The sequence below is a fragment of the Cupressus sempervirens genome, chromosome 1 (assembly GCF_028749045.1).
Source record: "Cupressus sempervirens isolate cs-2001-9-10 chromosome 1, ASM2874904v1, whole genome shotgun sequence".
NCBI classification, from domain to species: Eukaryota; Viridiplantae; Streptophyta; class Pinopsida; order Cupressales; family Cupressaceae; genus Cupressus; species Cupressus sempervirens.
Genome location: NC_143118.1, coordinates 430,169,096 through 430,241,184, shown reverse-complemented (window position 1 = coordinate 430,241,184; position 72,089 = coordinate 430,169,096). Strand labels below are relative to the sequence as shown.

Below are 72,089 nucleotides of genomic sequence, written 5' to 3'. Positions count from 1 at the left end.
TTACATCATTACTGTCGTATATGGATCTGGCACCTATCAGCTTTCCACAACCGAAGGAGAAGTGCTTAAAGAGCCTATCAACACTCTCCACCTGAAGCAGTTTTACAGTTGATTTAATCTCAGCAAGCTCTCTATACATATCTATATGTCCTAAAAAAAATCTAAAAAATCATAAAAAGTCTTGAAAAAATTGTTACCCTGGTGAAAACCTAGCAAATAGGCACCTTTGTAACAAAAAAATAAAAATAAAAAAATTCAAAAAGAGCAAAATACAAAAAAAAGTGCCATTGGTGAAAACCTAGAAATAGGCATCATGGTAGCAAAAAAAGAGAATCTTGCCAAGAAGGTAAAAACTTGGTAAATAGGCGCCTCTTGTTCCCAATGCTCCATCTTGCAGCACATCTTTTGGCTACTCTGTACAGTCGCTTTCATGCTTTTGCTTTCTTGCTTTTCCTACTTTTTGCTCATGTATCCATGGATTGAGTCTTGTCATAGCTCGGGGGCATTCCCTATTTAGTGTCACTATTTTTGAGATTCTCCTCATAGAATCTCCTTTGTGACAATCACCAGTGGTTCTCACTGCGTCCACCTACTGTCGCTAATGTCACTATTTTTGAGATTCTCCTCATAGAATATCCTTCACGACAGTCACTAGTGGTTCTCACTGCGTCTGCCTACTGTCGCTAGTGTCACTATTTTTGAGATTCTCCTCAGAGAATCTCCTTCGTGACAGTCACCAGTGGTCCTCACTGTGTCTGCCTACTATCGCCAGTGACACTCTCTTCAAGATTCTCCTCATAGAATCTCTTCCACAACAGTCACCAGTTGTTTCAACTGTGTCTGCCTACTGTTGCTAAGTTCATGTCTCTAGATTCCTTTATGGAAGATCTCTTTTGCGTCATTCACCAGTTGTCCTGGCTGTGTCTATCTATTGTCGCTCAATCCTTCTTAGGTTCTTCATCGTGAAGATTCCTCTTTGACCTCAGTCACCAGTCGTTCTGGCTACGTCTGCCTACTGTCGTCACCCTATTGAAGAGATTTCTTTCAAACATGTTCTGGACACTAACACTTGACATCAATCCAAAAAATGAGCTCAAAAATGATATACTTGTTTGGATATGCTGAGCTTTTTCTTTGTTTGCTTTGTTTTTACTTTATCATATCTCCTCGGGCAACTCGATGATGTCATCTTCGACTAGAGAAGTAATGACTGGGGGCATGATCTTTTCTTGGCTTTCTATCTGTGGTTTAGTTCCAACAAGTTTATATGTTCTTATAAAAGGGGTGTCCACTATAAGAGCCTCTGTCTCATATTGGATGGTCGTGTGTAGCTCGACTCCTTTTATACAAATACATCAATGACATTGGTTCTTCTCCTTGTTTGTTGGAGTGAACTCTTCATGCTATATTACATATTGATACTTGTCCTATTAAGTGAATGTACGGGTCACTGCAAGTATATCTAGCACACTTCTGTCTCAGGTTACGAACACAAGGGTCATTGCAAACAGTATAAATACTGAGTACTTAGCATAAGATGGATCTCTCGTGTGTTTGGTGTGTCTATTATGCAAGCAACATTCAGGTCATCCTAGCATCTATGCTTTGATGCTTATGTTAACTTGCTACATTAAAAGGGACAAATCTTTTGGTCATTCTGGCTTCTTGTGCCTCGAATGCTTACATTTAATCTCGACAAACCAATAATTTATGTTATATTCATATTTCCATGATTGCAATGCTAGTGGGAATTGTATGACCTACGAGCTTTGTTCTATATCTAGTGATGATTAAATATCGAGGCTTGGTAACCAAACCTAGGGTTGCATTTAACATAGTCTTGCATTGCATACTTCACTTGCATAAGCATGCGAATCAATTGCAAATCTACTTTCACCTTCTCTGATGAGGGATTGTTGATCTCTTCAAAGTATCATGTTCTTTCACGAATTGCACAATGATTGATTAATCACCCTCTTGGCTACTTTGGTTGCTCTAAACTCATTTTTCGAGATCGAATTCGAAATCTGACACACTTAAGTGGCTCAAAATGCATTTTAAATTTTTTTGTGCAATCCAAATCTTTCTAATACTTTTCAATTCTTGGAATCTTTTCAACTCAAACTTGGTCTTTTGGATCTCAAAATCACTTCGGATCAACCTCCAAATTTCTTTTGATCATTTTGATCTCTTCATATTTCTTCAGATCGTTCTGATCTCTTTATATTTCTTCAGATCATTCTAATCTCTTTATTTTCTTCAAATCATTTTGATCTCTTCATATTTCTTTAGATAATTCTGATCTCTCCAAATTTCTTCAGATCATTATGATCTCTTCATATTTCTTCAAGATCGTTATGATCTCTTTATATTTCTTTTGATCATTCTAATCTCTTTATATTTCTTTTGATCATTCTAATCTCTTCTATATTCTACTAAACCTTGGATTTCTTCTGTATCTTTCATTACTCTCCTTACATCATACTTCTAGTGTGTCATCTTTTGATTTCACTCTCGAAGGGGCAGGATGATTACATCATTGAACTAAATTTCAACTCATTTTGAGTCTCATTGCTTGGGGCATCTGGTTCCCATTTTATGTCCTTCTCACTTGGGGCATCTCATTACTTGGGGCATCTTGTACCCTCTTTTTGGCATCCTTTTCATCTACTTCATCTTTTCATCTTTTGATCACATCTTATAACATTTCTTATCTGAGTCTGATGGACAGGTATCGGGATAGTCTAAACCCCGACTCCTTAGGATCAAGCCTCATTCTAGGGATGATTCTGTGACTCATAATTAGATCTTATCAACTTAGGTATCTAGGTTTTCTACCTGGATCCCTTAGGATTAAGCTTCATGCTGGAGATGATCCTTAAAAGCTTATATGTTTCAACTTAGGTATCTAGGTGTTCTACCTGGATTCCTTAGGATTAAGCTTCGTGCTAGAGATGATCCTTAAAAGCTTATCTGTTTCAATTTAGGTATCTAGGTATTCTGCTTGGATTCCTTGGGATTAAGCTCTGTTCTAGAGATAGTCCTTAAAAGCTCATCAATTGGTCTCCGTAGAATCAATTTTGGAACCAATCTCTTTTTTATTTTTGATCTGTGCATCATACTTTTTGATTTTCTTTGAATTGAATGTGTTGCTTGCACATTCATTCAAAGAGGGGCAAAATGTAATACCTCAAAATTGGCTCATTGCCATGATACCAATCCTGGTCTATTTTGATCATTGCTAAAGTCCTATTTCATTAGACACATTCTTGATCTAACTCGCTACTTGACTTAATTGTCAGATGCAGAAGACCCTAATCTGCATTCATCACATTTCTTATTTAATTCTTATAGTACGTACTCATATTAGTCACATTAAACCTACTTGATTTAATTATGATTTAATTTGAAATTATTTATACTTTATTAAATTAAATTATCTCCTAAGGCTAATGTACTATGGGATTAAATTTATTTAATTTAATAAATACGCCTATCTTGATTAATTAAATGTAATTATTTAATTAAATGGGAAAGGTATTTCCAAATAATTAAAGAAAATTATTTAATTAAATGGAAAGCTATTCTTTAATTAGTTAAATAAAGTTATTTAATTAAATAGGAGTAATTCCTAATGAATTAAATATAGTTATTTAATTAAATAAGAAAGTGTCTCTCATTAATTAAATGAAATTATTTGATTAAATAGGAAATATATTTATGAAAGCATATCTCATTTTATTAAATTAAATATCTCTCCAAAAATCCTTCTTCAGTTCAAAAAGGGAAATTCCCAGTTCACTGTTGATCAAAAAGGAATTAAATCAGTTAACTCCTTATTCTACTCAAATTAAATCAGTTAACTCCTTATTCTACTCAAATCAAATTAGTTAACTCCCTTTAATTTGGGAATCTTCCTTTATGACTGGACTTCAACCTTAAATCCTGACCATTGATTGAAATTGATCTCAACCATTGATGGATTCCAAGAAAGTCTATTTAAGAGACCCTCATCTCTTCATTTTGGGAGAGGATGAATTTGGAATTTGCATCAAATTGCTGCTAGAATTCATACTCACATTTGCTCACATTTGCTCATATTTTACATACATTTGCATCCTTAGCTTAATTTCATTTAGCATAATATGCATATGATTAATCTAGTTTCCTTTACTTGTTCTTAGATTAGAATGCATTTCTCATTCTAGATTAATCTGCATAATCATATAGATTAATTTCATTTCTTAAATCCTTCATTCTTAGAGGGTCTAGTTGTTTAACACCTCAAATCTAAGGATATCTAACAAGCAATTCCCTTTAGATAGAAGGCAAGAGGTCGCCTTGCCAGCTGATTTTTGGATGAACAATCCAATGTTCATTCCGGGATGAATTTGCAAATAAGGACCATGTTGAAGTGTGTGTGTTAGCATAGGCCACATATTCACACATACAAGTAGACACTAACTCAAAAATGATTTTTCTATGTTAACCAAGTGAATTCAGTGAACATTGCATATTCACAAAGTTCCTTTGGTAATTGAGTGAGCTCATTAACACTAGTTCCATCCAACATTTCCTTCATTAATCGAATGAGCTCATTTAACATCAACTTTCACAAACTTTCCTTTAACACCTGAGTGAACTCGATAGATATTGTCTTCTAAACTAAGCAAACTCTGGAATGCTTGGCAAACACAAAAAATTGTCTTCAATGCTTGAGTGCGCTTGACATACACAGATTGGCAATGATATGACATTTTGTGTAACATCAAATACAATACACAATTAATCAATTGTACTAAACAATCTCCCTCTTTGGCATTGATGAAAACACAACATGTCATAATGCAATGAAATTTTTAGAGTAAGAATGAAGTAAGCAATATATCCTTAGTTTCATTATGATTCTCATCCATGAGAACTCCCTCTATTAGTGTGAACTTTTTCTGCCTTCAGTTTCGCCCTCTGTTAGAAAACTTTTGTCTTCAACATCTTCTTCTGATAGTAAACTCTATTTTTTTATATCAGGTCAAGTTCATTATCCCTTATTGACGTTTCTTTCTCTATTTCTTTATAAAATTTCTATAAGATATGACATCAAACTTCTCCCTCTTTGGCATCTCATGCCAAAGACAATATTCAGTGAATATCAATGTACCTTATGTACTGATTCATTTGCAATATGCCCTTTGTCAATACTGCACCAATAGATTGATCTTCAACATGCTCTGGTTGATGCATCACTAAGCTTCATTTAGTGAGCTTCAAATAGGGAAATGACCCCTAGCTTACCTCTTAGATACAGAAATGCATCCTTAGGTAATGGCTTGGTGAATATGTCTGCAATTTATTTTTTAGTATTTAGATATTCCAATTTGACTTCTTTATCTTGTACCAATTCTCTCAAAAATGATATTTTATAGCAATGTGTTTTGTTTTGGTATGCATCATTGGATTATTTGATATATTAATTGCATTGGTGTTATCATAGTATATAACCACTAGATCCTTGATCTCTATCTTCATACTTGCCAACAGTTCTTTGAACCAAACAATATTAGAAAAATGAACTATTGTAGCCACATATTTTGCCTTTACTATGGATTGAGAAATATAATTTTATTTCTTGCTTGTCTAGGACACTAGTCTTTTATCAAGAAAGAATTCTCCACCACTGGTGCTCTTTCTGTCATCAATATTTCTTGCCCAATCAACATCTGTAAATAATTTTAAATCCAAATTAATTCTTATTCTGTACCATTAACCATACTCTTCATTACTTTTAAGATATCTCATGATTCTTTTGATTGCCATCATGTGATTTTATTTGGGATTTGCTAAGAATCTTGCTACCATACCGACTGCTAATGAAATATCAGGCCTTGTATGCACTACATACTGTAATTTTCCAATCATTGATCTATATGTTGTCTAATCTACCTCCTTTGAATCATCCTTTTTAGAAAGCTTATCTCTAGTAGGCATAGGGTTCTCAACTGGTCTTGAGTCTTCCATTCCAAATTTCTTTAGTATCTCCTTATATATTTAAATTGAGTAATGTAGATAGCATCTTTCTTCTACTGGATCTACAATCCAACAAAGAATTTTATCTCTCCAAACATAGATATCTCAAATTCTTTACTCATTTCTTCTGAAAATGCCCTGCATAAGTCATCATTTCCTATAAATATAGGATCATCAACGAATATTTATACCAACACAATCTTCTTGTTTGGTCCTTCTTTGATATACAAACTATTGTTATCATTTTTTTTTTAAAACCAATCTATACCAAGTAGTTATGAAGTCTTCCATATCAAGCTCTGGGAGCTTTCTTGAGACCATATAATGCTTTGTGTAATTTGCAAACCATATCTCTTTTGCTAGGATTTACAAAACCTTCAGGTTATTCTATGTAGACTTCCTCGTAAGGAATTTCATTCAAAAATGCAAATTTTACATCCATTTGATAAAATTTAAATCCTCTGTGTGCTCCATATGCTAGTAAAGTTCTAACACCTTCTAATCTTGCAATGAGAGCAAAAGTTTCACCTTAATCAATACCTTCTTCTTGAGAGTAACCTTTAGATACTAACCTTGCTTTGTTTCTAGAAACTTCTCCATCTTCATTTAGCTTATTTTTGAATACCCATTTTGTGCCAATTACATTTTTATCCTTGGGTCTAGGAACAAGAGTCCAAGTTTTGTTCTTCTCTATCTGTTCTATTTTTTCATTCATTTCTTTAATCCAACTTTTATTATCCAAATCATCTTTAATATTTGTAGGTTCAAATTCAACAAGTAAACATGTACCTTTCAATTTGTTTCTTTTCATTGTTCCATCTAATTTGTCTCCAATGATCTGGTCAGGCGCATGATGCCTTCTAACATATCTTGCTAGCATAGGTACTTTGGATTTGAAGTTTGTTTCACTGATTTCATCATGGACTTTAGTATTAAGCTTGGGTCCAACTATCTGTGACTTGGGTCCATCAGACTTAGTTTGCTCTAGTAGTAGCTCAGTATTCTAACTACGAATCAGGTCCTTTAGACTATTACTCAGGTTGCACTATCTATAACTTGGTAGTTGTTGGAGATTTTGGGGACTCGGAAGGTGAAGCCTCTTATCTTCTAGATAGATTAGGTAGGGTATCAGGTTCATAGTAGAAAAATCTTCTATAATCCTTAGGCTCGTTGTTGCTTTCTTCTTCACTCTTTTCTACAAACTCATCAATTCTCACATGTGCACTTTCTATGATTTTATGAGTAGACAAATTCAAACATTTGTATGCTTTACTTCTGCAGGAGTATCCTAGGAATATGCCTTCATCACCTTTGACATTAAATTTACCTTTCGTAGATTATTTCAAAATATAACATTTGTTGTCAAATACTTTCAAGTAACTTACATTAGGTTTCTAGCCATACCATAGTTCAAAGGAGTTTGATTTGAGTCTTTCTTCAACTATACTTGGTTCAAGGTATGCATTGCAGTATTGATTGCTTCCTTCCAATATTTGATTGCAACATTCTTTTCTATCATCAATGTTCTTGCACAATCCATGATGGATCTGTTCCTTCTCTTAGCTATACTATTATGTGGAGGAGTACCAGGGACTGATACTCATCTCTTAATTCCTTTTTCAAATCAAAATTAATCAAATTCATTGGAAATGAATTCACCACCTCTATCTAATCTCAAACATTTTAGCTTCTTTCTAGTTTCTTTTTCTACTCTTGCCAAATACCACTTGAATTTTTGAAAAGCTTCAGATTTTTCTTATAGATACATTATAATCATCGTTCTAAAATAGTCATCAACAAAAATAATGAAGAACTTATCTCCACTTCTTTTAGGTGTTGAGTTAGAGGCCAAGTGTTCCACTCCACTTGTTGATGCTACATTGTACAAACAGTTAGTTGGGAGTCTCATTTACTTGACACATACATGGCTTGGTATAGCTTTTGCAGTTGGCATGGTTTCTCGCTTCATGCAAGAGCCACATGAGAAGGCCGCCAAATGCATCTTGAACTATATACAGGGTACACATATACATGTGATACACTAGGCAATAGGTATTGGACTAAAGTTAGTTGGATACATAGACTCAGACTATGTAGGAGATCTTGATTCTTGCAAGTCTACTTTAGGTTACATCTTTCATCTTGTTTTCAACCCCATTTGTTGGCAGAGTAAGAAGCAAAATACCATTTCTCTTTCTTCGACTGAGGTTGAGTATCAAGGGATTGTTACTATAGCTATAGAGGCTATATGGCTATGACATATCCTGAAGGAGTTTGGGTTTGACTTTTCACAGTCTACAGTCATTCATTATGATAATCAAAGTGCTATTGAGATCTCAAAACATCTAGTTCAACATTAGTGGACTAAACATATTGAGGTTCATATGCACTACATCAGAGAACTGATACATGAGCAAGTCATTGTATTGCAATATTTTCCTACATTAGAGTAGGTTGCAGATATATTCACCAAACCCTTCACTGAGGTCAATTATATCCATTTACGAGATCTCTTGGGGGGTGCATAATATTTTAGAAAGAGGAGTCACTTGACTTCTCTCTTATATTTATGGGAGGGATCTTTTCCTTACATAATGTCTTCTTCTCTCTCATCTTCTTTATTGTACTTATCTCTCTTTTTGGGGGAGGGTTTTTCCCATGAGGTTTTCCCTCTTTCTCTATTTTCAGAGAGATTTCATTGCATTGCATCACATTATATGTAGAGCATTGCATTTGTACATGGATATCTAACATGGCCTAGGAGTTGAGACCCATCATGCATTTTCATCACAGCTTTTGTGAGCTTAAATGCATTCCCCCAAGTTGCACTTAAGGGGGGGTGTTAGTGTAAATAATTAATTATTATTACACTTTACTTAAGTTTACTTAGGTTAAATGCATTATCATATAGACACCTAGGAGTATGCGTAGTCATATGAGTTGTCTTGTTAACAACACAAGAGTTTGCATATTCATTTGAGTTGTCATGTAGACAACACAGTTGTTTGCACTCCAATTGAGCACATGGTGTCTACAACATCTCTTTATGAGATACACCTATGTAAGCTTATTCTCTCATCATTGCACAAACTCTTGTGCTCAATGGAGGATAATCCACTCTTGGTGGACATGTGCTTATTTGTAAGGCTTAGCACTTTGTTGACTCCTAGTCATTCTAGATGTCTTTATATACAGGCACTTCTAGTGTGTATTCATATGATATTCATTCTCATTATTGCTATTATGATCATCCAGTATTGGTCCATATTGTGCTAGTGCTTGAGCTTCTTGATCTTGGTGTCATTTTTCCCTAAGAAAAAATCTTACATGGTATCAGAGCGATAGGAGATCTGTTCACATAGCCATTGGAGACTATTTTTGCTTCACCTCTCAAAGGGCCATAATTTAGATTTGGAGTATCTGCAATTATTGGGAGCATCTAGAGCCAAAGCAGATCACACCATTGTGTTCAAAGCATCAATTTGGCAAATTTTGACTATAAATTGGCCTACCCAAGGCTATAGTCAAATCAGAGGCAAAATTTTTTTGCAAACCGGAACCAAGAGTCTCGATTTGCAAAATTAGTATGATCTCTTCAAATCTATGCATTTAATTTTTTAGATCTCTACATTTTCATTTATGTCTCCTTTTGGATCTACAATTTTTTAATAGAAAATTCATAAAAAAATTTGGCCATCTAGCTGATAGGAGAGCAATTTTATTGCAGGAAGGCCAGGCAATCAAATCCTAGCCACTTGCGCTTTGACACAGTTTACAACCACAGCCGACATATTCTATCACTGACATATTCCACCATGACTAGCTTCACAAGTGGATTGGGCACAAACCAATGAAACTACAACTGGCATTAAAACCATAGTAACCAACTTTTACATCCAAACTTGGTGGATCTCAACATACACCGATGGCTTCTAAGCCGCTTCACACTCTGCTAGCTCCAATCTTTAAACACTATTTTCCCCCACAACATGGTGCATGTGGAATTAATTTCCCACACCATTTCTCAAACATTCATCACTCCACCGCCGATGCTTCACTTCTCCACCATTGGCTCCCAACACCGGCGATCTCCTCCACGATGCTGCCCAAGTTTTTTGTTGCTAGTTAACCACCTCTATTTGCCATGTTAGTTGCCAATGCAACAATACAGTTAGCTGAAATGCCATTTATAGTTAGCTACCATGTCAATGACACATCAATTGTACATACTTCCATGTAAGCCAACTAGTTATTTTTTTGTTGATGTCATTCATACACTGGCCTAAATTTGATGGTTGTTTGACTATCACAAGCAGGGCAAATTGCACTGCTAAGATGATTGTTTGGATGTCAAATTTAACACAATATTTTCTTAATGTCACTAGGGAAAACCCCTCACCATATGCAATTTTGATTTGACAATCCAACTTTTGGAGGCCATATCTCAGTCATCCAAACTCCAAAGCAGGTGCAATTTTTTTTTAATTTGGGCTAAAATTTCCTAATTTTTCGTTGGTGCTATTATTTTGTAGTTTTAGTGCATGGATTTGTTAGAAATTTTTTTTTTTGGCAACTATGCCTATCCAATCCTTCATTTTGCCACTTCAAAACTCTGTACGGGTTCATCTGGACACATATTCAAGTTCAATTTTTTTTTTAAAGTGCATTTTTTTTGTCTACTTTCTAGATCTATATTAGATTATAGGCTTGTGTGGACAGAAATACCACTTTCACAAATAGGTCCTTTTTTACATTGTATTGCTTTGATTAAACTTCAAAATTGTTGTATATTTAAGCTACATTGCTAAGTGCCAGATTTGAACTCCAAGAGGAGGTTGTAAATAGCAACATCAGAAGCCCACTTAGGCCCTAAATTTGCAAGTGGCTATTGTAAACACACTACATATAAAGTGTCTAAAGCATTCAAAAGGAGGAGGGGTCTTTGATTGAGTGAAAAGGGGGTGTGTGTCTTGTGTTCTTTCATCTCCTTGATATTAAGCTCTTTCTTTTGCATTATGGGTTCTTTTTCTAAGTTAATGCCACACAATTATGCTACTTGGAAATAAAAGATAAAGGAACCATTAGTTGAAAACAATTTACTAGGTTATATAATTGGTGCAACAAATAAACCTGTTGATGATGCTAATGAGTCTAGTAAAGAAGATTGGGCATCAAAACAAGAAATGGCCTTAGGAACCTTGTTAAAGAATATCTCAGATCCTGTCAAATATCACATTAGGAACATTACCAATCCAATAGAAGTTCAAGATAAACTTGAAGCATTGTATGGGATAGTAGATGAAGATATGGCCTACACCATTGAGGACAATCTTCTCAAATTGGATCCTAGGAATTGCGACACCATCAAAGATTATCTTACCCAAATAGACATGTATAGGGCACAACTTAAGGATTGTGGTGAACCCATTAAGGATGGAAAGTTTATCAAACATGTGATGACTCATCTTCCTCCTGAATATGCCTCTCTTTTTTCAAGTTATAATACTCACAAGTTAACAATGGGAAGTGCCTTCAGTAAACCATCATTCGAGTCATATTCAGGAATGTTCGTCTTAGAACATGAAAAGTTAGTGAGTATGGGAATTCTCTAGTCTTCCAAGACCAAAGCCTTGATAGCTAATCAATGGAATCAAGGTGGTAAAAATTCCAACAAGAAGAAAAAACAGTGGAAGGCTAAGCCACAAGATGACACACAACAATCTGCCTCTACACATCAATCTTTCTCCACACAACAATCTTCCTCACAACAAGGCAAGTCTTTTTCCAAAAATAATAAGAAGGGAAACAACTTCAACAAAAAGGAGATTAAAACTTGTGCCTATTGTAAGAAGAATGATCATGATGAACATGAGTGTAAGGATAATCAAATTGATGAGTTACTAAACATAATGAGGAAACATAAAATTGATGTGCCAAATGCCTATAAGGATAAGGGATCTTCATCCACTTCAAAAGGTAAGGAACAAGCTTTGGTAGCAAGTACAAACAATTATGAGGAATGGGTTCTTGATTCAGGAGCTACACATCATACGAGTGCTTCAAGGGAGCATTTTTCCTCTTTGAAACCATCACATTTACCTTACATCTATGTGGGAAATGACATGTGGGAAATGACACACAAGTGGAAGTTGAAGGAAAAGGTAATGTTGAGTTGGACAATGGAGTTTTCAAGGATGTTCTTCATGTCCCCAACCTTAGCACCAACCTCCTTTCGATCTACCAAATAACTCACTATGGATTTGGCAACGAAGTGGAGTTCCTAATTTAGTTGTGGTGAAAATCTAAAGGATGATTCTATGGTGGCAATTGGAAAGGCTAATCATGATAAAAGACTTTATTCTTTTTCTACTTTTGTGCCTAAGTCCACTTCCCTTGCCTTGTTGACCCACTCATATTCACAAAGTAAACTATGGCGTGAGAGGTTTGGACATCTCAATTACCACTACCTTCAATAACTTAGCAACAAAGATATGGTCATAGGTCTACCTCAAGTCAAGTATTCAAAAGGTGTATGTATAGGCTGTGAAGCAGGCAAGCATCCCGAAGAGAAGTTTGACAAGGGGAAGTCTTGGAGAGCTACTGTCATTCTTGAATTGATTCATAGTGATGTAGTGGGCACATTTCTAGTGCCATCATTTGGCAAGGCTCGCTATGTTCTCACCTTCATTGATGACTTTTCATGCCACATTTGGGTCTTCTTTCTTGCTCGTAAGAGTGAAGTGTTTGATAAGTTTATCACCTTCAAAGCTCAAGTTGAGAAGCAATTAGGGAAAGCCATCAAGATTCTTCGAATAGATAATGGAAGGGAATATGTGAACTCAAGGCTTATAGACTTTTGTACTCATGAGGGTATTGATCTTCAACATTCAGTTGCATACACTCCACAACAAAATGGTATTGCTAAAAGGAAGAATAGAACATTTAAGGAGATGAACGCTTGTATGCTACAACATAAGTCTCTAGATCAAGTTTTTTGGGTAGAATCTATGTGTTGTGCCGATTACATCCAAAATAGAAGTCCCCATAAGGCATTAAATGGAATTACACCTTTTGAGGCTTGGTGTGGAAGAAAACCAAGTGTAAAACACTTTAAAGTTTTTGGTTGTCCAGCATGGACAAGGATACCTCCACAAGAACGAAAGGCATTGGAACTTCAAATTAAACCTTGTATATTTTTTGGATATCCTGACCACCTTAAGGCATACAAACTCATGGATCCAGAGACACATGAAATTTTCTTTGAGAGGAGTATTCACTTTGAAGAAACTTGTTCAAGTTTGGCTCCTACAACTCCTTCCTCCTTCATGGAAAGTGATGATAGTGACTTGGAAGATGATATTCCATCAACTTTGCCTCATAGGACACCATCTTCACAGGGTCCACAAACAATTGAGGATATTCCTTCTTCTTCTTCCACTAGACCCCGTTGGGCACAACAAACACTTGATTCAGTAGGTTCATTGGTGGGGAATCCTTCATATTCTAGAAGGACAAGGGCACAACACAAATCATTTCCATAGGCGTATATTGCCATTAGTTTTGATCCACAATCATTTAAGAAGCATTAGGGGTTCCTAAATGGGACAAGGCTATAGAGGAAGAATATAACTCTTTAATGAAAAACAACACTTGGGACTTAGTTCCTCTTCCTAAGCGGAGAAAGTTGGTTCGATGTAAGTGGATCTATCAGACCAAATTTGCAACAGATGAAAGTGTGGATAAGTATAAGGCTAGACTTGTTGCCAAAGGTTTCTCACAGGTTTCTAGTATTGACTATACTGAGACCTTTGCATCAATAGCTAAGATGAACTCCATTTGTTTGACACTAGCTATTGCTACAGCTTAGAGATGAGTTTTTCATTAGATGGATGTGAAGAGTGCATTCTTGAATGGTGATCTTCATGAGGGGATTTATATGGAGTAGCCATAGGGTTTCATTCAGTATTCTACTTTGGTTTGCAAGTTGAAAAAGTCTATCTATGGCCTTAAGCAGGCTCTTAGGGCTTGGTATGCCAAGAAGGATTCCTTCCTACTCTCAGCAAGATTTACTAGGTGTCATTCAAATTCAAATGTCTACATTCTTCAAAGGGATGACTCACACTTGATAGTCATGCTTTATGTAGATGACTTGATCATTATAGGAAGTACTTCATCCATCATTGCCAGTGTCAAGACATATTTGCTATGAGAGACTTGGGTTTACTTCATTATTTGCTTGGTATTGAGATCACACAGTCTTCAGCTGGGATCACACTTTCTCAACCCAAGTACACTCTTGACTTACTTTCTCACTTTCACATGAGTGATTGTAAGCCTGCACCTACTCCCTTTCTTTTAGGTGTTAAGTTAGAGGCCAAGTGTTCTACTCCACTTGTTGATGCTACATTGTACAGAAAATTAGTTGGGAGTCTCATTTCCTTGACACATACATGGATTGCCAAAGCTTTTTCAGTTGGCATGGTTTCTCACTTCATGCAAGAGCCACATGAGCTTCATTGGAAGGCCACAAAACACATCTTGCACTACATACAAGGTACACATACACATGGGATACACTATGCAATAGGTATCAAACTACAGTTAGTGGGATAGATAGACTCAAACTATGTAGGGGATCTTGATTCTCGTAAGTCTACTTTAGGTTACATGTTTCATCCTGGTTCTGACCCCATTCAGTGGTAGAGTAAGAAACAAAATACCATTGCTCTTTCTTTGACTGAGGTTGAGTATCGAGGGATTGTTATTGCAACTACAGAGGCTATATGGTTATGACATATCTTGAAGGAGTTTGGGTTCGACTTCCCATAGTCTACAGTCATTCATTGTGATAATTAGAGAGCTATTGAGATCTCAAAACATCTAGTTCAACATCAACAGACCAAACATATTGAGGTTCATATGCACTACATCAGAGAACTGATACATGAGTAGGTCATTGCATTGCAGTATTGTCCTACATTAGAGTAGGTTGCAGATATCTTCACCAAACCCTTCACTGAGGTCAAGTATATCCATTTGCAAGATCTCTTGGGGGTGCATGATATTTCAAAAAGAGGAGTTACTTGACTTCTCTCTTATTTTTATGGGAGGGATCTTTTCCTTACATAATGTCTTCTCTCTCATCTTCTTTATTGTACTTATCTCTCTTTTTGGGGGTAGGGTTTTTCCCATGAGGTTTTCCCTCTTTCTCTATTTTCAGAGAGATTGCATTGCATTGCATCACATTATATGTACAACATTGCATTTGTACATGGGTACCTAACATGGCCTAGTACTAGGACCCATCATGCATTTTCATCATAGCTTTTGTGAGCTTAAGTGCATTCCCCTAAGTTGCACTTAAGGGGGGGTGTTAGTGTAAATAATTAATTATTATTACACTTTACTTAAGTTTACTTAGGTTAAATGCATTATCATATAGACACATAGGAGTATGTGTAGTCATATGAGTTGTCTTGTTGACAACACAAGAATTTGCATATTCATCTGAGTTGTCATGTAGACAACACAATTGTTTGCACTCCAATTGAGTACATGACATCTACAAAATCTCTTTATGAGATACACCTATGTAAGCTTATCCTCTCATCATCACACAAACTCCTATGCTCAATGGAGGATAATCCACTCTTGGTGGACATGTGCTTAGTTGTGAGGCTTATTGTCATGTCCTCTTTTTAGTGACATGTTATTTTGCTTAAAATTTGCCTATCATGGACTCTTGTAGGAAGATGGTTTTGGTCAAAGAGTCATTCTGATGATTATTTGGGGATTGGATGGTCTATTTTTCTCTTGGAGAGATGGGGTTTATCATATTTTTTTTATTTTTATGTGTTATGCAGGGCCAAAATATTATAATTTTGAGTTGAGTTGCACTTTTATTTTATAAAGTTACTTTTTATATAAAAGTGCATTATAAAGGGATTTCATGAGAATATTTTATGGATACTTCTAGAATTTCTTAGAGGCTTCTTAGAAAAGTGAATAAATAGAGTGCTTGGCCTCTGATTTGGACATCCCATGACTTGAGTTCACACTACTTTTCTCTTTGAGCATTTGTGGCACCATCTTGGTCTATAGATTGTCATTTGATCATTAGGAATAGAGTCTCTTAAGGATTCACATAACTGAGGAGGTGAAATATCCTTTGAAGGGTTTCACTTTGGAAGTGGTATTTAGCAACTTCAAGTTGGGCTTATTTGGACATTTCCAGTAGGGTTCAATTTTCAGCTTGGACATACATTTTTGCTCATATCTCACTGTTGGTTGGGAGTTTATTTTTTTAATTTTCTGGGAGAATTTTCCTTGGAGCCTAGCAATTATTTCCATATCATTTCTAGCACCTTTTAGCCTAGCATTTATTTTTCCAGGTGCTCTACCATTTCGTACATGTATGGTTGTACCTAAAGGTTGTACAGTCAGCAAGTTTGAGGGCAGTTTGGAGTTGCATTTTCATCGTTTCTTCTTCAACATTTAGTCTCCAGCATCTGCTCAATCCAGGTTCTTTCATTTTAGTTTTTAGAGCAAGGATTTCTTATTTGCATTCAGCTAGTAAGGGTTTGTTTGTAATGTGCCATGTTGTAATGCTTTGAGTTGAAAATCACATACCATATGTAAAAGCATTTGTTTATCATTGAATGAATACATTGGTACTATTTTACATCAGTTGTTTGAGTAGATTTTTCGCACAATAATTTTCTTTATTCAACATTTTACTTTCAGTAGTATATTTAGTTTGCATGCCAAGTGTTTGACAAAATTACACAGTTCAATATTAGTGGTTATTAGTGGCCTACTGGCAAAGGGCCATTACACTTATCACATTGTTGACTCCTAGTAATTCTAGATGACTTTATATATAAGCACTTCTAGTGTGTATTCATATGATATTCATTCTCATTATTACTATTATGATCATCCATTTTTGGTCCATATTGTGCTAGTGCTTGAGCTTCTTGATCTTGGCATCATTTTTCCCTAAGGCAAATTATTACACTTTCTTTGATGCCTGAGTGAACTCGGTAGATACTATCTTTTGAACTAGGCAAACTCTGGAATGCTTGGCAGACACAGAAAACTATCTTCCATGCCCAAGTGAGCTCGACATACACTGATTGGCAATGATATGACATTTTGTGTAACATCAAAGACAATACACAATTAATCAATTGTATTCAATAGTATATGATTATCTTATCTATCCTCATTTTTTATATATATCATTTACCATCCTTGGATGTAGTATATGACCAACTTATCTCTCCTTATTTTTTATATCGACTGCCATCCTCAAACATTCATGATCAATAATACATTCAAGCAATTAAGAGTAACTGGATTAAAGATTTGAAGGCGAGCTATTAAGATCTAGTGCCTTTAATTCATTCAAGTTAGTCCAAAGGAAATATTCTCCACTGATGCAAGTTTATTTCCCATGATGCTCAAGTAGAGGAATTCTCAATAAAGAAATATCCTTCCTTCCATTCCACATTCATCTCTCCTTCTTTGCAAGTGATTATCAAGCATATCTAGATTTGAGATCTAGGAGTGATATTCAGAGATCCATGCAGTTATGAGAGAATACTTGTTTACTATTATATATTTCAAGGCCATCTCCTTGATTTTGAGTACACTCAAACATTTTCATGAGTATGAGAAATTACTACATCCACCTTACATAAACCCTCATGGATGTTTTTGGGAAGATCAAGAAGAATCAAAGCATCCGTACAATTTTTAGACAAAAAGCTAGGGTACAAAATGTTTCAAATGCCCTATACCTAGTTATAGAACATTTTATCATATATCTCCCATATCCAACTTATATTAGACCAAAAGATATGTTACAACTTCAAGATATCAAACCAGTGTTAGCCCTAATTGATAATGTTGTTATTGTATGTAAAAGAGTCATATCATTTGTTATGTTGTCATTAATGTCAAGCCTTGGTTGGTTAGACATTATGCTAATTCAGTAGAGTACCAGATAATTCGATGACAAAGAGGATTTGATTGATGAAGAGGGTTTGAAGAAAGTATGATGATGAAAGAGATGATAAGTATGTTATTCGATGGCTACTAGATAACTATGATTTAAGTTGGACTATGACAATGTAATGTTGGTTTGATTATTTTATAATCATGTAATAATGTGATTAAGATCTTGTATATGCAAGATAATTGGTCGTTGAAAGAAGAAACACAAAATTAACGGAGTTTCTGCAGTTGTCATCAAGTTCTTGGCAAAGAAGAGTTAAAGTTTAGTGTTAACTGAGTGATGTATTGCTCAAGTAAAGTTGTACTATTCACCAAGCCTAAACAAAAGGAACAAGTTAAGAAAGATTAATTTGAGGCTGACATTTCATGAAAATTGAGAATGTTTGAGAAGTTCAAAGGATAAAGTCAAAGTCAATTATGAGATCTACAACCGGAGAAACATAATGAAGATTTCATGAAGAAGATTTAACAAAATGGAGATAACCACAAAGTTTAGTGTGTAACTACTTTTTGAGTGACTAAATTCATTAAGGAATATGAGATCTATGATCATGATTAAGCTACAAAATTTGGAAGATTTTGGAATGGTGAAGTTACCTATTTAAGGAGATGAACAAGATTGTATTGGTTGCTAATTTCTTGCTGACTGTTCACAATTTATTATTGATTGAAGTGGAAGAAGAAGATGGAAGTTAAATTGAGCATAACAAAAGTGAAAAAATCAAGCAAGAGGAAGTGCTATGTAATAGTGTGAGATTGTGAATCACCAAATAAGAGATCATAAGGAAAAGACAAAGTGAAGCAGAGATATGAACAAGCAAGGTAGTGCTAAACCAAGTAGATCACTTGACTATTATTTTCTTTCCATTATAGAAAATAAAATCTCTTAACTGAGTGGACCTAACAAGTCTTTGAAATCTTATATGGTAGCATCTATGAGTGATGTTTGTAAGTCCTTTACAATATGCCACCCTTTAGAAATGTTGAGTGACAAGGTCTAGATGATCTTTGGTTAAAATCCTCTAACCAAGTCACACTAAAAATGTGCATGTAATCTTTAAGAATGTTGGCTCCTAAAAGAGCTCACTTTAGAAGAGTGAAATATTTGAGTTGTTGGTTCCAAGGTGCTTTTTCCATATATAGGGTTTCCACATTAAATATTAGTGTCAAATGTGTGGATGCTTATTTGTTGTAAAGTTTTTTTTTCATGTTATTTGTTTAATATTGCAACTCGATATAAGCTAAGTGATTACGCTAATACTTGGTATAAGTAAGAAAAATGAGATAATAGTTTAAAGTAAAGTTGTTATAAGTTGATTTAAGAAGTTCGATATGAAGGTTTATGATGTTTGAATTGGTATTAAAGTGTTTAAAAAGCCTATAGGATAACTGGATATAACTAATTCACCCCCCTCTTAGTTTCTAACAAAAAATAGTTATAGGTATTTTTGTGATTTCATCTTCCTGATATTTAAATATGAAGTAACATATTTCCTATTTTGATTCTAAAAGCATATTGATCTTTCCCAATATGCATTTCTTATCTCATTATCATTTCTCATTTTAATTTTGCATATTCAATAAATGATTATTGACCTTATTAGTGTTTATGTCATCACTTGATTCTATTAAGACATCTTCCTTTTGAATGTGCAACTTTGAAAGGGAGAAGTGATCAACCATTTTGCACTGCTTCCCTTTTCCTATTATAAAAAAACTAAAGAAATCATATGTTCTATGTTGCATAGTTTCCAAATGAGAAATGGGATACCAAAAACATATATAGAAATATATAAAACCCACATCCCAAGGAAATATCACCTCATTTATTTTCTCAACTAGTCCTTTGCTATGCTAAGAAACAATGCCTAACCAAAACCAACTCTTAGCAAGCAACTAACATACACAATAATAACTAGTTATCACAAAATGCCTCTCTAACATGCAAGACTACAAAAATGAAATTTAAAAAAGATAATAGTCAATAAGATGTTTGATAAAAATAAATAAAAAAGGTTTCCTCGTGACATTCCATATAATTGGCAGGTGTAAAGACAATACAATAAATTATGCTAACACTTTAACTATGTGCACAAATATAGGAGCTTGACAGTTATAAAATAAAACCTTGCAAAGTTCAATTTCAAAAAAAAAATAAAAATTGATCAGTAAACGACCGTAGCCTTGATTAATTATATTATATTGAAAATAGAAATACAAGTAATTCCCCCATTCTGACGGGCACTGGTAGGAAAGAACGAGGAAAGAAAACCTCTAGTCTAGCCCGAGACTATAGTCATATATTATACATAAGTAAAAGGGGCATACCCCAGCGAATACATCATTATTATGTTTAATACATTTAATTTTCCTTTTCGATGAAGCTCCAGATTGGAGAGGATATTATCAAAATCTATTTATAAGTCACCACATCCAACAAAACGTTAAGGGTTAAAGATAAACTGAAATCATCAATCCTCAATACACAATCAAGAGAAAACCATTTAAATCTGGAGTCATTTAAGGGAATCAATTAATAATTAATTAACAAATTTTCTTATGTTTATTTAAATGTTTGCAAATTTGCTTGATTTTATTTACTTATTGTATAATTAATGATTAAATTAAATTTGGATTTGGGTATCATCATAACTAAACATGAATGATACTCGTGAGAGCTTTTTTAAAAATGATTATTAGTTAATGCAAGATCATATAATTATTAACCAAATCTAGAGGGGGCAAGCCGAGAAGGACCGAAACAAAATATAGAAGGGCACCCAATCTTTAGATTTATACACTAATAAAATAAGCTCTAAAGATAATGCTTTTATGCGTGAAAACTAGAAATGGAGGGTTGCAATAAAAAAAATTAAATCTAAAACTAAACTAATGGAGCCGAAATGATAACAAAAATCATGACAAATCCAAACCCAGATAACGAGGCTGAATGTTATTTATAAACCATTTCATTAACATAGATTATATATACAGTAACAGAAGAATCCCTGATAAGTATTGATATGGACACTATTAAAATGTGCCCTACAAGCTGTTTTGACTAATTTATAATGAGTGTTACTATCTACAAGAATACCCATAATTAAAAGATCACTAAAATCCAAAATTTTGGGTTGGAGTATTATACAAAATAACCCAATAACATCTTAATATCATGCCTTCTTGAAAACCATAATGATTTATGTAGCTTCATGCAGAGTAGTTGCCTTAGATCCTAGGGGGAACTCATATGTTGACCTTCCCCTACTAGTTTTGTCATAATTTGAAAAGCAGAATTCCACCTCCTCCAGATTATTAAAGTTTACATCTGGATGAATGTAGGTGTCATACATTTGCAGGTAATTGGTTAACTAGTCCCTTTCAAGGTCTTCGACAATTCCCCTCCACCTTAATAGGAAGTTGATACTCACCTCCATTCGCGGTCACTCTCTAAAAAAATGAACATTATCCCTAACTACCATGCATGAGTGTCTCAGACTCCTTCCAATTTTGGGGCTGTTCACATCAAATTCCATGTAAGCTTATGGGAGAGGGATACAAAGTCGAGCATCAATGTTTGCAACAGCATTTTCCAACCCAACTAACCAACAGGGCTCAAAAATATTATGAGTAATCCTGATGATATCCCATTTTTCTACCCCCGCCCTAGCCAAGCAACCTACCCATAGCCCAACAATGTTGCTATTGATCCTCCATGAGTATTCATAACTAAAAACTCCCTCTCCTAAAGCTCGACTAACTGCTACACGACTCATATCATCTATGGGCCTTAACATACAATTCCAACGCTCTAGTGTAATTGACCCACAAAAGGCCATGGTGCGATTTTTGAAAGCATGAAATAGACATATATTAGAATCCATAACACCTTGACTAGACCGCTACCTGTCTATTAGAAAGAGCCAAACTCAAACTAAGGTGAAAATAAATATAACCCCTAATCTACTAATAAATAGGTGAAATCAAAATTTCTAGATGCCTAGTAATTGTGAAGGCATTTGAGTAAATAGTGTCATTCCTTGCAAATTCATCATTTAGAAAGGATTGTTTTACTTAAGTGAGAGATTTTTGCAGTATTGGTACTCTGCCCAAAACATGTGAAATTACTATATGCGCAAGAGCTTGAAAGGATATGATTATACCAAAATCGAAGAAGGTTTAAAGTTATGATTAAATATTAGAGTATTAAAACCATCAATGCCTAGATTGGCTAATATATTAGCCTCCTTGTTGCCTTCTCTATAAATGTGTGCATATCTTATTTCTTCAAATGCCAAAAGAGATTTGATGATAGCTTCTAATTTCGAATTTAACACCCAGTTTGGGGTAGTTCCCTTCCTAAGAGCATTAATGATGATTTGGGAGTCCCCTTCTATAATAAGTTTTTTAATATTAACTTTAATGCATAGGTTAATTCCTTCTTCTATTGGTTCAAGTTTGGCGATATTATTTGATACCATGTCTAGAGACTTAGATCTTTTAATAATCCAATCACTTGATTCATCCCTTATAATGCATCCAATTCTCACTTTACTTGGATTTCCTCTTGATGCCCCATCAAAATTCAACTTCATCCATCTTGGTGGGGGAGGTTCCCATTTACACTTAAGTCTAGCTAGGTCATTCTTCTTTTTATAGTAGAGGGGAGGATTAATTAATAGTGTCCATTGTTTTTTAATTTCTGCATCCCATTCAGAGAAAGATCCCTCTTCTCTAGGTCTCTTCCTGAGATCATTGTTCATCACTTCTGAAATTGCTACTTCTATTTTTGTAAAGAGGGCTTGTTCTGATAGACATTGATCTAAGAAAATTTGGCGATTATGTTCTTTCCAAATTTCCCAAAGAACAATAGTCGGAGAGATGTTCCAAAGTTTGCCATAGGTTTTCTTTGGATCATCTTTAGGCCAACCCAATAAGTGATCTACCCACTTACCTGCTAACAAAGAGGACCAGTTAAATTTACTTTGAAACCACCTCCAGCATTCTTGAGAAAATTTGCATGTGTATAAGAGGTGTTCTACATTTTCTTCATCCTCTTTGCAAAGAGTACATCTAGATGGCCCTTCAAATCCCATTTTCTGAATTCTATCAGCTGTTAGTATTCTCTTTTGCATGGCTGCCCAGAGAAATGTTCCTACTTTAGGAAGTCTAGCTGGATCCCAACATAGATTGAAGGGGAGGGTACTAATTTCCCATTTCTATGAATTGGTGATCATTCTATATCCTTCTTTAACTTTGTATATCCCATCTTTTGATGCAGCCCATATTAACTTGTCCTCCCTATTTCTCAGTATAATAGTTCTGTTATTTAGAAAGTTTTCCAATTTCTCCTTATCTTCCTGGTTAATATCACAATCTTATAACAATTTCCATTTCAATATCTTATCCACGTCTGAGTCATTTTCCTCTAAATAATTTTTCACCTTGGTTCCCCATAAAGTTTTAAGGATAGATATTGTTTCTTGAGAAAACTTTGCCCCTATCAGAGGGGGATTTCCATTCCATGAGTCTTCCCAAAACAATGCTTCGTCTCCAGTCCCTATGTCCCAAGTGAGGTATTTGGAAATCAAACTATGATTATTCATAAGAAAATTCCAACATGCAGATCCTTTGGGAGGGGATTTTATTTTGAATAATGAAGTTTTGTCTAAGGTATTAAGATATTTATTAAATAATATTTTAGCCCATTTCCTTTCCCTTTCTTGATAGAGTCTCCAAACTTGTTTGGCACCTAATGCTTCATTCTGCCATTCTAAATTTTTAATTCCTAATTTGCCAAATTCTTTTGGTTTGCATATTTTACTCTAGCTAATTGAGGCTGCTTTTTGCTTGTCCTCTAATCCTTTCCAAAAGAAGTTTCATAGTTTACTTTCCAATTTAGCATTGATATTTTTGGGCAGATGTGAACATGAGAGTTGGTAGGATGGGATAGCTGCTAACCATCTTCCTTTCCAAGATTTAGTATGGTTATCAATTTTCCTGAGGATGTGCTCCCATCCCAGATTCGAAAGCGTACTCTTGTCAAGGTAGATCCCTAGGTATTTGAATGGTAAATTACCTTTTTTGAATCCTAATTTTTTACAAATTTGATCTTTGACTTCTACCTTTGTATTTAGGAAAAAGATTTCTATTTTCTCAGCATTGATCATTTGTTCGGATGCTTTTGTATATTTTCCAAGATGATTTGTATCTAATCTGCCTCTTGTAAGGTGCTAATTCCAGCTAGTATAGTGTCATCAGCAAATTGTTGGTGAGTAGTGTTGTCAACTTTATTTGTGACTTTCACTCCTTTGATTTTACTTGCCTCTTGTACTGCCTTGATTGACCTTCCAAATGCCTCTGCCATTATGATGAACATGAATAGGGAGATTGGGTCTCCTTGTCTAATACCCCTTGAGATATTGAAAAAAAATTTCGGGGTTCCATTAATGAGAATCAAAATTTTAGGAGTTGAAATACATTGAAAAACAATGTTGATCCATTGTTTGGAAAAGCTAAATGCCTCTAAGGTTTTACAGAGGAATCTCCAATCTACCTTATCATATACTTTTTGGATATCTAGTTTAAGCAACATACATGCTTCCTTGTTTTTTATTGCTGAATGGATAGTTTCCTGTATAATCGATATGCTATCTAGTATGGATCTACCAGGGACAAATCTAGTTTGCTCCTCTGAAATGAGTTTAGAAAGGAAGCTTTTGAGATGATTAGCTAAGATTTTTGAGAATACTTTATATATAGTGTTACATAAAGCAATAGGCCTGAAGTCCCTGGGCACTACACTTTCGTTCTTTTTAGGAATGAGAGTGAGAAACGTATGATTAATTTCTGTTAAAATTGCTCCTCCCTTACGTGTGGCTTCTAAGGCTTTCCACAATTCCTCTCCTAGAATGTCCCAACATTGTTGAAAAAAGAAGGCTTGAAAGCCATCTGGACCTGAAGATTTATCCAGGTTCATGTTGAATAGTGCGGATTTCACCTCTTAGAGGGTAAAAGGTTCATTTAGAAATTTATTGTCCTCTTCTGAGATTAGCTTGGGGATGTGTTTTAACATCTCATCTTGGGCAGATTTGTTTGATGAGTCAAAATTGTTGAGTGTATCATAGAAATACTTGATGAATGTATCAACAATTTCCTCTGGATTCTCAGTTTGCTCCCCCTTTGGATTCCTAATTTTAGAAATGTTTTTATAGTTTCTATTGTTAATAGTGCTATTATGAATTTTTTTTGTATTCCAGTCCCCTTCAAGGAGCCATTTTTCTCTAGATTTCTGTCTCCAAAATATTTCTTCTTTAGCTAGAATTTCTTCATGTTTTGAGAGGTACTCTTTTTCTAATTGGTAAGATTCATTGTTCATTCCTTTCAAAAGGATCTCTTTATTTAGTTTACTCATGTTTTCTTCATTTTCAAGTTTTTCTTTGAAGATGTTTCTAAAATGTAAGTTATTCCATTTTAAAAATTTCTATTTTATACTTTTCAGTTTGGAGACCAGGCAAAACATTTTTGGACCCTCAAACTGTTCCTCTTACCACCATCCTCTAATTTGATCCATAAAAGTTTTATCCATAAACCACATTTTCTCACATTTAAAGGGGTTTTTGCTAGGTTTGATCTGCTCTTTGATTTCCATTTTCATTGGGAAGTGATCTGATCTGGCCATAGGTAGAATTTCTGCATTAGTCAAATTATTCATGCTAAGATCTCCTTTCAGAAGAAACCTGTCCAGTCTTTCTGTTATATAACAGAATCCTTTCCTTCTGTTGTTCCAAGTATATATGCCATTCTTTATTTTTATATCCATGAGAGAGTCTTTCTGAATCCACTTTCTAAAATCTTCCATTGTTTTGCTTATTTGATTACTGCCTCCCTATTTTTCTTCCTTGCTTAAGACCGCATTAAAATCTCCTCCTATAATGACTATTTCTAGAGATAAAGAGTTGATAAAGGAGCTGATTGTATTCTAGACTACAAGCTTGTCTTCTGTAGGTGTCGGTCCATAAACATTAATTATAACTATCTGTAAGTTAGATTTTGTATTGACAACTCTAGCTCCCATCCAATTTGTTTATAAGGGGAATACTTCAACATTGATTAGCCTAGGGTTCCATATTATACCCAATCCTCCTGAGGCCCCCTGTGCCTGCTGAAATTCTGATTTCCATTTTCTTAATTTCTGGCTCAGCTTTTTTCCTTCTTCTTTATTTAATTTAGTCTCTTGTAATAGTGTAATATTTGAATCAAATAAGGTGAGATTACGCTTAACGAGCATTTTTTGCTAGGGGCATTTAGGCCCCTAGCATTCCAAGTTGTGATTTTCATTGCTCCTTGGGAAGGAACTTCCCCTTCCCATTGTGAAGAATATCAAAAATCTTTGTCTGATCCTTGCCTAGCCCTACAACCTCTCTGAGTTCTTTTAGTGATTTCCTGCCATGTTTATTTTTTAATTTTCCACAAATTGGTGTTTTCATTCCTTCCTGATTCATTGCTATACCAATTTTTTCAATATTTTGCTCTTCTAATACCTTTTCTGCGATAATAGATACCTCACCCTCTTGGTTTTCTTTCGTGATGGTTTCCTTAATTAGCTTTTTGTTGATTTGTTGTTCCTTGTCCTTTATTACCTCATCTTCTTTAAAACAATATTTTTTGTTTGGACTTTCTATAGACTCACTCCCCCAATTTTGAACTATTTCTGCTGAAAGTAATGATTCTCTTAATGCTGATCCAATGTTCTTTGTTTCTGCTGCAAGCATGTCTTTCCCATCATTAGGTGTTTGTCAAAACTTATAAGTTTTCTTTTTCCCTTTCTTCTTGATGGTAATGTTTTCCCACTGGGCAGAGTCTAATGGTGGAATGATGACGACTTGCTTAATTACTCTTTCATGAATAGCCTTTCCTAGCAGTGTTTCTGGTTCTTGTTCTACTCTTCTATCTAATGTTTGCTTTGTTTGTATTGGTTTATTATTCCCGTAGTGATTTAAGTCAGCTTCCTGTTGCTGATCCTTTTTCTGACTTTCACAAACTCTTGATGTTTCCCCTATTTCTGTGATTTGAATCCTTTTCCCTTTATGTTCCTTATGTATTTCTTCTGCTAATATACTTTGATCAATTAAATCATTTTGAATCAGGAGTGTTTCATGAAGGAGCTTGTTTAATTTAATAATATTTAAGTCCATTTCTTTATTGACTTCTTTTTCCATCTGACAATCCTTACATTTCTTGAATTTATTAAGTGAATGCTGGTAGCTAATATTGTCCTTCCCTTCTGTTTCCTTTGTTCTATCCAAATCCATCTTATTATTTATTGATTCTGATATGTAATCTGTGTCCCCTTTCTCAGGAAAGTTTGCTTCTATTTCTTCATTTAGAGCTTCTTTGAGTTTTGAGCGTTTTGTTATAGCCTCTTCCTTCCTTTCTATTGTTTTGCCTAGTCTCCTTTTAATGATTATTTGATCTTTAATATTATTTTTGATACAATATTTTGAGAAGTCTGAATCTACAATTTTTAGTATTTCTCCTGAATATTCGTTGAAGGTTAAATTGTATATGGATCTGTTTGTGATGATCTTCTTTCTGACTGGATTGTTTTGATTAGTTTTAACCAAAACCTTGATTTTATTAGATTTATTTTGATTCTCTTCAAATCCAATTATAGTACCTAAAGAGTTACCAATTCTTTTAATAGTGGTCTCCTCCATTAATTCTGACGGGACTTCTATGCTCTCCATCCATTTGATGGTTTCAATATTATTAATATGGTTTTTGTTAAAGTTAGGTTTCCAGTTTAGAAATTTAATGTGGTATCCTTTATAAAAGAGAAGGTCTGTTTTCAAAATTTCCTCTTTATCCTATGCATGTCGACATAAAATAAACCAGAATTTATCTACAAATGGGTTGAGAGTACTTACCTTATCACCCCAAATCTTAGATACAATGCGTACCAACCTGGATCTTTTCCTTGACAGACCATTCCAATACATGTAGATGCCCTTATCCTTACATTCCATCCACCTTCTTGTTAGTGTAGTTTTTTATTTTTTCCTATTTTGCTAGGTTTTTCCTACACTTTTAATAATCTCGCTTAGGTTAATAAAGCATGTCTTATTAGGTGAATGGTTGTGAGGTGTCACCTTCCTACATGTGAGCATCCATTAGCTATCTTGGGAAGATACTTTGCTATCTTTAGTCCGATAGATGGTTGCTCCTCATTGGTTGGTGTTGCCACCTCCTCTCTTTTCCTTGCCTATATAAGCATGCTACCTGGCTTGTATTTGTATCTCTTGTTTTTGCATCCTCTTAATGCTATTTTGCTTCCAGCATTTGCATTACTCTCTTGGAGACTAACTCTATGATGCTATTTTGATTTTGTATCATTTGCATTCATAGTTTAGATATTTACTCTTTGCACTAGTTTTCTGGGTTATTAATCTTTTCAGATTCTAACATGGTATCAGAGCTTTTCTATGTGCAAGAGTAGATTTTAGTTTCCTTATTTGAGAGATTCGGGGGGGGCAAATAAACTTTATTGTAGTTTTTTGAAAAACAAAGTATGCTCTTCTCTTGCATCTTTGGATGATCCTGAGAATCAGAAAAGTTTTGACAAAAAAAACACTTTCTGGGTTTTGTTCGCAGCCCCGAAAAACCATCTGGGTATTTTTCAGAATCGAGCATGCAAAGCTACAGCCATACTCCTCTCCGTTGGCAGTCACAGATTTGAATGCAATTTTTTCTTCAAATCAGGAGATCAGCATTTTTTCGGAGCACTTTCAGCCCAAACGGACATCACCATTGGATCCGGAAGGCCGTTTGCAGTCAGGATTCATATAAAACTTGTCGTTTTTGGAGACAGGGCAATTTTGGCGAATTTTTGAGGCCTCCAGGGTCGCTGCCGTACGGATCGTACGGACGCAGCGCGATTTTTTTTTAAAAAAAAGGTGTTTTCGGCAGCGCCGCCGCCGCGCCACCCGCGCGCCGCCCGCAGCGGCCGCAACAGGCAGCGCCGCCCGCTCCCCGGCCTCCTCCCGGCCTCCTCCCGTCCGCCGCCCTCCGCCGGCGGCTCCTCTGCCTCCGCCGCCCCTGCGGCCACCTCCGCCGGTTCCGCCGCCCCTGCGGCCGCCTCCGCCCGCTCTGCGCCACATCTGCAGGGTCCGCTGACACAGCAGTCGAGTAGGCCACTGCGGGGGTGACACGTGGCATGGGCGCCACGTGGCACCTTGCCACGTGGACCCGCCACGTCACCCCTGCCACGTCAGCACTGCCACGCGGCAATGCCACGTGGCACTCTTTTTTGCTGCGACGGCCATCAAACCGTCAAATTTAATCGCGTGACTTGCTGACGTCAGCACTGCATCAGCCCTTGCATGCACCTCTCCCGATTGCTTTTGGACCTACCTTTGGTTTTTTGGCCATAACTCTTGCATACGGAGGTATTTTTTCGATCCGAAAGAATCGCCGGAAAGCTGGTTCCGAGACGGAGATGTTGGTACAGGTGTTTTTGAGTTTTGATGAAGTTTGGTTGCCTATTATGGTAGTCAAAGCTGGATGTTCTATTTTGCACTCCGGGAGGCGTATCTTGAGCTTCCGATCTTCGATTTTGGACTTCTTTATATCGTTGGAAAGCTCTTTCTGTGCTCTTTCCAATGATGCTGGTTGTTGTTCCAGATTCTGTTCCAAACACATCCTATTCAGTCTTTTGCATTTTAGCATTCTGGTGGATATTCTGTTTATTTCAGGTCCGGAGATCGATTTTGTTGCTTCAGTTGCTTCGTTTTGGGCTTTACCTTCTGTTGTTTCAGCCTTATGTTTTTTCTAATCATTGTTGATATTCATTGTAAGCATCTTTATGCAACGCACTGAGATAAAGTGCCACTCTTGCGATTCAAGATCTTTTTCATCATTGTGATTCGTTGTACTCGCACTATTATATAAAGTGCCATGGGGGGGATAGTTGTTTGCCGCTTATAGGCCCTCTTTCTCTAATTCCTCATGCAGTGTCGACGACACATGCCTTTATTTGTGTTTGTACCTCAGTCTCGATGTGTTTGGCTCCTGTGTTGTAGGAGATTTTTGGCCCATCTTTTCAGCTGCCTGTCACCTCACCTACCTTAAGGGGAGGATATATTGTTGTTCTATGCTTCTTTGGTTGATGGTTCGTGCCTTCTATTTCCATGGAGGTTCCTTTGGTTGATGGTTCGTGCCTTCTATTTCCATGGAGGTTCCTTTGGTTGATGGTTTGTGCCTTCTATTTCCATGGGGGTTCTACAGATCAACATTTTGACAGAGTTTTGCGATTCTTCATGCTTCAGTGATGCTACTTCTTCATGATCACTCCTTGTTCCTGTTTTAGGGGACAATTTCCCTAGTGGGAGACTTCTTCAGTTCTTCACTAGGTTCTTACCTCTTTTTGGGGGAGGGTTTTTCCCTTGTGGTTTTCTCTCTTTTCCCACTTTCAGAGGTTGCATCTTCTTGCATTGTACTTGGGTACCTAACATGGCCTCGTTGCCGGGACCCATTTCTACATCCACCTACGCTTTGCTTATGGGGGGGTGTTAGTGTAGTTTTTTATTTTTTCCTATTTTGCTAGGTTTTTCCTACACTTTTAATAATCTCGCTTAGGTTAATAAAGCATGTCTTATTAGGTGAATGGTTGTGAGGTGTCACCTTCCTACATGTGAGCATCCATTAGCTATCTTGGGAAGATACTTTGCTATCTTTAGTCCGATAGATGGTTGCTCCTCATTGGTTGGTGTTGCCACCTCCTCTCTTTTCCTTGCCTATATAAGCATGCTACCTGGCTTGTATTTGTATCTCTTGTTTTTGCATCCTCTTAATGCTATTTTGCTTCCAGCATTTGCATTACTCTCTTGGAGACTAACTCTATGATGCTATTTTGATTTTGTATCATTTGCATTCATAGTTTAGATATTTACTCTTTGCACTAGTTTTCTGGGTTATTAATCTTTTCAGATTCTAACACTTCTTTCATTGTGTGGATTGCTGATGATTACTTCGTCACATTTTGTGCTCTTGTCTAAGAAACTTTGCTATGTCCTTTATACTGTTCTTCCTTGACATGCTATTAGATCTGTCTTTTGGTGTGGCGGGATATACAGTGATTCTTCTTTAATGGAGTTATTAATTCGCGGATTCTTGTCCAGTGAATGCTTTGGTGGAGCCTTCATTTTTTTGGGGAACTTTCCCAGACCTTGCCCTAGAGGGATGGCATTGACTTCGGAGATCCATCGTGGCCTTTGTGGTTGCTCCTTTTGGATGAGATTTTTTCCTAACTTGTCACTCAGATTATCCACCGATTTTGGCGTATATTTGGTATGATAGTAAAATTTTTTTTGTTTCAATTTTTTTTCTCCCAATCCTTCTTGTTCATGTTGGATTTGAGGCCACTTTCTTTTCCTATGCACCAAATGCCAACCTTCTTCTTTTTTGAGGGTTTGAGTGTCGCGAATTTCAAAGTTACGTCTGGTATGTTGTCTGACAAAAGATTCAAATTTGTTTTGGTCTGCATTCGGAGTTTCTTCTTGATCTAAGTTTTGCTGTGAAAGGGCATCAATTTTTTTTTTAATTACCAGGGGAGGCTGTGGATAAATCTTCTGCTGGTATGCTACGAATCTCGAAATGGGGTGACTGAGTTTTCTTTGAAACTTCACTTTTTTTGTCATTATAACAGAGCAATATTCTATTGGCTAAATTATTATTACTATGATTTTATAAAGTTCAATTTTAGGTAGATGGATGTTACCTTCTTCCTATTTTTCAACTTTTTCTCAACTTATGTGTCAAAAAACATGATTCATGAAAAATCGTAAATTTACTCAATTATTCTAGCAAAACAACAGATCGAAATAATAATAAAAATGCATGCAAAATAACACAATTAACCAAATCTATTATTTTGTCACAAAAAAAAAATGGTGATAATACTAATGAACAAGAATATGGTCAAGGGGTTATGTGTTCAATCCCTTGCATTGCACCAAAATTTTTATTTACAACCTACATAAGCTCATTTTACCTCACATCTAAAAACTCATAAATTGTACTACATTATTTTGGAAAAATCAAATTGAAAATTTATAGAAAATACAGTAACAATTTTTTTGGCTTCAAAATAAAAATGTGCCATAAAAATGTCTTATGAAGATATATTCATTAAATATGGTCAAGTAATTAGGAATTCTCATCTCAATTCTATTGCAAACTATACATGGAAGAATAGACAAAATGTACATTAGCTAACAGATTACATGTTTAATTATTTGTAGTATTGCAACATGTTCAAAATGTTATATTACTACTTGGATGTCTACCAATAACTAGTAGTATCTAAGCGAATTTGAATATAATCATCAAAGGTACATTTGCACATGGGTTCATAGATGTAAACACCAATACTTCTAAACATGCATTCTAATGTCCTTTAGGAAACATTATAAAAGGGAATTTAGTGTATCAAAGGGACATAATGATTTGAAATGCATTTTGTCTTCTTTGGTAAAGAAAATTATTTGCTCTTGAGTTCTTGACTATAGTGAATAAGAAAACCTACTAAAATACAAAAAGTTTATCTTAAAGACATATAATTAATAACAAAGTTTATGTTATTGACACATAGATGATATCGAGTTCAATTTTTCTACAATATTATAAAAACTAAATTTTTAGATGAAGTTAATTTGACCTTACACACACCCTTCTCTATTAATAAAATATATAATAATACCCTCTCTATATATGTATATATAATCTCTTATCTATTAATAAAATATATAACAATACCCTTATTATATATGTAGTAAGCTAATATAGATATTCAAATACATCTAGTAAAAGATACCAAGAAATAGTTGAGACTTGTATTAAAAATGCTATAGATCTAAAGACATGTATTAAAATTGTTATTAAAAATACATAAATATTTTTGAAATTAATATATTTTAAAAATATCTTTCTCAATCAAATAAATATAATCATTCCATTAAAAAAATGTTCCCGTAAATTTTCTTGAAGTATTTGTTCTAGTCAATAAAGTAAAAATCATTATAAACCACATTGACATAAAAACCCAACAAATCATAATCATTTAAGCATTTTAACTTCCACTATAAATAAAGCTTACTTTTTAATATGAGTAATGAGTCCCGCTATTTCGTAGGATATGATTCAAGCCCGCTATCAGCGCAAACGAGGAATAACCTCGGAATTTTCAACAATCATATTTACATTTCCGTCTGTTTTCTGCGGAGAACCGAACTAAATCGTTTACCCCAGCTATTCCTCATATCTTAAGGCGCAATCCAGAGCACATGAAAAATACATTTTCAGCAACGTTAACTCCATGTCGGACGAAATGCTAATTTCGTTCCAATTCATGACTTCAGTCCCACACTCCGAAACCAAAATCCATTGTCTATTAGGAATTAGGTGATGCCCAACTACCAAATGTTTCTGGAATCATACAAACATAACATTTTACTTAAAAATTGAAGGCTTAGTTTATCATCTCAATTCTCCCTCTTCACAAAATTTCTTCTGGTGGGTGACATCCAAAACTTCAAAAGAAAAAGGATCCAAAGGATACCTGCCGTGTTTCATTTAACAGTATAATCAGGTAAATAGTTCTCTTTATATTCCCTTATTTCTTGGTATTGACGGGCACCTAGCAAGCAATCAAGAAAATTTTCTGCAATTTCTGTTGACTTAGAAATTTCTTGAAAAAATTGTGTACTCTTCATCAAAATTGTGGATGAATCGTGGTTCAGATCTATAAGGCATTTTCGGGGATATGTTTCATGTTTAAGAGAAGAACTGAATCTGTCTAGCATATCTACTTTTCTTCGTATATTCAGTCTTGAGACGAGGTCGATGGTTGGGCCGATGTCCATTTTCTTGGCATAATATTAAGTGCTGATGATTTGTGGGTATGGCCTAATATACCTTGATACGGAGAGTCGTGCAGGGAAATTGTTTGGTTTGTAGATAAACACAGAAAGCAGTTTTACCCAAATGCTGGTATATAGATATTGCCTATATTTTCTGCACAGTTGCTTCTGCAACTTTCCGCAGGCATTATGATGGTTTGGTGAAAAAGCAATAACCTAGAAGGACAGTATGCACTATTTACGTCAACAAGAAGTGCAACTTTATTTAAAACATGTCATGGCAAGTGCTCTCTGTTGGTATGTGGGATGACTCACTGCTGTGTTGTTTGTGCATGTGATCCTCATGATCTACAATGGGTTGTCTTGGTGTGCTATATCTTTGAAAATTATCATGTACTTGAGGTCGAAAAACAAATTGTTTTGAAGCTTAGAGAGGATGGTTGGTTTCAAATTCTGCCAGAAGCATCAGTAATCCAAGGCTGCTGCCAGAAAGTGACTTCCAGTCAGAAGGCATAATTATTGTAGCATTCATATCAATTCCTATGTTACTACATAATACTTGAGCCCTGATTGCACTAATAGACGTTGTTTTGCTTTGGGGCTTTATCAAGCATTTAGAGATAGAATTTAGTTCTGAAAGGAAGAAAGGAAGGTCTGAATGTGGAGTGATGCGAAAGACTTATTATCACTTTGGCTTTGGATCCATGGAAAGAAAGTGGCTGCTCCCACTGATAGCCAGTTCTGTGGTATCATTAACTATTTTTGTTGTGGCAACAATCCACTTCGGATCATCTGGGATGGATCCCAATTCATCATATTATGAAAGACGTCATCTCAAGATTATATATGATTCTGATGGTAAAATTTTGGAGTCTGATATAACTCAGCTTCCCCTTAGTGAACTACCCATGCCTCCAAGAATAGCATACCTTATTTCCGGAACTAAAGGAGATGGGCAGAGAATGAGAAGGACTTTACAGGCTCTTTATCATCCGCAAAATCATTATTTGTTGCATTTAGATCTTGAGGCCCCTCCAAGGGAAAGGATTGAGCTAGCAAAATATGTAAAAACTGAGCCTACATTCATGGAAGCAAACAATGTTCATGTTGTAGGTAAGGCTAATCTTGTTACATATAAAGGACCGACTATGATAGCTTCTACACTGCATGCTGTGGCAATTCTACTAAAACAAAGTAAAGAATGGGATTGGTTTATCAACCTCAGTGCATCTGATTATCCACTGGTTACACAAGACGGTAGGCTATCATTCCACATTGTTGTTTTGTGCACCTTTATTTTTAACTAAGAATTGATTTGTAAATGTTGCAAGCAATAATCATTTTTCTATGTCTGAATACTGGTTGTTAAAGCTTGTATCTGCTACAGAGTCACTAAACTTATTTTTTATTGAATCACACAAACATATTATCAAATAGGAATTCTTAAATTTAGAGGATCCAGGGCAGGAAAATAAATAATATGTAGGTTACATGCTTGTAAATAGGAATTACCTGGTTGTTTTGTCAGTGATTATACACATTACATTACACGATTGTGTTAAACTTGGGAATTTTTTTTGAATTCATGGTTTTCATTTTGAACATCATTTTCTATAAAATATGCCTGTTCAAATATAGAGCTATTCTACGTCTGAATTCCCCTGCGCAGGGCTTAAAAAGGTTGTTAATGCATTTATTGTAGGTTGAGCCACCAGACTCATTTAGTTCAGTTTTGTTAACCTTTTGAATGTTGACATCTAGCTGAACTCAATTATTGGACACAGGCGACTTTCATGATAACACAAGTACTACATAGTTGGACAGAGACCTCTTTATCACTACAAACTTTTTTAAACTAAGAAAGCTGAAATGTTGTATTTACATGCACAAAAGAAGTTGACTCCCTGATTGTCATGCAGATTTACTTCATGTCTTCTCTTACTTGCCAAAAGACCTAAATTTCATTGAGCACACAAGCGATATTGGATGGAAATTGTAAGAATTTTAAGATCTCTTAATATTCCAGTTGCATCACTTGTTTGTAAATGTTTAATCTAGAAATTTACTTGTTATGATGTGCATTTTCATTCTAGTTCAATATTTTGGTTGTGCAGGTATCAAAGAGCTAAACCTGTCATTGTAGACCCAGGGTTGTACCAGTCAAAAAAATCTGACATATTTTGGGTTACTCAGCACCGGTCCATTCCGACTGCATTCAAGTTGTTTACAGGTAGTCCTGATTCTTGCATGTCTAAGAAGCTGGACTCTCTTTTCTTCCCTAATTTTATTGGCAGAAAGTTAGTGAATTTTCTGGCCAAGGAAGCCAAGAGTTTGTCAAATATATAATAATGGTTAGGATGGTCTACGATTCATGGATATCTTTTGATATTAAACAGTCAAATCATCCAAATTACATTGTTGATGCTTATAAAAGTTGAATTGTGGAGCAAAAGTTCAAATACCAAAAGGAAAGATCAGGTAAAATATGCAAAATGTTGAGGATAATAATGGTTAGGATGGTCTACGATTCATAGAGATCTTTTGATATTAAACAGTCAAATTATCCAAATTACATTGTTGATGCTTATAAAAGTTGAATAGTGGAGCATATGTTCAAATGCCAAAAGGAAACATCAGGTAAAATATGCAAATGTTGAGGTCTCAGTTTTTTTTCTGGTTATCATCTATGAGCGCTATTTATCTTCTCCAAATGTCCACGTCTGTGCCAAATTGTGACAGACACGATCCTTGAATGGGGGTGGATATCCTGTGCACATTGTTAGTTAATCCTATAATTTTAGAGGGAAAAATGTTTCCAAGTGCAGTAGAAGTATTGTCGCAAGATGTTATAATATAGGGAGCTTTTCTTGGAATCTGGTTCCGTGAATGCTTTCTAAAGGATCCAAACCAAGTGATGCAGCTTTTCCTTTTTGTATATAAACTGGAAGATTTAAAATAAAATTTTCATTGCTTGGATTTTACAATTCTACGGAGGAAAGAATGCTTTGGTTCAGGGTATGGTATTTCACAAACAGATCTGGGACATGGTATTTTGGGCACCACTCTTTTAAAACATCTGAAAAGTTGCAGAAGTTGCAAGTATCGATTAACTTGCTCATTTATTTGTGGGTGAGGTTTGGCAAGTTGAAGGCCAGAACTGCTGATGATGACTCGGTCAGTACATGCTGGAAACTTGCCCAGAACAGAGTTTTGCCAAGTTTTGCCAGGATTTTGGCGAGTCACCGAGTTCAAGTTAAAATTGGATCTGCTGAGATTTGCTGAGTTGTGAGTTTTAAACAATGTTGGTGACTTGTCTATTTTACGGTTTGTAACATTTTATTGTTTCAAACATTTATAAATGTGCTTAATCAATGATACCCAAATTACACAATAATTATTTCAATTTGCAAGAAAACAAAAGTACAACAAAAGATCAAAACTGTTGTCCAATTGGTTTTAACTTTTATGCAATGGATAGAGCCATTGCTTCCACTATTCCACATTGGCCACAATAGGCAATTTTTCCTGAGACATAATATCATCTGATTGTTAAAGGTCTCCTCTTTTAGATGGGTTGCGAGAGTTTCTGCTGTGAACTGGTGGAAATGACTAAAGAAAAAGATTATGACGCCAAAAAGATTGCAAAGTTTGGAAAGTGAAAATAAAATAATTATTATTTTGTTTTATGAATTTACACTGAAATCTGAAATGTTAAGAAAATTCAAAAAATGGATCCAACCTGAACCAAAATGAAAAAACATATAAAGCAAAAAGAACTTCTTGAGAAGGTGTGGTTGCCAACTTGCCCCATGATGAAAGTGGTAGGGTGCTGCACTTTCTCGGATTTTCAACTTGTTGGTTTTCCAAGATCGCTGCAAATGTACTAAGCACTGCCATGTTTGTGGTATGTGTTTTCCAAATGCATTGATCTCTTTGAATTTCTATGAGGAATAAACCGAGAAGAGACGTGTCCCTTCATGGGACATGTCTATTCATTAATATAATAGCAAACTTAATTAGTGTTGTGTGTGTGTGTGTAGATATCATTGTAATTATATTAACTTCTCTTTGATCTCACAGGTTTATCCTACTAAAGCTACCAAAACATCAACACTCCCTCTTAGCTAGGGAGGATAAACACATGACGATATATTAACTCACTATAATATATGAATAACTTTGATCATAAAATATTCAACATTTTGATATCACATTTGATATCATGAGTCTTGGTCTCCCAAAATATCAACATTCGATATCCACCAAGTACTCAAAAAGTTTTGATATCACATATGATATCATGAGTATTGGCCTCCTAGAATATCAACGATATTCACCAAATACTCTTTGAGTAATGGCCTTCTAGAATGCAAGATATTCCCCAAATACTCTGAATAATGGCCTCCCAGAACATTAGGACATGTGATATTCACCAAGTACTCTGTGAGTAATGGCATTTCAGAATATCAATAACATTCACCATGTACTCAAAAATGTTTACAAGGTATGTGCACACACATTCTCATAATGCTTACCATATAAACATCTACTAAGCAAAGTATAATCTATCATGATCTACATAGACATCGTAAGATATCCATCATGATAGAAAATTAAATTATTGTAAGATTGTGACCTTTTAATAACTTTTGCAATTTCAAGTGATGATCATTTGGAAGTCGTCACTTCCTCATGATTTACACAGGGGATAGGCCCATCACATAGTCACAAGATATATTCATGAATTACAATCCTCTTGACTACTACAATTTATTGATTACTGGAGAACCCATCTCGACATGGTTTACTCCCTCTGAATCAATATGTGACCAAGATCACTGAAGGTTGACTAAATCATATCCTCTATCTGCTCCCTCTCTTTCAAAGTTGTGTGAAACGCCAACCTCCCTCTAAATCTCAATCTCCCTCTTTTTCCTACAAGAACATTCTTAGAGAAAATGATCAAGGCACATAGCTCTTATAGTGTTTATAAAAAAAAGGAGAGAGACTACAATAATACTCAAGAATAATAAATAGTTCTTCATTATAACACCATTCCAATAAAATATAAAGTATATTTTGAACATATATGCATATATTCAAACTTCTATATACGTATACTTTAATCTATATTTTAACATTTTATTTCCTTATTAAGACGACATATAATAATCTAAGGTGATCACAAAAATACATGAAAGTGATACTGAAAATAAAAAATACTTCTCATTATTTATTTTCTTTATTTTTCTTTATTTTTCTCTTTTCCACATCTTTATCCACAACCATTCACCTAAATATGTTTGCTGCTCGATTTGTGGTAGTTCCCTTTCCTTTATTCAGTCATATCTTCTCTTCCTTCCTTATATGTTGGAAACTCTATTCATTTCCAAATGCCCCATTGGCATTTCGTGTTCTCGTCTCGGTCCAAGAAGAAAAAAAAAAAACAATCGACTTTCAACTATTAGGGGCTAGATGCACCTCTTCATGAAGGATAACTAACTCTAAGATAATACCCTTCATCGTTCGTAGTCACTCAAGAAGGTTTTACTTGTGAAGTGCTTGTTTTCCATAATATTGAACATTTGCAGAATTTTTGGGTTCGTATTAACATGTCTCATGATGTTTGCAAACATCTTTATATGGTTGATTTGTAGATCTAAGAGCTGGGAATGATTGTCATCGGAATGAACATGACCAATAGCTTGTCGTGGTCTTATCCCCACTCTATTCCTATATACGTGTGCCTCGAGAAAATTGCTTGCAAGCAATTTCTTGAGAATTTAAGCTAACATGATCTAGACTAGACCTGTAATGGCCCCACTATTAAAGTTAGTTTGGGACACGTAATAACGATAAAGATCACAATAAATCTATCTAACAAGCTATCCAAATCGGAATAATTAACATTGTGAATATTCTCCACCAAGTTTCCTTGGATCATAAAGTGACATTCAAAATGAATGTCTTGCACCAAGAGTTATACTTGGATCATAAATGTTACATCTTTCTACTTAATCTTTATTTCCATTATATATTTATATTGTAATTCAAAATTGTTTATTGCACTTATATATATATATATATATATATATATATTTCTATTCTCAAGGTCATTGTATAATGCTAAGAGAACTTACATATGTTCGATGTCTTAATCAGGAATATATATTACCTAAGTTTACCTTTTTGTGTGGATCCAACACTTCGTACTTCGTAGGTAGTCTTCTCACTTGTTTGACAACCAATTTGGGGTCCTATTAACAAAGTCGTTCTTGTCTCACATGGGCGGTCTTGGTTCACCTTTGTGCATTCAATGTTGAGCTCCCTTGTTGATGTGACATCCACGTCACTATTGCCACTTCTGATTGGAATGTGGGGTTTACATCTTATCACACTTCCAACCATGATTTTACCTGGGATTTAAGTGTGCCAAACTCGCTCCACGTGACCCTCGTACTTTGGCCCTTTGTTTGATTATTTCTTTACTTCCTTCTTCATTCTTTCGCTTAGTATTATGCCTGAGTTTGCTGACTATACTGCTGATTCACGTGATCATTGAGCTACGTGTCAGGTATAGATTTTGTTTTAATTATCTTCTTGCCTTGTCCTTCGCAAGTAGTTTATAAACTTTATATGCGCTCCTGCCCTTGGCTAGTATTTAATCCCACTTTTTGTTATATATCCTCCTTCCTTGATTTGATCAACCCCATTCATATAGGTGTACTTTTTGTGGTCGTGAGTTGTGACTCCTCAAATTGTGACTTATTAATTATTTGATTATCGATTATGTTATTATTATATGTATTATAATAATTATATCATTCATTTTTTGAATGTGGGCATTTATTAAAGGTAATATATTAAATATAATATATTCAGCAATTTTATGGATTCTTATTACATCAATGTAAATGGTTGACATTGAAATGATTAATTGTTTATTAAGAATGAACCAAATACATCTATTTGTATTAAAATAAGAGTTATTATTTACATTAGTCATAGGTCACTATGGGGTTATGACAAGACCCCAATGCTTGTTGAAATCATATGTTTGACACGTGAATCATTCATTGTAACCCATCCTGTTTTAAAAATATTGCCTCTCCATACCTATTCATGCAAATTGTCTACCGCTCTCCAAGCATAAACTCCCTTTTAATTTTGAAACAGATAGCACTATTATGATTGAATAACACTTAGGCTGTTCAATCGATGCAACACATTGACAGTGACCAAAGGGGAGAAGGAATGAAGGGCTCGAATTCATGCCAAGTTTTCATGTGGCTGCAATATTGAATCTCTCTGCAGGGAAAAATATTGAATCTTATAATTAATCATCCCACTTTTGTAATGAATCTTATTGCCCCTAGTCAAATAGTTTATAAGCCTTCCTTGATCTTGCATATGGTGATCGTGTTTTGAATAACTAGGATCGTTTGGCATTTAATCAAGCAATTTAGAGGCCATGGAACCTGTAGTCACTCTATCAAATGCTTGATTCTTTATTTGAAATGGTGGTGGAGTTTGAAATTGAATGTTCTATTATTCACTTATACATTTGCTGTTTAGCTCTGATACCATGTTGGTTTTCTGAGATCGCTGCAAATGTACTAAGCACTGCCATGTTTGTGGTATGTGTTTTCCAAATGCATCGATCTCTTTGAATTTGTATGAGGAATAAACGGAGAAGAGACGTGTCCCTTCATGGGACATGTCTATTCATTAATATAATTAATATAATAACAAACTTAATTAGAGTTGTGTGTGTGTGTGTGTATATCATTGTAATTATATTAACTTCTCTCCAATCTCATAGGTTTATCCTATTAAAGGTACCAAAACATCAACACAAATCACTCCCATTTTGAAAGTAATATGGCACTGCACTTGGCCACAAACTATCCTCTTGCATATTTTTCCAAAATACTCATTTTCAGTTTTAGCCTAGTGGGCATTTTAAGAACTGATTTATATGCGCTTTGTCATATGTCAATTCTCAATATTGTTTGTAGCTGACATATTTCTTGTGATGATCACCTAACTGTTGGCATAACTAACTGGTAGACAGACCGATAGAATTAGTTATCAAAAGAGTTGTCATTGATGTCAAGGCACACATAGGAACCAAGACCGGTAGATAGGATCGATCGACAAAGCACATTGATGTGACTTTAGTGCACAAGGGTGATCAGAGAAGAGAAAAAGTGTGGGCCCAACAAAGGCGAGGATAAAGGTGATCCACTTAGATGAAGTATGCTAAGTGAAGTCGGCATGAGCAAAAGGATGCCAAGCAGAAGGGAAAAGTAGATGGACTAGTGAGATAGTTTGGCCATGACAACAAAGTGAGCATGGAACAAAATACGTGTGACTGCCTAGTCATGTAAAGGGTAGGAGTGCACTCAAAGCTGCATTTAATGGTGATGGGGGATTATATTGAGAAACAATCGAAAGAATTTAAATCATCGCGGACACATGACACCCATGACTCTTGAATTCTTTCCAACAAGAGCAAATCATCGTAGACACATGATACTCGTGACTCTTGTACGAACATATGCTACATCTAACAAGAGTAGCGCACTATTGGAACGGGAAGCCGAGCTAGTAGTAGGGGTGAGAATTTAAATTTTGAATATGTAGATTAGGGCTTCCAAGTGAAGTTGGAAGAAAGTATAAAAGGAGACAAAGTTGAAAGAGGAAAGGTTAGATTGCCGAGTGATTAGCTAAAGAGCCAGAAGAGTTGAGCTAAGTGGAATCTGAAGGAGTGAAGGAGAGTGTTAAGGAAGAAGTCACCTTCAAAGAAGTTATAGTGTTGAGGAGAAGCTAGTAAGCATAGGCAACACAAGGTTATTGTGGCAAGAGCGAGGAGAGCCAAGCCCACAAGTGATTGTGGTCTGAAGTTGTAGAGCCAAGAGAAGGTAGAGCATAGTTCCACACAAGTCAAGAGAGCTGAAGAAAGATCTATTTCAAGCTCAATGTAGTAACTACTTGTTAGATCATTTCCTGTTGTTTACTAATCTTTACAACAGTAAATCTCATCGAGGGTGGACCCTAATAGGTTCTTTGTACAAATCCCCTAACAGGGTGACACATTAACTTGTGTTCTAAAGTCCTTTAACTAGGTTGCTCCTAACAGGGTAAATTTTACTAGGTCTTATCAAAATCCCTTAACCCGATGGCACTTAACAATGTCTTTTTGTAACTTCTAATAGGAATAAGCTCTTGACCAGACACACTTCAGGAGAGTGCAAGCTTTGTGAGGATCGACTCACACACCGTGGTTTTTATTACGAAAATAGATAAGTTTCTATTATTAGTTAATGGTTATCTATTTGTAATCTATTGTAAATCTTAGACTGTTTCTAATATTAGTTAGTCTGTAGTTATCTATTATCTTTCATCTTTCTTTTAGCTAGAATAGAATGTTTCTATTCTTTACGACCATTTCCTAACGAAACATCGTTTTATTCTTTTGTATATATTGACCTCTAGGTCTCTGTTAATATTAAGAAAATATTTATCAATTACTTTGTAATATGGTATCATAGCCAATTCTTTGAATTTTTTCAAAAAATATTATAATTTCTTGTTTGAAATTATCAGAACAATATTTTTTTCGTAATTATTTTTTGTGATATTTGCTTTTTACGACTATTTTTCTGCAACTGCCGTTTGTTTTTTTGCACATTTCTGCCATTTTTTGTGGTTTTCTTGCAGTAGGGCTTTTTTTTTCGAAACCCTAATTTTCTGTATCGAATCAATTTTTTTTTATAGATTCTTGGTAAGTTTTTCAAGATCTCAATTGGGTTGTCATCTTCTTTTTTGGGTGCCTCGATTGTTGAGCTAGTAGATCCAGAAACTAACAACATATTCTTTCTCGGTTTTTTGAGCTCTCTTCTGGGTACCCCTTCAAATTTTCTTGGTCTTCCATTTTTTTGCCTTGAAGTATGTAACTTCATAGTTTTTCACGCTTTTCATCAAAAACCATGGTATGGCATCTTTGACTAATATTCTGCTCGAGAGCAATTCAAAATTCAATGGTTGGAATTATGGCACTTGGAAGTAGCGGATAATAGCAATTTTTGAATATCAGAATACTAATCAAATTGTTCTGGGTGTTACACAACGTCTGACTACCCTTGGTACTGATTAGGATACATGGGATCTGAATAATTGGGAGGCGGGGATGCTTCTCAAATTATCCATAGTTGATGTGTGCTCTTTTAGATTCCATCTGACAAGACAGCTGTCGAGATATGGGCACATCTCAAGAATCTTCATCGACAAAAGCAAAGCTTTCTTTTTCAAGAACACTCTATTTTCTATTATCATGGATGAGTGAACATTGCTCCAGGCTCACCTAAACAGGAATCAGGAAATATTTGATCAATTGCTTGCCATTGGTCGCAAGATGGAGGAAGAGGACATTGTGGTTATCACTCTCCGGAGTTTACCCAAGTCTTACAAGCTTTTTATCAAGACTCTCAACATTATGTCTTCTGGTGTTGATTTCAAGTTCACGGATCTCTATAGACTTCTGCTTCAACAAGATCGCTGGAAACAATAGTTTGGTAGCAGTTCCAGCTCCACCTCCACAGAGTAAGCCTTTGCTGCTAAATCCTTGCAGAAGGATAAAGGCAAGTCTCAACAGAAATCCTTTGCTCCAGATTTAGAAGGTTCCCAGAAGAACATTCAATGCAACTATTGCCATAAGTTTGGTCACATGAAGGTTGAATGTCAGAACTGCTTAGCTGCCCAATCTAAGCAATCGGGTCCATAGCCCAAAACAAACAATGTAGAACACACTAAGCAGATGAAATCTGCCTTTCATGTCTTGATGGCTAAAAGACCTATAGATCATGTGAAGTTGTCTACTTGGTACATTGATTCAGGGGCCTTTCGTCATTTCACCCATCAAAGAGACTAGTTCACTGATTACCATACTTATTCAGATTCTGTTATTTTTGGTGGTAGAGAAGAGTACGCCGTTGTTGGCAAAGGAAACATTAAGATTATGTCTGTTGGGAGGAATCTCATTTTCCTCGATGTGTACTACATTCTAGGGTTGGAACTAAATCTACTCTCAGTCAGTCAGTTGCTGCGACATTTTTCACAGTTGGATGTCACCTTTAGTTCATATCAGTGTAGCATCATTGATAGGACGACTTAGTCTATTGTTGCAGTGGGTCTTGAGGATCATGGTCTTTTTCGACTTACTGATTCTGGTGATTCTCGGACTTAGCTATGACTGCAAACATTCTCACCAAGCCTTTTGGTCCTGATAAGTTTGTTAAATTTAGAGGACAACTTGGTGTTGTGGATAGATTAACCATTAAGGTAGGGTATTACGATAATAGACAAGCTTCTATTATTAGTTAATGGTTATCTATTTTTGTAATCTATTGTAAATATTAGAATGTTTATAATATTAGTTGGTCTGTAGTTATTTGTTAGCTTTCTTTTAGCTAGAATAGAATGTTTCTAGTCTTTATGATCATTATCTTCGGAAACATTGTTTTATTCTTTTGTATGTATTGACCTCTAGGTCTCTATTAATTTTAAGCAAATATTTACCAATTACTTTGTAATAGTTTTTAACTTTTTACTCTAGCTTGGTTTCTAGGAGATAAATAGTGTGTTATGTGTTGCTATTTTCATATTCTTCGTTTTAGCTTAATTCTGACTGATTAAGTAATAACCAATATAAACCCGTAGATAAGTGTGAAGTGTGATTTAGCGTAAAAAGTTGAAACCAGTGAGTACATTGATTCACCACCCCCTCGCGCCCGCCCCCCCCCCCCCCTGCCCCCACCCAGGATACTGACATGTGGTAGGACCAACACTAACCAATGTGTAACTATCTTCATAATCAATGAGTAAATGACATATTAACTGATTGAATACTTGACAACTATGTCATGATATAGCAGACATGATCCTGCAAATGTATATTATTTGGACATGGTTGATTTATTCATGAATAACATGTCCATACACTATTGACATATTATTCAATAACCAGTATGTTTCTGCATAAATGATTTACTCCTGCTCAATAATGTAGTAACATTGATTCATAATGCCAGGGTTCTTCCTTCAGGTTTTGTACCGCTAACTTTTCTTAATCTGGTTTACTTGGAAAACGATTGTAGATCTAGGTGCTGGAGAATTCCTAGCCTTTTGAAATACTTATTGAAACTTAATTCTTTTGCCAAACAGTGCATCTTTCGACAAATGGCCAGCTTGACTACCTTAGATGGGGAGATTTTACTGTCTTTATTATACACACATATAATTCACTATTAAGTTGGCAATGTCTGGAAGGAAGCCTGGTTGACCTTATATTAATTGATGACCATTGGTGTCTCTGAAAATGCTGTTAATGGAAGACAATGCATAGGTTCAATTCGTTTTACTCTGGGGTGCCATAGCAATTTTTTCTACTGCCTTCATTGAAATGATGAAGGATTTCTACACCTACTATTTACTTTCAAGGCAAACCTGGCAAAAGTGCTTAAAAACCTTGATTTCTCAGCGAAATACAATACTTTCATTTTCTATCTGTTTCGTCTACCTGTGCTTCTGGAATAGTTGCACTAGTGCATGAATTGAAAGATTCCTCACAATATTTTCCCTTTTCTTTGCTGGAAGTTTCACTTCAAGGGGATTTCGAATTTTAACATCCACAAAAAGTTTTTGATCAGAATAATTGGATAAGATTTCAGCCACTGCTTGGTTTTCAGTCATGTTGTTGGTAAGGACTATCATTGAGGCCTTGTGCATTTCCAGCAATTTCATGGATTCAAACCTTTTCCTTTCTCGGCTGTAGTTTCTTTTTTATAGCCTTTAATTTCGACAAGGCAACACTTTAAAGTTTAGGTTTCCTTTGTAATTTTCAAACATTTACTGTTTAAGAAGGGCCTTAAGCAAATTCTTCATTATTAGTTTCCATTCTGAATATTGATTGATGAGGATTAGTACTCGTTCGAGAAAATCTTCTTTGTTAGGGTGTCTTTCACAAGGCCTGGAAAGTAGCTCTCATACTGCTATTATAATAGAGATTTTACTATCTTTAGTTTACACGCACGTAATCCACTATTAAGTCGGCACATTCTGGAAGGAAGCCTGGTTGATCTTATATTAATTGATGACCAATGGTGTCTCAGGAAATGCTATTAATGGAAGACAATGCATAGGTTCAATTCATTTTACTTTGGGGTGCTATAGCAATTCTTTCTACCGCCTTCATTGAAATGATGAAGGATTTCTACACCTACTATTTACTTTCAAGACAAACCTGGCAAAAGTGCTTTAAAACCTTGATTTCTTAGCAAAATATAACACTTTCAGTTTCTATCTATTTCGTATACACGTGCTTCTGGAATAGTTGCACTAGTGCATGAATTGAAAGTTTCCTCACAATATTTTCCCTTTTCTTTGCTGGAACTTTCACTTGAAGAGGATTTCCAATTTTAACAGCCACAATTTTTTTTGATCAGAATAATTGGATAAGATTTCAGCTACTGCTTCATTTTCAGTCATTTTGCTTGTAAGAACAATAAGGCCTTGTGCATTTCCAGCAATTTCATGGATTTAAACTTTTTCCTTTCTTGGCTGTAGTTTCTTTTTTATAGCCATTGAGTTCCACAAGGAAACACTTTAAAGTTTAGGTCTCCTTTGTAAATCTCAAACATTTACTGTTTAAGAAGGGTCTTAAGCAATTTCTTCATTATTAATTTCCATTCTGCATATTTATTGATGAGGATTAGTACTCGTTCAAGAAAATCTTCTCTGCCAAGGAAAATCACTTGAGCATTGATTAAGAATAAGGAGGCAACATCAATAAAATTAAACTAATCAATGACTAGTATAGTTTGTTGAAGCTTCAGTCCAAAAATCGGTGATGATCAACAACAAAAGAAAAGAGTCCAAAATTGAAACAACAAACACCAGAAATATCCTGGGAAAACCCTTAGATTGAAGGGAAAAACCCAGCCACACAACAAAAGATCATTTCATTGAGAATAAAATTCAAGTGTACAATATCTTTTGCTTGATGCAAATATATAACAATAGGAGGAGAGACTCTTCACATTATAACCGAAGGTCTCTTGAGGTTCCCATAACTTCTATAATTAATTATAACACTTCGGATATTCATGCCTCAATGCATGTGAATGACACATGTCATTTACATTTAATATTACAAATTAAACTTAAGTGACTCTTTTAGCTGAAAATGACAATAACGGTAATAACGTCTAGATTTTGAGAGATAAAGATCTCTATCGCAGCTACAAATTTTAACACTCCCTCTTACCAAGAGAGAGATCTTTAGCAGTCACACAAAATTGTAACAAAAAAAATGTCCATGATAAATTCTGATTATACAAATTCAAAACACAATTCATGGAGTTACTCAACATGAATACCTGTAACAATTACTCATATTCATGGAATCACTCAACATGAAAAGATATGTAAGACTCAGCTAAGCCTTTTATCACAGACTCTCTCAACGTGACCTGTCATAGAATCTCTCAACATGACATCCAACTCCCATCATGGAATCTCTCAACATGATGACATCATGGACTCTCTCAACATGATGTTCACTATCGCATAGTGAAAGAGTTATCATAGCTGATCTTACAAGCTCATTTATTCACACAAGAATATGCATAACAAAATAAGACTTAGTTCCATTTAAGTCTCAAATTTTTCAAATACCACAAGCATTATACGCATATATGAAAATGAAGGGGATTCCATAAGCACTCCCTCTTAATTATGAAGCCTCCCTCTGAAGCTAAAATATCTCTAAAAGTCAAGATTTCCCTCTTAAGTATCACAAGCTTCCCCTGAACAAAAAAATATCTCCCCATGATTACAATCAACACTCATGTTCATCAATCTCTCATCAATCAGAATGCGCTCTACAACCATGGGAGATTAATCAATCCATCATAAATATTTATCTCAAGCCACACATAGATATACACACACAAGAGATTCTGATTTGTGCCTCTATAACCAATGTAATGTTCATGACATCAAAATATATTTTACTATTAAAATACCATATGAATAATAAAAGGAAATACTTATCTGAAAATAGCTTGTCCACAGAGGGAAAATAAATACGCTAACTTTTCTTCTTAAAAATGTCTGTATTTTTGTTGACCCCCAGCCTGAACTTCTGCCTGATACTTGGTCTTGCATGTATCCAATGGATACAATATGGTTGTACTAAGGAGCCCTCCTGCAGCGCCTGATGCGGTCTCTACTAGAGATTCAAACTCCCCACCCATTGCATAAAAAATTTCCTCTGATTCCACCAAACTCAAAACAAGAAGAAAAAAATCTCCTCTATGTCTGGGAAAAAGAGTATCAATTGGCTCTGCAAAATCAAATATACAGACCAAATTACACGAGAGATAACTGGATATGGATAGTCATCATAATTTTAAAATCGATCCCTCCGCCAAGTTGAACGCAGATTCTGTTAGTAGAAGGATCAGAGACAAATTATAAGATTGACACTATAAACAACATATAAAAATAGCAAAAAAAATGTTAAAACAAAGGAATGAGAAAAAAGGAAGACACAATAGGAAAGAATAACCAAATACGACAAGCACAAAGAATTCCATTCCAAGAAAATTCGATGGCTCTGATCATGGCAGTAGTATTCTCTAATCTCAAACAGACATAAAGTTTAGAAACATAATCCATTAATACCTGTATAGCACAATACTACCATTGCCAATCTTTGCAAGCCATGCACTGAACCAATACAATACAGGAAATATATCTCAATACGGGTTTTATTCACAATGGAGCATGAATTTCTCTTAGGCAGAATTTCCAGGGAAGTGTCAATCGTTCTTGTGACACAACCAAGGTGGGTGCTGAGTTGAGATTCAAACAAGAAGATGGGAGCATGAAATATTTAAATATCCATCGCAAATCATTAAAAAACAAGTAGGTTGCATAAAAGACCAAGAGTCGATGGTTATAATGGATGGTTGACACCTCCAAGTAACGGTTTCTCATAAGGCGACAATAATAAGATAGAAACTATGCATCTTTAGAACAAACAAAACACAAAAAATGTTGAGACTTCCAAGATGGGAAGACACATAGGAAGATGATCAAGCCCACATGTGCACAGATCAAATATGACCCAACGAATACCAATGTCTTCAGTATTTCAAGAACCAATGGCATCTACATCGACAAAACACATATATCAATTGTCATCAAAATTGACAAGCCACATAAGAGACCCACAGTAATGGTGAAAGAGCCAAAACATCAAAACTCAGAAGTAGCAATCAACACGGCATTCGTGGAAAGAAACTTCTATAGAATATTTTGCCGTTAGAACTCAAGCAAAAAGATTATGAAAATAAATAAATTTCCGATCAACCACACAAGCATGCATATAATCAGAACTCTTGATCATTGACAAGAGTATGCTATCCATATGTAATACAAAACTCAAATCAAAGGATAGGGGATCAAACATAGATACATAATAGTGCAGAACAGGACAAAAGCAACACACAATAAATTATCTCAGATACATTCAGTTAAGGAACCTTGAACCAGGATAGGTATCAATCTCTTTACCTTTGAACAGGATAAAAAAAAATGAAGCTACTTTTTGCATGTCAAGTGATTGTTGTCATCTAACTGGCTTTGATACCATGTTGAAACTTGAGCCCAGAAGTCAATGATGATCAACAAGAAAAAGAAAAGAGTCCAAAACTGAAACAACAAACACCATAAATATTCTGGGAAAACCTTTAGAGAATGAAGGGAAAAACCCAACCACACAACAAAAGATCATTTTATTGAGAATAAAATTCAAGTATACAATATCCTTTGCTTGGTGCAAATATATAACAATAGGAGGAGAGACTCTTCACATTATAACCGAAGGTCTCTTGAGATTCCCATAACTCCTATAATTAATTATAACTCTTCAGATAGTCATGCCTCAATGCATGTGAATGACACATGTCATTTATGTTTAATATTACAAATTAAACTTCAGTGACCTTTTCAGCTGAAGATGACAATAACAGTAATAACGTCTAGATTTCGAGAGATAAAGATCTCTATCGCAGCTGCAAACTTTAACATGGTCAATCAACAAGCAACAATGATGAGGTGGCATACATGGCTGTAAGTATGTGGTGATCGATTTTTGAAGGATAATGCATAAGAATATTGGTTGTAATTATCTATCACACATAATTATTGAAAGATATCGAAAATACATGAAGACAACACAAAGGATGATTGAAGACAAACAAAGATCAATCAACCATTCTACTATCACTAGATTTCAATGCAGTCAAAGTGTTCAAGCACACTGTCGCCAACTAACATCAATTATACTTTTTGGTAAGAAGGGAGCATATTAGTTAATACCATGGCTGTGATTTGATATTGAGAGGACCAATCTTATGTTATAATATATCAGTAACTTGTGGCTATGGAGTGTTTAATGTCAAATAATATAGTGGATAGTATCACTAAAGCAAAGCAATTAGTCCTAATAATGAAGTAGTGCGATCTCTTAAAGAAGCAGACTTGAGTCACATCCTTTGGCATCGTGTCTTATCACCCCATCGATGAGATATAACAAACCATCCAATATCAGATAAGGGGGAAATGGAATAGGATATGTATTCAATTCAGATTGGTTTTGATATGAACAAGGAGAAAACATCACTAATCCATCGTATAACACCAAATACAGAAACAAGTAAGAAGGTTGATTATTCATCAACAAATAGTGTTAATTCCTATGTTCCCCCGAGTTTTTGGAACAGGGGTGGCGGGATGGGTTTCTGGGACGGCAAACGGGGATGGCTATATATATGTATAGGGAAATTTTAAAATATACATCGAAATTTGCAAATATACATGTCATTCATATGAAACTAAGCACAAAGCATTTCATTTAAACATTATAGAACCATAACATACAACATTTGAATGCCATATAGGAAATAATATCCAATTTTAGTACCCAATTGTCAAAATGCATATCAATATCAGTGAACATTGAACAATGAACATTAACAATTGTCAATATCATAATGTCATAATGATAAGCATGATAAATCTGAAAATCAAAATCAAAATATGCCCAAAGCTATAGGCCCAAAGGGTAGAGGGCTGCCATAAAGTAATAAGTATCAAATTATCAATGTATCATAATCATGTTTATGTTCAACATAAAAAGAAAAACATAGAAAAATGAAGCAGACTGCTGCTCCTATTCCGCCTCTACTGCCATGGCATCAAAATCATAGTCCTCATCACTATCATCCTCCACAGGAAGCGTAGTCTCATCTAATGGAACCCCAACCAATCCTGGTCCTGTGTCATCCTCATCTATCTGGGCCACATCCTCAGGCTCAACATCCCATCGCAAAGCTGGTGTCTGCCTATACTCTAGAGTCTGACGATTGGCAAGTCGAAGAGCATGATGCATTGTCACTAGCTTCTCCACTCTTTTAGAGGTAAGTCTATTCCTCTTGATAGAGCGGATATATGAATATGTTGACCAATTCCTCTTTGCAGCTGAGGAACTGGCAACTTGTGAAAGGAGGCAACTGGCAAGTAATTTTAACTCAGGTGTATCTCTCCCATGCCAGGTCCACCATCCAATAGGATCTTTCTGTGCCAAAACAACTCTATCCAACCTTGCTTGTGGCTTACCCAAGTTTGGGCCACGAAGGTTGGTGAAGTCAAGGAACTGTGCACGAAGAGTAGAGGCATCTTGAGCTGAATACATCTTATCAATTGCTCTTGTGAAGCCATCCAAAACCTCAGGATCATCACATGGGAGGCCCCTTCCACCCAACTGTGCATATCATTTGGAATTTAGAGCAAAGGCTGCCATATGAAGTGGAATATTCATTATGTTCCACCTCTGCGTCACAATAGGCCTAATATGCTCTTCATAAAACCCCAATGTAGGATCCTTTGCTGCAACAATTCTCTTCATCTTACCCAACATGCTGTCAATAGTCTCATAGATCTCTCCCAAACTAGGAGTGTCAGTATCAGCATATCTAATGACATTTACAATGGGTGCTATGATAGAGCAAATATATCTGCCAGATGCAAACAAAAATAAAAATAAAAATTATAATTTTAAGAATTTTAAGACTATTAGTAGGAAAATCAGCAAGCAAAAGACTAATAGTAAATTTAAAAATCAGCAACTTACTTCATTGTGGACCACCAACTCTCATCAAGGATCCTTTGCCTCACTGCTTTTCCTTCAAAAGGCTTAGAATTAGACTATCGTCCCCACTCTAGATTCACCACCATCAATTGAAAGGCCTCATACACCTCAATCATCCTCTCCATCAAGATGAAATATGTGCAATACCTATAGCAACAATTAAAAATTAAAAATTTAAACTCAAACATTAATGATTAAAATTAAAACTAAAAGCATCACATGTAAGTAAACTTATAAATAATTTTTTTAAATAAGTTAAAGTTAAAACAAACTAAAAGTAAACTATAATTAAAATTGACATACCTTGTCTCGGCTGGTTTGAGGAACTCCTTATCAGAGAAGGACCTGAATAGAGCAAGTGAAGTGTGGTGGTTGCAAATAAACATTTGCACTTCTCTAGCTTCTAGCACCGCCGGTTTTATCCATTCAATCTTCCCCATGTCCTTCAATGCATTGTTCAAGGAATGAACACAACAAGGGGTCCAAAAGATGTGCCTATAAGCACCCTCTATCATCAAACCAGCTGATTTTCACACAGGTGCAGAATCTGTGATAACCTGTACAACACTAGATGACCCAATCTCCTCTATGGCATCTCTCAAAATGGTGAACTGGAATTTTGCATCCTTCTTCTTTCCTCAGCAATCTACGGCTTTCAAAAAAAAGAGCTAGCAGGGGATGTGACAATGATATTGATGAGTGGCCGATGTCTAACATCGGTCCACCCATCCATCACAATAGAGCAGCCCTTCTTAACCCAAGTGTGTTTCATATTCTCAAATAACAAAGCAACCTTTGAGTACTCTTCATCTAAGATAGTGGTTCGTAGCTTATGCTCACCAGGGGGTACAAATGAGGAATTCATGCGCAAAATATCTTTCACCATTTGTTTATAATAAGTGGAATGGGCTGCATTATATTGGATACCATTAGCAACAAAAAATCTATCAATGGATGCCTCACACTTTTCCTTTGCCTGTGCATTAAACATACTTTCCACCGGGCCCTTCTCACCACTGCTCATCTTTCCCTTCCCTCTAGAACTAGTAGGGCTGCCACTAGTACCAATGGCAGATGACATATGCCTAGATGATTGTGAAGCAGTAGATGGTGATGTCACTGTCAAATTTTGCCACTCCATTTCAGCCTCTAAGTGCAATCTTTGGCATTCTAATTTTTGTTCATCAGTCAAGTTAGGACAAGCTTTGACTCCTTGGCATGAAGCACCTAAAAAATGTGACTTCACTCTTGTATAGCTGCTCCTAAAATCATCAAGACAAACATGACAATTCCACACTCTAGTCCCTCCCAAATTCTTTTTATCTTTTGGCGGAGGTGTGACATATTGGAGAAGAGGTTTTTTCTTATTGAAAGGACCTTTTGCAAAATTCTTCATAATGGTTGAAGGGCATTTAAACAAATTAGCTTTAGGATCGGATTTTTGCCTAGTGTCACTACTAGCAACATCAACCCCTACTACAGTTTCTTCTTCACTACTACTAATCGTACTCCCATTGCTGCTCATTGTGTTTAAATATGCAATAGATATATGAGCTGAAACAATGAAAAATAATAAAAAAATCAGACTTTGCAAGCTGCAAATATATTTAAAAAATGATAGAGGGAAGCATAAAGAGTTTCATACTTACTTGGTGCACAAAATAGAAGATCAAACCTTTGGTCAAGCTCTTGAAAGCAAAAATATCACCTCCTCTACTTGCAAAATGAAAACTCCAACCAGCTGCAACACAAAATGAAAACCAAACAAATGTTAAAACAACTTAAATGTGTGGAGTATAAACCTTTTAGGGCATTTCGAGGGGTGGGGTTCACCTAGCCAACCAAGTTGGAGGCTTTAAAACATTTTTTAATGTTAAGTTTTTAAATTTTCATGCAAACAGAAAAGGGGGCCGGCCGGCCGTACTCAGTACAATTGGGGGACGGCTAGTCGTCCCCTTTCTGTATTGGGTACGGCTGGCCGTCCCCCTTTTTTCCCCCATGCGTCCCCGCATTTCGGAAATGTCCCCTACAAATTTTGGGTTTTTGGGGATGGTTGGGGGATGTCCCATACCCATCCCCCTGTACTTGGGACGTCCTCGTCCCCGAAACGTTGGGTTTTAGGCCGGGTACGCATCCCTGGGGAACATAGGTTAACTCAAATCGAACAAGAGGCAAATACAGCAGTCAAATCTTTTCATCATTTGTCGAGCACAAGATGATTACCTTTCAAATCATACAAAGGAAGGGAGAACACTGAATAGAAAAAGAGGACTTGCAGAAAAGGCTAAGGAGGATTGGTTAAGAGGATTTAAGATCTGAATAAAGAGAGAACTGTAACAAGAATCTGCCATTAAACAAGACAAGCAACAACAAAATCAGCAATATCAAGGGAGATTAATCATCATCAACTGAGACATTCTTTATAATAAAGCTGCACCTTAGTCTGAAGTATTTGAATCATACTTGAACAATCAACAACGCCATCTTCTTCAAAACAGAGAACTGCCAACCTCAACGAATAGAAGGTCAATTCCATCTTTAGAGAAGTAATATAAGATTCAAAGGAATTCAATCTCTATTCCAAATAGAAGAACGATAACAAACACAAAGATATCGGATCAGACTCAGTTCTTGACAACTAAGTGGATGTACTTTAATTTGGAAAAAACAGTTATGTTTGCTAATTAAGAATAAGATCTAAGTCATGCCTGGTGGAGGACATTTTTGATGAATGTTAAGATTCCAAAATGAAATCCAGAGAGAGATTTCAATAACTCTTAGAGACAGTATAGAGTGGTAGTGGTTAATAACATCAACATGTGCATATGTAAAGAGGGATACACCTTGGTGGGCATACGTAAGGCCAAGACTTAGGATGGATATACCAAATGACGATAATCTTGGAGGCCTTAGGAGAGACAGGTCATATGAGATGGCAGAATAGCTGAGGACTGTCTAGATTCGCCATGAGGCAAGTAGAGCCCCTGGAGGTCCTACCAAGAGAGTTAGGGACCTGATTACAAACTCTTCCTAAGGATTAAGTGGGACTTATCATGGGACCTAGATATATTTTGTTTCATTTATATTTGTATGGAAATCTATTAACTCGTGTGTATGTTTATTCATTAAGGATCGGGTAATACTAAACATCAGAAGTGGGGACATTACATTTAAAATTATTGAGAGGAAATCTGTATTTATTCTTTTATGCTTTTAAATTAAAATCCGAAATATCTAGGAGTACACCCAACCTCAAAAAAGCGAAAACATAACTTCATTGTTATTTTACTAAGGTGCCGATTCAGATTCGCATGTTTGAGATTTGGGTTCTAAATTTGTCCAGTTTTTTTGGTTGGGTACAGATATTTTTTGGGCTTGTTCATACAAGATTTTTTCTAATATATATATATATATATATATATATATATACATATGTCTTTGTGTGTGTGTGTGTGTGTGTGTATATGTGCAGCGACAAGAAGTTTTTCTTTTCATTCACAAATGCACAAATGACATAGAGAAACCTTTTGGTCTTTTTAGTGGTCACTTTTAGGATTGAAGGGTCGAATAGACCTAATTCGGCAAAAAATCTTTTTGAAAAAGTCAATAAAAATGATGTTCAGTCAAATTTGCCCCAAATTCATATTGGATTCTTCCATCCAAATCAAGAGTCTTCCAAATTTGCCCAACATTCTTACTGGGTTCTTCTGAGACAATCTTCAGCAAATTTACTTGACTTGCAGAATTTTGAGCAAATTCAAACTGAATCCGATTTCGCACGGAACTGACTTTTGAACTTCATCTTCCAGGAGTAAATCTGGTAACTTAGTTATTCTACATAACAATTTCAGGCAGTACATGAAGTACTTTTTATTTTCAAGACAAGTTTTTAGTTTTAATTCACAACCAATCTCAAGATATTTTATTCATATGTTTGCAAGCTTGGAGATAATTCTTACATATAGGTTGCTAGAAATACGCTCACAAAATTTCCTTTCAAGTTTAAATTTTTTAATTGGTGCGAACAATTATCAACTTCCATTTTTGTTTGCAAGGAGCATTCTCAGCATGCACAATCTGATCATTTCACTCAACTATGTGCTTATTTTCTACCTTGATGTTCTGTTTAACTATTGCATGCGTAGCACAAAGCACAAATGACATGCTATTTGAATACGTGTTGGTGGTCATTTAGGCATAAAAAAGTCTTGTAAATTATTTAACAACTTTTTGCATTCTGAGTTCTTCCTAACTTTTTAAATTTCTCTGTAGCATATTTACTATACTTCATCAAATGGGATGAGCAATTTGTCCACTTTCTTGCATTAAACTTGGCATACAAGGCTACATACAAGTGCAGAAGTTTAGCTTACAGAAGTAGAAAATACAGTGGGCAACTAAGTAAATGTTTATATCACTTGTTTACAAAAATGAGGGTGAACTTAATACAACCTTGAAGTCATGAAGCTTGTGGATGCCATTGGTGAATGGTAAGAGGTGAAGTCCTGGAGAAAACCCTTTTTGTTATGGGATAACCGCTAATTCTCATCCAATGAATCACATCCTGCTTTTAGGGATTGGAAAACGTATCAATTACTTAGGTGCAGAATTTTTTTTTTTTTTTTTTGAAATTAGTGGTTGAATACTAAACCCAGCACATAGAAACTCTGTATGTGACACTGAAGTCGTCAAACTCAAACATGAAGGTCTAGTGATGGTGATTTATGTGACAGGCTGTTAGCCCTGTATAGAAACATTTGTTGCAGCTTTACCTAATTTAAAAAAGAAAAAAGGCTGTTAGCCATGTATGGAAACATTTGTAGCAGCTTTACCTAATTTAAAAAAGAAAACCTTAGCCATAAGGTGGATAGGAGAATGGTGCTAAGGTTGTAAAATGTGCCCTATTGGGACTTTGCTGTAATTTGTCCTAGAATTCTCAAACAATGTATGGAGTATATTTAGGAATGTAAATTGTCAACTTTATATCTTGATTTAGAGCCTGCATTCAAGTTAATTATCATTATGAAAGACAAATAAACATATATCCAGCAATGTTATTTATAGATTTCTAAATATCATTATAATTTACACAATGTAAATGTGGTATTTCCTTAAGGCTTTTCCCAACAACTAATCCGCATTATGGAGCCCCTTGGGAGAACATAAAAGGGGCCTCAAGCCTATCCATCAAGCCCAGGATCATGGAATGACACCTGCCATTAGGCGTCCCAGCCCAGTCGGGGTTGCTCTACTTGAATGGAACCTTGTGCTACTCGAATGTATGTTCTCCCCTCCATAACAGGATGGTAGATTGGATGAAAGCTTTAAAGGGATCTTATCATAATTAAAAATGCACACATGCACACACATACAGAGCAATATGTTATCTGCATACATTACTACTTTCTACCAAATGGAAGCTAAATAACAAATCAGCCAAATCGTGATGTCATGTATTATATACTTCAGACTAAAATAATTGATCAATATATAAACTGCTGTCGAATTTATTAATTATGAGACTGCAAATCTCTTGCTTGATTGAATGCCTATTTCCTCTTCTTTGATACCTTCCCACAATCAGGTTTTGTATATTTATAATCCCTAAGGGACAAAAGGTCAACAATTCATACCCATTCATTAAAAAAGACACAACTTGTCTACGAGATGCATTCCTTATTGCTAATTGCTCCCTTTTACCAACCACTGTCTTCATAATACTGTTAAATTACCATCTTTAGTCGGCTACTTAAACGTCAGGTAACTATTTTCTCTTGGCCAAGTCGGCCTCCCAGAATGAACTGTTAATATTAGAAACTATAATTTTCAGGTATTAGTGATGTAATTAGCTTTTGCTTTGTGACTCTGATATTACTTCAATTTATAAATTTGGTTGAGAGTTGCCTATTAATTAGTTTAAGATAAGTTTTCTCTCATTTGCCGAGAGGAAGATCACAGGTCATCTTGCAATAACATTGTAAATCCAGAAATCAATATACCCCTCTGCATCTACAAGGAATAGTAGTTAGAGGAACTTCCCATGCATTAAGATGAGGATTAGAAGAAAGGTACACACATATGACCCTTTTATTTTGCCTGTAATCCGTGATCAAGATCTCACTAATTTATTCTAGTCAAGGGTAAGGAAATTGAGGTTTTGTAGGAGAAGGCTGTCCTCTGAGGTGGAAGCTTAGTGCATTATTCTCAGACCTTACCACTCTGGATTAGTCTGTAGAAATTATTTCTTTGAAGAGGTCTTTTTGAGTTTCAGCATTTCTCACTTCCTGATAATTTTTGCATATCAGTTTGAACCTTTAGTGTTTGAAATAGTTTTTTCTCTATTTGAAGAATATATGAAGGAGCTTCATGCTTGCCAAATAATGTAGCACTGATTCTGAAAAATTAACATGACGAGGTCTCTGAAGGTTGAAGGTTGCACAGTGTGATTAACCTAATCTCACAAGGGATGTATATACAACATAAATGTATGGGACTCTAGAAAATTCTATCAGTTTAGTAATTATATTCCCAGACAATCTTGGCTGGGACCTAAAACCATTTCTTAGAATTCTGTTAAGCAGTCATTAAATTTAAATCTATATGTTGAAGTCAATTTACAGGAATACATTGCACTAGTCTTCATAAAACATACAAACACCATCCTCACATACATTAGATATATGCATGAGTTAAATCGAAAAATTCCCGTCTTTATCTCTCAGGGTTTTATATTGTTATTGAGGACAGGGAACCTAGCTTTAGATGGTCAGTTGCATTCCTAGGCTTAGAAACCAGTCACAGTGTTTAACAAAATCAGAACTTGAACAGATTGGTATTTATATAAATCAAATTATTCATTCTCTTTACCAAATTGTTCCCTTTTTCAGGTAAAAAAAGTTATGTTACTTCTATATAATCTGTTCTCAATGTCTATTTACAATATTTTAATAATATTCTACTACAATCCCTTAACTGATAATCAATCATAAAAGAGATGTAATTCATAAGGCCTCTCAAAATGTTTAACACTTAAGCTAGGTAGATCGATTGAATTCTCTGTGTTTAGTTCATCTACTCTAGGACAGGGTGCTTCATCTTTTTAGGTTTTTATGAAATACAGGCTATACATTTCCTTCAAGTAGGAATGCAATATCTACAAAAATTCGAGGACTACTTTTTGAACTTTTGAAAATAGTATCCAACTAGCCTCCTTTGCCATATGACCCTCTTAGTTTCAGCGTTTTCCCATACACAGCTTGCAATTGCACTTCATTCGATCAAGGTTTTCAACTGTTTTGGTATCCATTTATTATATGTAAGTCAAGTATTTAAAAAAAATTCCAGTGAGAAAATTTTGTTGTTGTAGTCTAGTTGCTTCTAGATTTTATTGTGGGAGATTGTTTGCATCAATGTTTTGGATCACACTCCATGCTTCATTTTTTCATCCTGTTTGCTCTCCAACATCCTGATGATGGATCACAGAGTGTGATCCGAAACATGGATGCAAATAATCTCACACAATTGAATCCAGAAGTAGCTAGATGGTTGTGGGAACATGATGTCTTTAATTTCAATGTTGCAATTGTTTGTTGGGGGTTTATTCGAGTGTCCAGTTAATATTCAGTTTTTGGAGTTTGAAGTGTGTGAGAAATATATTAATGATATATTGAGAAATATATTAATGATATATTTATAATAATTTCCTCTTTTCTCTTTAACATGCCCTTTGAGTTCTTAGGCTTGCCTTAATCCACTTTTCCTCTTGATCCTTAGGTTGGCAGGATCAAGGTTTTGATACCAATTATAATGTCCCTTATTAGGGTACTTAAAAACTTTAATTTTTCCTAGAGGTTTCAAATAAGGTATCCAGTAATATATAGGAGGTAAATTGTCAATTTTATATTATGATTTAGAGCATGCAATCAGTTTATCATTTTGAAAGATGAATAAACATATAACCAGCAATGTTATAAATAGATTTTTAATCATCACTATAATTTACATAATGTACATGTGGGATTCCCTTGAACCTATCCATCAAGCCTGGAAGCATGGAATTACACCACCCATTCAGCCTCTCAGCCTCGGTTGCTCTACTTGAATGGATAGGCTTAAGGTGCCTTATATGATATCCTAAGGGGCTCCATAATGTGGATACGTTGTTGGGAAAAGCCTCAAGGGAATCCCACATGTACATTATATATATTATAAAGCTGGTTAGAATCATATTTATAACACTACTGATAATATGTTTATTCATTTTTCATAATGACAACTAACCTGGTTGTAGGCTCTAAATCAAGATTTAAAGTTGACAATTTACATTCCTAAATGTACTCCATACCTCATTTGGGAATTCTGGGGCAAATTACAGTAAGTCCCATAAGGTAAGATTTCATTTAAGGGATTGGAAAATGTATCAATAACTTAGGTACAGACGTGGTTTTTTTTGGGAAATCAGTGGTATGTATCCTAAACCCAGCACATAGAACTTCTGTACTTACATTGAAGCCATCAAATTCAAGCATAAAGGCCTAGTGATGGTGATATCTGTATGGAAACATTTGCAGCAGCTTTTCCTAATTTTAAAAAAGAAAAACTAAGCAGTATAAGGTGGATAGGAGAATGATGCTAAGTCTGTTTGTATAGATTATAAACATAAATTCGCTTCTTGGACTTGCGACTTGGTAGGTGAATAGCAATACAGTATGGATGGTCATTATTCTACAGGGAACTCACACAATTCCATGGAGGAATGAAATTGTTACATCACATGCACACAGCTTTCGCATTTTTTTGACATGGTTGTAGTGTCTTCTGATTTTTAATTTGAAATGAGGAGGAAGCTTTTGCTAGTTTTTTGTTGGAGGCTTGGAGGGTATAGCATCTTATCATCATGTGTGAAGTTGGAAATGCCTTTTATGATTGGCTTTTCTTTTTCTTTATTAAAATATTGTCTGACAACCTTAGAAATTCATCTACTTCACTGTTTAGCCAAAGAGAAAAGTTATACTTATTTTTCATTAAAAAGGTCAAGTGTCTTTGGAAGGATCTTATTCCAACACTCGAGGAAATTGTAGCGTAAAACTGATCACATAGTTTTTTTGTTATGGCAGGTTCAGCATGGGTGGTTTTGACACGTAATTTTTTGGAATTCTGTATATGGGGTTGGGACAATCTCCCTCGAACAGTGCTAATGTATTATACAAACTTCATCTCATCACCAGAAGGCTATTTTCACACTGTTGCTTGCAATTCTCAGGAGTTTCAGAATACAACCATCAATCATGATTTGCACTTCATAAAATGGGATACTCCGCCCAAGCAACATCCCATAGTCCTGTCCTCGGAACATTTCGATGAAATGGTGCAAAGTGGTGCTCCATTTGCTCGTAAATTTCCCAAGGATGATCCAGTTCTAGATAGAATAGACAAAGAGCTCTTGGGTCGTTCTAATGGCCAATACACACCTGGGGGATGGTGTATGGGGACAGACAACAGAGATCCATGTCATGTGAGAGGCGATCCAACAATCCTTAAACCTGGGCCTGGTTCCAAAAGACTAGAAGGCTTATTGGTGAAACTGCTTGCTCCTGAAAATATTCGTGATAAGCAATGCAAGTAACCCGTCTACTAAAAGGTGTTGCAAGGGATTATTAAGCTGAAACGTCTCCTAATTCAGAAGAAACACAATTCTAGTCTTTGCTTCTTCAGATGTCTACCCAGCTTGTACCAATGTGGAGGGAAAATTATGGTTTTATCTGGATTTTTAAAACACATTGAGTATGGATGGCAACAATTTATCTCTAAGTTGTATCTGCTGGGTTTACATTTGAATATTCAATTTTGGCTTCTACCAAAGACAGATCAATAATGCACTGTAGTCGAGGAAGTTGACTTTACGACTGTAATCAGATAAAAGGTTGTATATTTTACAACTATTTTATCAACAGTTCTTATCCCAACTCTTTCAATGTTGGGGACTGTTGTTATACCAAACAATCACACTCTCTTTGAATTCATGCATTAAAAGAAATACAGTGGATTTAAAGCAAATAAATCATCACTAATAATTTTCTATACTTCTTTAGTATTAACTAGTGTTGAACCACCATTTTTGGTGTTTGAAGTTTTCCTTCACAGTCAGCAATCAGGAAGACAAAATATGTAAATTAGCATGGAACATTCCAATTTAGTGATATTCTTGCACTGAATGCTAGAGCCAATCTTCAAATTTTATACATACAAAATGTTAGGAAACAAGAGTCACCAAATTAAGAAAAGGGAAGATGGTGGCCTTAATTTTGTACCATTACCTGGAATCCATAATTGACAATTGTTTATCTCCTCTCGTTTGTGGCTTCTCCAAATATGTTAATTACTGCAGTGTGAAGCAACCAGTCCAATTGTATTGTAGAAAAGGTGTCTTCATCTTTGCAGTGAGGGCTTGATACAATCTTTTTATGCCAAACGAACCATCTTTAATCATTTTGGAAACCACAGTCATTGCATAAAATTACCTTTCTTAACCAAATGTGGTGTGAAACATTTTGCTAGTTTATTGTTTAACTAAGCCTTTTTATTACGTCTTAATGAAAGTTCGAGTTTATCTAAATTATGCTTAAAAAATGTACAAATTAAATTTTCTTTTCCTGTTTTTTTGGCTACAAGACAGTATGACAATATATCAACACTTGTAAGACAGTCACTTCGAGGAGTCATACTGTCTTGTGGCCAAAGAAAAAGGAAAAGAAAATTTAATTTGTACATTTTTAAAGCATAATTTAGATAAACTCGAACTTTCATTAAGACGTAAAAATACGATTCTTATACTCTGTCAGGCCGGCAAAGGTTTTCTATTTGTGGATTTCCTACTAATTTGTCCTACTATAGTTGGATAAAAATATCAGCCTTGGCAATGTATAGTTGGTTCTTTTTCTGTGTTTGTGGCTGTCAGAACTCAATTGCACCAAGAAAAATCCTGCATGTTCAATTTTGGCTTTGCTTATTGTTTACATATATACATTGAGTAAAAAAAGTAATATTTCCTTATGCTTAGAATAGGGTAATCAATTGTTTGGCAGACACTATGCTGTTAAAAATTGAACATCAGACTGCGGAAAAGTGTTTGTAACTGATTGCTTATTAAATGAAAACTTGAGAATTGAATCTATATGTGTAAGGGTCACCCTTGTACTTCTAAATATTACCCATAATGGCATGAAAGTATAGTTTGTAGTCAAAACAAATATGATTATGACATGCAATAATGTAATCTACACGAAGAGGTGTGGATGAATGCAAATGAATTTATTTAGAGATTTGTACAAGTGAGATGAATGCTCTTAAATTTGCACAAGATTGAATCATTTGTCAATATGTAATCGTGTTAAGCCATTCTTCCAAGATAGTTGCAAAATTTAAATAGGAAGCATAACAGGTATGCAAAAGCTACCATTATATTATTTGTCCACTTTGAGGTACATATAAATCCAATCAAGATACATGGATCTCAAATTATGCAGCGCTAACAATCATGGATGTAAAGTAAATATTCAAGATGTAAACTAATACCGTAAGAGTTCATGTAAACTAATCCATTATTTTGAATGTAATGCGTGGGTCCTTTCTTTAGAATGCCCTCTCCATGAGAACCTAGAAAACATAGGAAAAGTATGTAATGAGTAGCTAATGTCTCATAAGTGGGTACAAAACATGAGGTTGCTTGATTGTTTTGATAGTGGAAAAGATAGAAAACACATTTATGGAATTCTATCTTGGGATGATAAGGCGTACGGGTCACTAGTGTGTCATGTGATAATGAACTGTTTAGTCATGATGATGGGGCTTTGTAGCTCTTGGAAATGTAAGTGGCAATATATACCTCCTAAAAATGGTTGTGTTTATAGTAGGCAAGAAATATTAGGAGGGGGCAAAAGTGAGAAATAAACTCTAAATTTAATCCTAGTTTAAGTGTGTAACACTATTGAAGATGAGGAAATATAGAAGACATGATAGTATGAATGAAACACATGCAATACCTTTATTTTATATCTTTCAGTTTCATAATTGAGCTGAAGTACTGTGTTGCCCCACTTTTTGTTTTCTAACCAGTTGGCAAAAGTGAGTATTGTTTAGTAGGAAAAGTCATTGCAGTCCTTGGTCGTATATGAGTCTAGGTCTAAGTCCCTAAGGTTAGGTGATCTCTATCGGATTTTCCCTTTTTACCTTCCCTTTCCCTCTCGTCGGGTGGGTGTTTATTTTACCATATACTTATCAAGTAGGTTAGTACCTAGTCTGATAGAGATTGAGTTTGCTCATTTGATGACCAATCATGCCTCATATTCGCTCACGTCGTACCACTCTTTGATGAACAAGCGTTGGCGGAAAAATGAAAAACATCTTCTCCTTGGCGGGTTTCGTACCCATGAAGGTGACTTCTTGTAATAACCACTTGAAGGCATGTTTTTGTATTGGAATCATGCAAAGGCGAAGGGTTCTAAGCTAAATAATCATTTGAATCTAAGTTAAGATCTCCAAGCATTGTTTAGATTCGTTGATACTCAAATATTTAAGCCTCGGCAGAAAATCTAAAGTTGTCTTCTCCTCGGCGGGTGTTCAACCCATGAAGATAGTCTTTCGCAAGACGGCTTGAGGTGAAAAACAAGATGTCTAATGACCCTCAAACAAATCTTCACAACTTAAACAAGCATTCCAAGCTTCCATAAGTGTTGTTTTCAAAGATTTGAATTATAAAGAAGTAGCCATAGAAAAATGGAAAATGTCTTCTCCTCAGTGGGTTTTCAACCCATGAAGACAGTTTTCTGATTCCTCAAGAAAATCAAGTTAACTATTAAATCCAACCCCCATATTGGATGTGGAGCATGTTAGGATGATATTGGAATGGATCGAATCATTAAAGATGAAGAAACATAGCAAGGATCTCATCTGGGAATTTTCCTCAATATGCATTTACTATTCAACATGTATCTCCTTTTATTCATTCGTGTGACGTGAATTTTGAAGATCAACGAATGAATTGAGGCTCTTGTATAAAGATAGATAAGCATTTGAATAAGTTACCGTTTTTCTTTGATGTGTCTTTCTATCCATGCATATAACTTTTGAAAAACCTGCGATTGTTGCATTCTTTGTCCCATTCACTTTCTCAATTCAAAATCTTGTTCACGAACTCATGGCAACCAAGTTCACGGGTTTTGATGGATTAACTGGAATCAAGTCCGCATTGTAGAACTTCACAAATATTTCTGTTCGCTTCTTTGACATGACAGACTTCAGAAAAGGTTGAGAGCTGAATGAATTCATCCCATCACCGAGAAACTTTGAGGGTGGGGTTTAGTTGAGGCTGCTGGTTTTCCAGTTGCAGTCCAAGCCCTTGAATTGATTTATGAATGCATTCATCACTACAACTGAGAAACTAGACAAATTGTGCTACCTGATGATATAGTGCTAATCTCAATAGATAGGCAAATAGTGGTGAATTGCCTTTGGGTGCCAAAGCGGGAGGAGTTCTTTGATTTAGGATTTAGTGGAGCTGTCTCAAAATTCTCAGCTAAAAAGATAATTTGGAGGAAAGAAATCATGAGGACATGGTTCCAGAAACCATGGAGTGATGAGAGTAAAGTTCCCAAAACCTTGTTGGAGACAAACCTCAAGCCATAAATCAATGATATTTTGGTCCTCTTGCATAGGTTGAAAGGTGAGGTAGAGGCTTTGAATTTTGTCGAGCAGTATTTCTTTTTAGTTCAAGTAATTTTCTTTGATACCCAATACATTGATTGGGCTCAAGAGGTAATCAAAATTCTGTTCAATGCTCTCCGGGCAGCTAAGTTCTATAATACATTCTACATGTCTTCTTGATTTACATGTTGGCCTCATTGCAATTATGGCCTGGCCTCCCAAGATTAGAAACTTTCCCTAATGATGTTAAATCTTATGAATTCTATCCATGTCTACAGTTACAAAATAGTTATTCAGATTATGTTAAGGTGAATGATGCATTTACTATGAGGATTTACTGGGAGCTACAAGGATGCCTAGAAAGGAGATTCAACACAGAAGCCATGGCCGCCATTAGTCAATTTGGATGTTTCTTCATTCAATTCTCATCTTTTTCGTATTTGCGTCTTGCAACATTTGACAGATACCCCTTAAAGCTACCAAGGTGTCCAAGCGACACGATCGTGTTGATCGAGATCATAAGGAAAGCCCTACAAGTGAATATATTGAGCGAGAGCTTGAAGAAGAAAGGATACAAATTTCCCATGAAAGTCGGAGCCTTAAGTTGTGACACCATGTATGATGCTAAAAATATGATGAAGGTGTTTGAGAAGAAATATAAGCTAGACATGTATGAAGTCTTGAGGCCCATGTTCGACCCGAATGGGTATGCCAAAGATGTTCTGTAGATAAGGAGTGTGATAAAGCACATCACTACCATTGAGGATTATTGGGCCGACTGTAAAGTCAAGTTTGAGAGCCGTGATCGAGCCTTTGCTAGACTAACAGTCGGCCAGGTGAACATGTATAAGATTAACATTGATGTTGAAGGAGTTGAAGACAACAGTCAAAACATGTATAGCAAAACTTACTTGACTAAGCTAAGGGGTACTCCAATAAGTTCAGAACCTTACGAAGAAGCTGTGGAGACATAGATATGATGATGGCCATAATCTACAAGAGAATTGGAAAATGGGTTGAATGGACCATGACACAACGAAGCAGGAGCAAAGGTACGACAACCCAAGCATCTTCGAATGTAGTTGTAGCCTCCTCTTCCCAAAGTGGTGCCTTAGGCACAATCTTGCTTATCACTCAAGGGCTTGCTCAACCGGCCAGTGGAGATGATCAACCTTCTGACAAGAATATCCCCCTTGATAAAACTTGTCAGGATGGTTCTGTAACAATAATTAGAACTGAAATAGAGGCCGAGAAGGAGGAATTGAAAGACATCGCAGTCATAGTGGCTCTCTCACCCCATAGCAGTCCGATCCCATCTATGAATGTTGCACTACTCCTACCAAGTAGTCCCCAAGTACAAGTGGTGTAACTTGGAGATGGTAGAAGCAGCAAAAGCGAGTCTACCAAATCCAACGAATCTACAAAGAAGACTACAGAAATAGAGAAGGGTCCTGAAGCTTTAAAACTTATTTCCCAAGTCCCCAAAGAACCCTTTCTCTTCAACAACAAAGACATTGACTCCAGTCAAAAGAAAGATATTCTGCATAGACACTCTCAGGATTACATCCAAGGTGATTGGCATAGAATCATGGTTGGAAGACACCTTGGACAAAAAGAGGAAAAGGAAAGAAGAGGGAGTCCCCAACAAAGAAACCTTCTCTGGTTATCCATTCTGGATCAACATTGAGTAAAGTTAAGAAGCATAAGACCCTGCCAATTCTTTGACAAGATCCTGATACAAGGCATCTAACTATGGAGATTGCTAAGCCCACTAAGGAAGCAAGGATTGAAGATATGTTTGCAGAGGATTTTGCCTTACATTCTGTAGACCTCAAAGAAGTTAGACATGACACTAAGGTGGGCCTATGGAAGTCAACAAATGATGTGATAGAAGGACAACTTGAAAGCCTTAATCTAGCTAAAGTCAAAATGAAGGCAGATATTCATGAACTTAATAGCTTCATCTGACAATTAGTCACCCCACTGGCAAGCATCTTAGGAATGTCAACCACCAGTGATCCTACAACCATTGACATTCAGGCTATCATCTCCCAGTTACAAGAAGACAAGCACTTTGGGCAAATTGGTAGGAAGTGGAGCGAAAAACTCAAGTCTGAGGTACTTGCAATCATAAAGCAAATTGACAACGCAGTACTGAGGCTCAAAACATAGAAAGATAATATCTCAACTAATCGAGCTACCCTGTCAGTAGAGAAATCCAAGAGCAAGGATTGCATTTCCTTATTGAAAATGATCACCCACATGAAGGCTAAGGAAGCTGTACAGGCAAAGATTCTGCCTTAGGGAGATGAGCCCTTATTTGAATGGCTATAGAGCATGCAATTCAAATATGAAATGATCCTAGTGGCAGAAGAAGGATTGAAGGAAACATAAGCTAAAGTTAAAAAGGATCAAGACAAAGACTAAGAATTATTAAGAGGCCTACATACATATTCCCAAGCTAGTGGACAAGGAAAAGGGATAATTGGAGTTGTTGTGCAAAATAATTTCTCCAATTATCTGGATAGCTTAACAGAGAAATATTTTCATCACCAGAGCAGAGTGTCGGAGCTCCACAAACTTGGTGAGTGTATACACATGGCTATGGAGGAAATACAAGAGCAGTTAAGTACCATCAAAGATCTAGCCAGAGAGCATTCCAAGTGGCTCTTAAGATACACTAACATTCATGTTCATAGACATGAGTTGATCCCAATCATTGTTGCTGCCAAAGCCTATAGGGTGAAGTCAGAAAAAGGAAAGAAGGCGAAGTGATTCTTATCCTGCCTTTTCATAAGTTGATGTAATGATTGTAATTGACAATTGGCTCCTTGCCATTTGTCAATTTTGAGGAGATGAACTGATTTGAGTCTCATTTTGTAATGGCCATCTCAGAATCCTATATTTATCTAATTGAAAGATTAATAGATGGTCGACTAATTTTTAGCATGAGATACTTCATATTGCAAAGACAAGTTGAATGTATTTTGTGTCAATTATTTACTGTTCCATTGTTTTTGTGATAGCTTAGGATATCTCTTTCCGTTGAATTGAGTTGAGGAATGAACATAGCTTTGTTCCCCTATTCGATGCAGTAAGCTATACATAATAATAGTATAATTGAAAGTTTAAAGAGATTTTGTTTTGTGTTTTTCTTCAAGTTAGTCTCCTCCTTATTAGAGTTAGAAGCTTTTAGTTGAGAAGCTAATTCATAAATATAATTCATTAGCATTTCATCAATTTCTGCGAGTTCATAAGATGTGTGAGTTTACAGACTTGATTAGTTTTAAGACCCAAATCTTTGCCTAAGTTAGTTCTTGTCTAGGCCTAACTTGGTTTACCTCTCCTGTTCTTTGGTAAAAAAAAAACCCATTTAGATTTAGGAACAAACAAGATTCATTGCAAATCACAAAATCTGAGGGAGCTATACCTAAGAATTCAGAGGGAAGTCAACCACTTAGTTATGATTTCCCAACTGTTGTAATTTGATATTGTTCAAGGATATTGGGCATTCAAGAGTTAAATTGAAAGGAACAATCTATTTACCAACATACCGCACCTTGCGTCACTTGATTTGCTCATTTGGATGAATGTTGAATGGGTGAAATGCAGTTGCTCAAACTAGGATTAGATATTGAGTTTTAGAATAGATTAGATAGAAGATGAAACGTTTAGTTAGGATGATAGAAGATGAAACAATGTGTAGTTAGGATGATAGAAGATGATCAAAATGTGAGCAATATCCTTTGTATAATTTTTTCATGGAGAAAACCAATAGCTAAAATGCAATGTCTAATGGATGGCTAGAATTGAACGAGAGTGAGTGCATGGATTAAAGGTATAAGCTTGTAACAAGTGCCACAAAAAGAATGAAGGTGAAAGAGTTAGGTGTGCTACATGGCATGCATGAAGAAGCTCATAAAAGGGACAAGTGAGGAAAGTAGGGTGGCTACTTTATAAAATGTGTAAGAGGTAGATTGACTTTCAGTTGACCTTTGCATGCTTACACATCTAAGCATGAGGAGGATACACCACTTGTGACATGATCTCAAGTTTAGATATTGATCCATGTAGAGGATTTAATTGCTAAGACTAAGTAGACAAAGATTGAGGCTGAGATGGAATTAAATATTAGGAAAAATATAAATTGGGATTAATTAAGCTAAATTAATTAATTAATGGGTTTTAACTAATTCATTTAGTTAGAGGTTTGAGTTGAATAAGCCAAATAACTAAGATGGGGGAGATGAATCAATTATTCCACACTCATAAGAACTTTTCCAGCTCTCGATAAATACTTAACATACATCCACCACTACTCAAGATCTTTTAGTTAAAGCACAATAATATGCCATCAAAAGATAAGTATTAAAGCATAGATACACCAACACAAAGAACTCCAAAATTTACATGGAAAACCCAACTTAGGAAAAACCAAAAAGAAGTTGTTTCTCATGAAATGATAACAACACTAGTTGAGTTGACACTGATTAGGTGATTTATTACAACAAGGCTAACTGCTTGGATAGGGGATATTTTTGGTAGGCTAACTACTTGAATAATACATCTAAATACAAAAAGAACCACTGCCAATGAAATGATAAGTGTAACCAAAACAAATTATAGTGTTAGGCCTTTGCAATTTCAGTTAAGAATTGACAACACCTCCCTAATCAACTATCTAAGTAGTTTGCATTTCGTTACATGAAAGGATCACTAATATGATCATTTGGACACACACACACATAGTGATAGGCTTAAAAATGAATCAATGTATATGCAAAACTCCTGCCATAAACATGTCAGCGAAAACATATTTAAGATGGGACAAACCACCTCAAGCAATACACTTGAGTACACCAACTTGCTACCATTCTTTAGAGCCTACTGATATGATGAACATGCTAGGCAAAATTGCTAGGACCAATATCATCAACACACTTCAAAGGATTGACCCAAAACATAAGCCCAATGCAACCACCAAGACGATCCAAGCAACTACCAAGGCATTAAATAGGATTGCAAGTAATGCTTAGTCAATGGTCACAAACAATATATGAAGCACATGCTATTGATGAGAAAGACAATCAATGCATAATCAACAAATAAACTAGAACTACTAGAAATTGGTCAGTTTACAACCATTGATG

At 35.5% G+C, this 72,089-nt stretch overlaps 1 protein-coding gene across 1 annotated transcript; it reads left to right on the top strand.

Moving 5' to 3' along the window:
• The first annotated feature begins 33,152 nt into the window (after positions 1–33,152).
• On the top strand, positions 33,153–63,320 carry LOC149578115 (beta-glucuronosyltransferase GlcAT14A-like). Its single transcript, XM_089827578.1, has 4 exons — positions 33,153–35,216; positions 35,879–35,954; positions 36,074–36,189; positions 62,355–63,320. The coding sequence occupies exons 1-4, from the start codon at positions 34,628–34,630 to the stop codon at positions 62,861–62,863; spliced, it is 1,290 nt and encodes a 429-aa protein (XP_089683704.1). The 5' UTR covers positions 33,153–34,627; the 3' UTR covers positions 62,864–63,320.
• Positions 63,321–72,089: the final 8,769 nt, after the last annotated feature.

Coding starts and splice junctions, on each gene's coding strand:
- LOC149578115 (XM_089827578.1), top strand. CDS start 34,628: ATGCGAAAGACTTATTATCACTTTGGCTTTGGATCCATGGAAAGAAAG. Junction 35,217..35,878: donor TCCACTGGTTACACAAGACG/GTAGGCTATCAT, acceptor ATTGTCATGCAG/ATTTACTTCATGTCTTCTCT. Junction 36,190..62,354: donor TGCATTCAAGTTGTTTACAG/GTAGTCCTGATT, acceptor TTGTTATGGCAG/GTTCAGCATGGGTGGTTTTG.